Source organism: Peromyscus californicus, unplaced genomic scaffold (genome assembly GCF_007827085.1).
Source record: "Peromyscus californicus insignis strain IS unplaced genomic scaffold, ASM782708v3 Scaffold_33__1_contigs__length_539039, whole genome shotgun sequence".
Lineage (NCBI taxonomy): Eukaryota > Metazoa > Chordata > Mammalia > Rodentia > Cricetidae > Peromyscus > Peromyscus californicus.
Window position 1 is genome coordinate 247423 of NW_026294544.1, and position 72089 is coordinate 319511.

General features: G+C 37.5%; 2 protein-coding genes across 2 annotated transcripts; both read right to left on the reverse strand.

Moving 5' to 3' along the window:
* Positions 1-9886: 9886 nt before the first annotated feature.
* LOC128121185 (KRAB domain-containing protein 5-like) lies at positions 9887-12745 on the reverse strand. Its single transcript, XM_052755605.1, has 3 exons — positions 12731-12745; positions 10511-10637; positions 9887-10041 (listed from the first exon to the last, which is right to left on the reverse strand). Exons 1-3 carry the CDS (start codon positions 12743-12745, stop codon positions 9887-9889), a joined length of 297 nt encoding a protein of 98 aa, XP_052611565.1.
* A 7494-nt stretch (positions 12746-20239) lies between these two features.
* On the reverse strand, positions 20240-49541 carry LOC128121186 (uncharacterized). The gene is made up of 5 exons (XM_052755606.1): positions 49419-49541; positions 41091-44416; positions 32825-32951; positions 32259-32354; positions 20240-23625 (listed from the first exon to the last, which is right to left on the reverse strand). The coding sequence occupies exons 2-5, from the start codon at positions 43938-43940 to the stop codon at positions 21383-21385; spliced, it is 5316 nt and encodes a 1771-aa protein (XP_052611566.1). The 5' UTR covers positions 43941-44416; positions 49419-49541; the 3' UTR covers positions 20240-21382.
* Positions 49542-72089: the final 22548 nt, after the last annotated feature.

Genomic DNA, 72089 nt, shown 5'->3' on the forward strand with positions numbered 1-72089 from the left:
TGTTAAATTATTTAGTTTATTCTGAGGACCAAACATTTGTTCATAGCACTTTCTCAGACCAACATGTGAATGTGAGAGAATAGCTTGAATGTAAGTAAGTAGTCATTGTTACTTATGAATTCATGATTTCATTTGGGATTAGATTTGCATGGCTGTAATTCCAGCATTTGGAAGAGGGTAGCATGCCAATTTCTCTTAGTTTGAGGTCAGCTTGGTCTATATAGTGAGTTCCAGGACACCCAGGGATATGTAGATATAATCTAACTCCAAAAACTTCCAAAAATGAATAGAAATATCAAATTATGGAAGTTTTCCTAATATAATCTGACTGGACTTTGACTTGTTTCAACCAAAAGTTTTATTATCTTTATTCACTTTAAGGGAACTTTGTTAACAATGAAAATATGACACTATGTGGAGAGTCCTTTTACAGAAGTATAGAAAGCCATTGAATCCTTTGAAAACCATCTGGGGACTTTCATCACATTTAAATGAGAAAAGACAAAAGGAGCAATGGGGCATTTTCATCTTTGGTATTTTAATGGTGTATTTGTAAGCTGGAGAGTTTTCTCAATATTACTGTTCTTAGGTACCTCAGTTTGGTTCATAGCATCTACCTCAAATGGCTCAGAACTATCTGTATATGCAGATCAAAGAGATATGATGCATTCTTCTTGCCTCCTAGAGCACCAGATATGCAAAAAGTGAAAAGACAGATATTTTTGTGTGTCCATATTTTTAAAAATGTTTTCTTTATGTATATGTTATTTTCAAAAAGGATTACATTTAATTTAGGCATGTAAGTTTAGCCAGTGTATATATCAGTTGCATGTTAGGTATCAATAGAGGTCACAAGAGTGTCTGTTTCTCATTGCCTGTAGTTACAGACAGTTGTGAGCTGTCTCTTGGTGTATGGGAATAAAAGTCAGGTCCCTGTGGATGAGCAGTCAGTACTCATAAGTGTTGAGCAAACTATTTAGCCACATGAACATTTCATTAAAGCAGTAAACGTAAATCGATAATCCTAAATTCATTTTACCACAGCCCTGATAATCCAAAAGAGATACAAGCTGATATCATCATTAACTCATTTCGATTGCATGCTTAAATAAGTTTCCATACCTAAATATCCACAAACTAAGAGAGGAGTACAAAATGATCAGGAGTGGAATTCACAATCCAAGTCTTGAAAGTAGCTGACAGCTTGATCAAAGCCACAAGACTGAGTTTATCACCAGGGTCTTAAATGAGCAGCAATGCAAGCAGACAAGAGTATATGTCATGTGCACTCTTGCTGGAATTTATACCTCCTATATAGACAAAAAGAGCTTGCAGGTATAAAAACTGATCTGTCTGAAGGAGATCATATGCTGCTTCCCTGATTGCCAAAAAAACCCTTCAGCTAGGAAACTTTTTTTTTGTTGTGACTTCAGATGACATCCAGGTTGTCAGGAGATCCTGAGACTTAATCAGAAGTCACACTAAGAGTTGGACACTCAGACATTTACAAAGAGCTACAAAGTATGGAGGTATTGTTAAGCAGGGAATTTTGGGTGTAAAAGCCAAAATATCAAATGCTCAGAAAACAATGCTTGGTGTGTACCTGAGGACAAGCTGACTCAAACTGTGCCCTGTTTATCCAATTACCTGTGATGGGTTAGCCATATCCAGTTCTTCTACTTTTTTCCTTTTTTTTGGCAACTACCTGTACCCATCAATGACAATAACCTGCTCTCCCCACTTTGAATCTCTCCTCAGACCTTAAAGTGCTTCATTATCCTCCCTGATATCTCTGTAATCTGCCTGCATGGCAGAAATAAGCATGTTCTATAGTCATTTATATCACTTTTTTTGACTAACAACTAGTGAGACAGTGGACCCCATGAACTTTGAATTTCTTTGGGAATCCCATTGTGGGAAAAGACTGAGTCTTCAGGATGAAAATGTTTCTCGAAACATTTACTACTTATCTGACCACATGGCTAGAGAGACAGGACCTGAAGATGGGGGAAGGTTTTAGAGATGGGAAAATTCATTATATGACTTCATTAGATTACTCATCTTTTGCCGTCTAAACCTTTTAAGAACTCAAGAATGGATTGGGTACCTTATATATCTATAACCAAATTAGTATAACTGAATAAATATGTTTTCATTGTTCATTAGTAATGTGCTTTTTTTCTTCTTGATTCTTTTCTTCTTTCTTTCTCCTTTTTGTTTTAAAGTATAATATTAGTAAATATCCTTGTGTGTCTCACTGTACAGACTAAATTGTCCTAGGACACCAGAGAGATCTGCCCAACTTGCTTCCAGAGTGAATGTATTATAAGTGGGCACATCACAAGTGGATAACTTGGTTTACATCATTTTACTCAGATGAATGTCTGAGCCTGGTGTCAAGGGTAAAAGCTCTGGCCCTTACTTCAATAACAGAATATGTCTCCCATAAGATTGATCCCTCTTGCTTTCAAGTCTACTGTGTCCAACTATGACCACTATTGTCTTACTTTATCATTGATTCTCTTAAAACTCATCAAGAGAGTAGGAGTGGGTTCTGTCTATATTCTCCAGATGATGAAACCCATATTCAAAAAAATAATTGATTTTGTATATGGTTAAGTGTTTCCGCTCATCTCACGTATCCTGTTATTCTAATGCCTCATTAAATACAGTTGAAGCCTCCTGGGTCAGATATAATGGCTCAGACCAGTAATCATGGTATTTAGAATTTGAGGCAGAAATTTCAGGATTTCAAATCATCCAAGGTGAACATGGTAAATTGAGTATGGTGTGAAGCCCATGGAACCAAGGGAACTGTGACTGGTTCAAGGCTGTGTCCTTAGTCTTCTCTACAGTTCTAGAGCTATGGGACCATAGCTCCAGCAAGTGTCTGCTGAGGTATTGATAACCCAGGTTTTCTATTCTTGGTAATGTTTCCTGACTACTGCAGCCTAGATCACTTTGGAGGTAGATTCCTGATGCTCATTAAAAAGTAGAATACTCCTGTAGGTGACGGAATTAGCCTTGGGTAAGGATAAACTCCCTAAGTGCTTATCTAATGCTGTGTGTTCAGTACTGTAACCATATACACACAACGAACAGAAATGGACTCATTAGGTTTTATTCATCTATTTGTACATACTTAATTTGTGAATGCTTAACAAGGAAGAAACTAGGGAAGAATTTGAGAAAAAGAATGGAGAGAGGACAAACAAGGGAAAAGCGATACAATACATTTTAGTTAAAATGTATGAAAACAAATTTTAAATAAAAAAGCAGCAAGACAGATGGCTTAGAAATTAAGAGCACTGGGTGCTTTTACAGAGGACAGAGGTTCCATTCCCAGAAACCAACTGGTAGCTAACTAACTTTTTTATCACCAGGTTCACGGGGTCTGATGTCCTCTTTTGGCCTCTGTGGGTACTGCACACAGACATTTGCAGGCAAACAGCCATATTCATAAACTGAAAATAAAGCTTAAAAAAAAAGAATTCTGGCTGGGCATTGGTGGTGCACACCTTTAATCCCAGCACTTGGGAGGCAGAGGCAGGCGGATCTCTGTGAGTTCGAGGCCTTTGTGGGCTACAGAGTGAGTTCCAGGAAAGGCAGAAAGCTACAGAGAGAAACCCTGTCTTGAAAAAATAATTATATATATATATATATATATATATATATGTATGTATATATACATACATACATATATATATATGTATGTGTGTGTGTGTGTGTGTGTGTGTGTGTGTGTGTGTGTGTGTGTGTGTAATTCTTTACAGTGATGTCACAGCCCTGAGACAGACAGCAGGCAAGGCTATTTAAAATGAACTCCTTCCCATCTTGCATGGAAAAAACTGTGTGCTTCCTCTGAGGCAGCATGCTTAGAGCAAAGAGCAGCCTTATTCTGAGTTTTGCATAGCTCAGTAGGACAGTTCATCTAAAAACATCATCCATGGTACTGATATTTGACTTTCTTTGGTGTTTTTGTATTTGTGTTCTCTGCCTTTTGTATGTGTGAGAATTAGAGATAATGACACATCTTTTTAATGTATTGATACATATTTTAATTGTAGATTATAATTTGATCTAAAACACAGATATTTTTCTGTATATCTTCATCTGCCTAATAGCTACACTTGCCATATTTAGATTGTTCAAAGTATGGGTTGTGGTCTGGTCCTAAGAAAGATATAAGGATGATATCACATATATAATGCTCCTCTTGTAGCATTAACCAGAGATGGATGAACAATGTTACTAAACAGAGTTTTGCTGATTAACAATTCTAGTATATGGAGTGATTTGTTTCTAGGAAGACATTAATTGTAAAACAGCTGTACACCCAGTCATTAAGAAAATGATTCTGAGTCAAGCTCTCCTTATGTTAATTATGGTGACCATGATCCCAGCCAGTTGCTTCTCAGGGAAATGACCTTACTGTCCTCTTGATTAAATAAACTAAATTCTTAAAAGGCTCAACCACCAGTGAGTTTTAGAATTACCCATTTGAGTCATGTAGTCAACTGTCTATTGCAGTAACTGGTAAAAGATTTACATGTGAAGCATGGTTTCTGCCTTCAGAACAGAATAGGAAGAATAATTTATGTGTACACTGCAGGGGTAAAGAAGACAGGCAATTAACTGCTGGAGTTACCATTATAAAATAGGACCAGATTGTGGCATGGCTACTGATTTGTAATTTCTCATCATGTATTATTTCACATCATTTTAATGAAGGCAGGCCAGATTAGTGGGCATACAATTTGGAAAGGTTCTTTTGAGCCAATGAATAATGAATTTCTAACTAGTGGGCTCTCCTTGGCAGATATATTTAATCCTGTTTTTCACTGTTAAGTCAGCTCACAGAGTTGAGACACAGTTCATTAACTGTAGATGTGTGTAGCAGCTGATAAAGCTCAGCAGCTAACACAATACATAGTGCAAAGTCAAACAGTTGGTTTTAATGACAGTTCTCTACCAGGGAATGGCCTGCTCCTAATCAAAGTCAGGATTGCTATGTGTTTTTTTCAATTATATTTATATTTTTAGATGTCAATTATTAGTTTCACTATTTAAATTTGATTTTCTTTGATTGTATCACTCCTCTAATCTCTTGTTTGTTTTATTTTATGTATTTCTCAGTCATTAAGAATTTTTTTGCATTTTTCTCGATGTTGGTTAATTTTTTTTCTATTTAGAGCATGTTCTTCTGTATCTCAGACTTTTCTCACACAATGTAATGGAGAATTGCTTTGATCATTTAATCCTGACTGTGCGATTGAGGGCTGGGAAGACAGTCCTGCCACTCCTTCTATTTTGGGTCTTGGCTTGTCAGTAAGAAAGAAAAATAGATCAGTGAATGAGTATCCTCCAAACTATCTGGCATTTTTGGGAGCTTACAAGTGAAGAGAGACCTGTGCAATAATTGAGTTTACAGACCAACTTTAATCAGGATTAGACACAGTAAATAAAAAGATGAGCAAGAAAGTTGATGAAATCTTTCCTGCTCTGACAATAGATGACATTAGTAATGAAATCTGAAGTAATCAATGTTAGATGATCAATAACTGTCCTGACTACCCAAGACCAAGCAATCAAGAATCTAGCTAAAGAACATGAAATGAAATTACTGTAGTTAACTCTAGTTGAACAAAAAAAGAAGACCTGAATATAATGGTGTGATCCTGACTAACAAGACTGTTATTTTCCAGATTTAAGATGTTTAGCCTGAGAGAAAAGCTATGAGTAGTCCTTGTGCTCCAATGCAAATCTCTAGTCTCTGGAGCGCATGGCCATAAGGTCTGTTTCAATTTCTTAACATAATTTTGGGAATTATTATTTCATCATCTTCACCATTCATTCCCTGCCTCAATATTCTCAGCAAGGCAAACCTTGATTTTGGCCTCAATATCTCCTGTTCTAGCTTAACTAACTGATAGAACCATCCCAGATGGCCCGTAAATGTGAATCACAGTCTGGCTTTTTCTTAAAGTGTCCTTCACTGACTTGAATGCAGAATATGAATGGTGGGCAGAGTTAATTGCAATTTCTTTTTCCCAAAGAGTCTTAGATCTGTAATATGTTTGGATGCAAAAACACAAAATGTAAGCTGGGCAGTGGTGGCACATGCCTATAGTCCCAGCACTCAGCAAACAGAGCCTTTAATGCCAGAACTCAGTAGGCAGAGGCAGGCAAATGTCTGTGAGTTCAAGCCACCCTGGACTATAGAGAAAGTTCCAGGACAGCCAGGGCAGTTACATAGAGTAACATTGTACTCCCCCAATAAAAACTGAACAAAGTGAAAAAGGCCTAGTGAATAAAATTTATATTTTCAAAGTAGACTAAAATACAGAATTCTATTTCAAAGTAAATATCATGACTCAGAGTTTACATGTTAAATTAAAATATTCTTTTTTAAATGTAAATTTAATTTAAATATAATTATATCATTTCCTTTCAAGGTTATCCCAGCTACATTCCCTCCAACTATTCCCATATCCCCAAATCAATAATATAACCTCCATTTGATCATTGTTACTCTTACGTATTTAAGCATATAATTTTCAAATATATATTTGAAATATATATAACTTCAGAATGTTAGTGCAGCTTTATTATTAGTGATTATATCATTTCAGGTCTCACCACTTTGCACTAGACAAGCAATAATAAGTATAACACATGGCAGATGGTAACTCTCCTTGTCACAGTATTCATTAGGTATCTATAATTCTTTGATTAGAGATTTGAGATAGAGGGACACTATGAACTGGGAAACAGAAACTCTGAAGGGTTCTTCAGTTATGATGGAAGGAAAGTCAGTACAAAAGGTGATGCAGAAATGAGCAATAACCTTAGCACCACTCAATAGAATCTTGATTTAAATTTTCTGGTATAAAATAAATATTATGTATTAAGGATACTATGACTTTTTTTCTTTCCTTTCTGTATCCCCTTGAATTTCATATGATCTTAGACTGACACTTAAGACTTCAAGCAGAACATATAACAGGTATGGAGAGAGTGAGTTTCCTTTATTTTCCCAGTTATAAAACGTTTTGCATTTTCTCCATTTAGTAATTATGTTGGTAATTACTTGCAGTAAACATATTCTATTATTTGTGGATATGTTCCTCCTACTGTAGAAGTTTTATAATGAAGGGATGTTTTATTTTGATGAAAGTATTTTCTGCAGTTAATGAAGAGACCATTTGGTCGGTTTCATATAGTTTGTTCTCCTAATACATTATGTGTCTTTATTTACTTATGCTGTTTCCTATTAACATCTTTTGGATGATGTCACCTTGATCCCAGAAGATAATTCTTTTGAGGTATTCTTGAAATGGAAAGTTTCCCTTTTGTCATATAAGAGTAAATGGATTGATGTTAGTTTTTCTCTAATGTTCTGGTGGGATTCTGTCCTGAATCCATCTAGTTTTCTTTTTTTCTTTTTTTTTTTTTTTGGTTTTTCGAGACAGGGTTTCTCTGTGTAGCTTTGTGCCTTTCCTGGGACTCACTTGGTAGCCCAGGCTGGCCTCGAACTCACAGAGATCCACCTGGCTCTGCCTCCCGAGTGCTGGGATTAAAGGCTTGCACCACCACTGCCCGGCAGCATCTAGTTTTCTTAAGTTGAGTTTGTTTTTTTAATTATTCCTTCTATTCAACTTCAGAACATGTGACATGATAAATTCTTTATTCATTTGATTTATCTTTGGTAGGTTATATGCTAAGAAACTCATTTTTTATATTATACATATTGTAGGTAAATGAATAAAACTGAAAGAATTGTTATAAGTGACTTAACCCAGAAAGACAAATACTGCATATTTTCTCAAATTTGTAGATGCTAGCTTTTAAGATTTTGGTCTCTATATTTTCTGTAGAGTTTAGTTAACTAGCATGGAGCCAATGAGGATGTAGGGTTTTTTTTCCACAAAAGGGGTAATTAAAAACAGCACTATTAAAAAGAATGAGAAATTAAAACAGTATTAAGTCATGAAAGTGATGTTAGAGTACTGTAGAAGAGAAAATACAAAGAGGGATAAATAAGATTACAGTCCTTTTCTTGATAATCTTAAAAACATATTTATATATTTATTGACTATATATGTGGCATGCATATGATTAAATGGTAGTTTTCAGAAACCTCTTTCCACTGTCTGTGTCCTGGTAATAGCCCTCTGGTAATCGGATTTGCAGGTAATCATTTTTATGTCTCTGGCTCACAAAGAAATCTTTTTTTAAAGAAACATAGACAACTGTACTTCTGTGGAAGCTTGTTAAAACAAGTGAATATCAAAAAACATTTTAAATGTCTTTACTGTATGATGGTGTAGCCAATACCCAAACTTGAAATCATGTGTCAACAAATAAAGCTTCCTGTACAAGTAATGGGTTGCATTGTTTTCTGGTGTTATACCCAAACATAGCAGGTATCATTTTTGTAATAATCATCAAAAACCCAACAAAAAGGCTCACATATTTAAAAAATGGAGTGAGAAGATATCAGACATGTGTTCAACAGAACACTTCAACCCAACTCAAATATGTTCATAGTGTCATATACGCTACATGAGACGAAAAGTACACATCAGTCTTTCATCGTTATGAACCATGTGACTGCATATTCTCATTGGCATGAAAGAAATGCACAAAATTGGAACATTTGTGTTGGCAATCATTAACCAGCATTTGATTGTCTTAAATCCAACTCCATTGTTTGAACCCGTACCTGACACTATTATTGCAGACAAGAAACTGAGACCAAATTGATCATGGGCTCAAGATAAAAAATGATTATTATTCTGCTTAATGAACATGGCATTAAACTAATGCTATAATATTATACACAAATATTTGTGCATCACTCATCCTTCACTGGAGAAGCTTAATTAGGAGATTTTGGAGAACTAAGCTCTATCTGGGATTCTTTCATCTTAACCCTTACATAAAGGTTTAGGTACCTATGAATAAATATATGCTGAGAGAACATAGAGGCTAGAAATGGTAAATGAATTTAGGGAAGAAATTTACAAACATTATAGGAAAAATGGGCCAAAAATCACCAAGTCTGTGACAGCAAGGCCAAACCCCACAGAAGCCAAAGTCAGACAAAAATCTTAGCTTCTAAAGTGGAAAGTAGGACCAAAGTCACAATTTTGTGACAAGAACATATGTGCAGCCCTTAGCTTCCAGGAATAACAAAATCGGTTTTTCAATGAATAACACCAGGGTATATCAATCATATTCAAAATCTTGTGTTCAGAAACAGTTGGCCAGACCAAACATTCCTTGAATTTTTTATGTATTTTCTGTTCTTTTTTTTTAGATTTTATTTATTTATTTATTATGTATACAGTGTTCTGCCTACATGCATACTTACAGGCCAGAAGAGGGCACCAGATCTCATTATGGATGGTTGTGAGCCACCATGTGGTTGATGGGAATTGAACTCAGGACCTCTGGAAGAACAGCCAGTTTTCTTAACTGCTGAGCCATCTCTCCAGCCCTGTTCTTTCTTTGATAGAGAGAATGAGACATGGTACAGGAATCATGATATCGGGTTAGTATGATACAGGGATGGTATGCAAGGAGGAAATAGAAAGAAAACTATATTGAGCCAGATATAATATAAAAATGTTTAAAAAATTCAAAAAAAACCTTAGAATCACTGACAATCAGGACACAAATTCAGACATTTATTGGAATACAAAATAAAGCCCCACATACATTGTGAAATTCCTATTGGTATATTAAATTTCATCTAACCACTCTTCTGATGAAATGAGGGAAAATCATGTAAAATTTTCTGTGTTCTAGATCCTAGTACACAATTCCAAATGAAATTCTCAGGCATTGCTTTTAGTGAGGAGCTGAGCTAATCCCATTCCAGTTATGGTTTGTTTTTTGTTTTGTACTTTATACATAAACGATTGTTTCCTTCCACCTTACCTGGTTCTCTACCTTCTGCTTCCTCTATGTTCAGGATCCAGGGTTCTTTATTCTGTTCAAGACAGGTGACTAGCTCTGGTTTTGAAACAGAAAGGCCTGTGAATTAGAAGAGACATGGTAATTTATTTATATGATGGGAAAAAGAGTTGGGTTCTAACACAGGCTTGTACTCAGTGGATATCAAGTTACATAAGGAAAGATTCATAAGTGAAGTTTTATTAGTCAGTACTTGACAGGGGTTGTAGAGTTTAAAGAAATCCTTAATTTCAATTGCGTATATATTCAACTTTGTATACATTATGCCATTACAAAAATAAAACTGTGGGAATCTGACTGTATTCACACATTATTGCTACTGAGCGACTGCAAAAAAAATGGAATTTAAGGGAATATTTGCTAAATTAAAAGAGCATTTAGATTAACAAAATTTTCAATAAATATTACACTCAACAATATCTAGTAATAATTGGGCTCAGATTCATTGATAGAAAGCAATTCAAGCACTAATACAAGCTACTAGACATTCACAGGTCTAAGCAGCAATTAAGAAATAATTTATTCTCACCTACAGAAACCAGGTTGCTGTAGTTCTCCAACATGACCTCTCTGTATAAATCCCTCTGAGAAGTGTCCAGGCATTCCCATTCCTCCTTGGAGAAACTGATATTCACATCCTTGAATGTCAATGGACTCTGAAGTGAAAATTCAATTTTTCTTTGTTATGATGGTATGAATCCTTATTTGCCCCAGGAAAGAGCATTTAACTAAAGAATTCTCTGTGTTATTAGTAATCTGCAATTTTCAAAAGGTATATATTAAGAGAGAGGACATTGTAACATTTTCATGAAATCAAAGTACTCAACATCCAAACATTTCATGAAATATGCACCTTTTCTCAGTGATAAATAATGTCTGAAATTGTGCTCAGTAGGAATATTGTTTCAATAGTCATCTCTAATATCAGAAAATTTGTAAATATTTCAGGTCATTAATTGATGTAGTTAGGTCATACTGTAAAATAAAAGAGGCAGGAAAGAATGGAAAGCAAAATGTAGAACAGAGATGACAGTGATAATAAACAATTTAAATTAGAAATATAATAAAACACAAAATCATAGTTTTCCTCTAGTGAGGAATTATAGTGAAGGTTGAGAGCTCTGCAAATGAAGCATTTATGTGTGGAATGTCAAACCATCCTTGTGAATGAATTTACCTGAGAACATGCCATCTGTCCCTCCCCTTCTTAATGGATCCCGTCAGGAAGTTTATCTTAAAGTTTCACCTTTCTGATACTATTCTGTGTGAAAGGCTGCATCTCCTGCCTTCCACACTCAGAGATCAGAAAGCAGGTTAAAAAAATTGCAATTGGAGACTTGTGCCACAGCAGAGATGTAGAAACCATGAACTTTTACATGCAGATCGAAACTTAGCTTTGTCTTTCCTCCCTTATGAGGGTCCTTTACTTCTTCAGATCATGAAAATCTATACCACATGGGGATTTGGTGTCAGTACCCTGCTTTAAATTGAGTCTGAACACAGCTGTACAGAGTTGTACAGACCCCTTCCTCACATTCCATTTTCCTGAGATCATTAATTAAAACATAACTGCCACCTGTATTTGGTAATAGTGGATAAGTATGAGGGATAGCCTCAACTTAAAGTATTTCTCACCCTGGGAAAGTAATATACTTGCTTGCAACTAAGGAAGAGTAAGAAATTGATACCTCAACAGTGTCTTCCATGAGGCATTTCCTTTACTTTCCATGTTTCTTTCTAAAATTCCATAATTTTACAGTATTTCAGTGAGCCAAATCATTAGATTCTCTCTTAAGTTTATTATAAACAGTGGAAAAGCTTCTTTTGGATTCACTTGCAAATGTTGCATCTAAATAATGCCATCCCTGCATTCGATTTAGTACTTTTGTTTGTTAATAAAGACACTTCAACTCCAATCACCAAAATTTATCTTTTTGAAACTTTTTGATTGTTTGTGAAATCCACACGAATATAAGTACCTACAAGGTCTCCATTTGTTCATTTGTTCTAAAAAATGTACTATATAACCATGGGATGTAATGTTGCATCTACTCCCAGGGGAGTGATTATTAGCAGGTGTCATCACAACACATGGGCATTGCAAGTTCACTGTAATGTTAGTAGCTAGCAAAGAGAAATGATAGAATAGACTCTTTGAATCTAGTCACAAAACAGAAAAATAGAAAGATGGAAAATTGCCTGATACAATAATTTCATGTCACCTTATTATTGGCAAATTCTATTTGGAAATTTGTATTGCATTTAAACATTTCATCTTAGTATATAACACAGTATGTCTTTCATAGCAATACTACTTTAAACATTATACATTGAAGGAAGACATGTCATCCTTTTTCACAGTGCCTCCTTCTTGGAAATGCCTATATGAGCAAATGGATACCTGGGCAAAATGATCATGGAACATGGCTTCTTTCTCATTCCTGTGAAATGTCTCAACACCATTCTCATTAGGACATATGTATGCATGTTCTTTTTGTCTTCCAAAAGGTTATATTATGCATTAACTCAGAGAATTTACACTAAAAAAATAAAATGGTGAGAAAACAGTGGAGAGCAGCATACATGGGGCATGCATTCAAAAGATTTTAACTTGACAACCACTTCAGAAAAAGAAGAATAAAGGTATGTAGAAACTTAGAGGTAATGTAAAGGTTTGAGATCACAGCAAAAGAAGCATTTCCAGGAGAACAGTCAATATGTCTCACATCCACTCCATTCATACATTTACCTGAGAAAAAGCCATCTCTCTTTCTCCTTCTGTGTAGATCCTCTCAAGAAATTTTATCTCAAAATTTTACCTTTCTGATAATATTTTGATTTCAAAGCAGGAAAAGCCCCATATATTTTCTACCCCACTAAGACACTGGAAGGCAGGATCAAAAAGCTCCCTCTGTGTACTATAACAGAGCAGAGATGTAGAAAAACATGAGCTCCCAGAGGCAGAGAAAATGGTAGGTTCTACTTTCATGCATTAGATAGGTAGGCTGTTTAGCCAGCATGGAAGACTTTAGTGCAGACTTGGCAGCATGATTAAATTAACTTGCTATAGCTACCAGAGCCAGGTTGGTATTTCAAGTTAAGGCTAAGCACAGGAGAATCATTAAGGATCCTCACATTCTCTTCCTCTGGGGTGGTTGATTAAAGCAAAATGAGGCTTCCATGGAGGATAACACACAGTATCTGTGATGTAGTCCCACATGAAAGTAATCATTCAACTGGGTAAAAAAATCTAGTTGTTTATGTCCAAGTAGCATGAAGGCAATACATTCCCCTCTAAAGTCTTCACTGACTTTTCCCATTGGCTACCATGATACAATTTATAATATTAAGGTTCTGCAACTTTGCAGTGAAAGACATTAAAATTTTTCACAAATTTATATTCACAAGGACATTACTTCACCCAGGATCACTGTTAAGTAATTATGGGTGAAAATGAGGAGACGGGCACTGGTGGTACATGCCTTTAATCCCAGCATGCAGGAGGCAGAGCATGGTGAATCCCTGTGTGTTTGAGGCCAGCCTGCTCTACAAACTGAGTTACAGGACAGGGTCCAAAAGCAACACAAAGAAACCCTATACTGAAAAATCAAAAAAAAGAAAGGAAGGAAGGGTGGAAGGAAGGAAGAAAGGAAGGGAGGGAAGGAGGGAGGGAGGGAGGGAGGAAACAAAAGGGAAAAAAGAAAGCAAAATGAGGAGAACTGGGTGGAATTCTTTACAATATGTGAGCTCCAAAGAACACTCTAATACCTTAAGATATTAGTAAAAAACACTGAATCCAATCCTTTATCTTCATTGTTTCTGTTGACAATTTATCAGATATTGATGGTTTCAATAAGAGGAATTCATGGAGCACTCCCTGGAAGTGACATTCACCTCATAGAAATCTGCACACATACTCAATTTATCTTTGTTTTCTACATGAATTGCATTGTAATTACTCAGACTATATTAATATTTGGAATTAACTAGACAAAATTTTATTTATTTTTGTCTTTTTCTGTCACTAAGGTAAGGTATTTACTAGAATCCGGGATGTATAACATGCATGTCTTTGTGCAGAAATGAAGAATGCACAGGAACTCCATGGTGTTGCTTAAATTTCCATATTCATTTTTCACTTCCTACAGACTATGCATATTTTTTGCAATGGAATTCTAATGAACACTAATTCCTCTCATTAAAAGGAAAGTCAAATTTTCAAAAGCTCTAAATAGGGTTAAAGAGAAACTACTCCTAAACTGAAGAAGATGCAATGACCTTGTTTGGGTATAGAATTCTGAAGCATAACCACTTCCTTCACAAATGATTAAACCTCTCACCACATTCAAGATGTGTATATCAAGACTCCACACAAAGAAAACAGACAGGAACCCAGAGAAGGAGGAATGAAAAAATGGGGGTAAAATTAAATGTAATCAGTTTAGAGAAATAGAAGCATGTTTATAACAAATAATACCAGCCATGTGTTTCTCCTTACTCACAGCAACATGACAAATTACAACTATGTTAATTTGCCTGTATTTTCCAGGAAATTTATTTGGTAACTGCATACAATCTATTGGCATCCTACAAGACAAATCTGGTATCTGAATTGCATGGTTATTAGTTGACTGGTATTATCTAGTCTTTAACTCTACTCTATCAATTCCACACCTGCAGAAGGCTCATGAGACTCACTGAGATTAGGTGAGGAATCTGCCTGGGCAGTGGAAAGATACCTTCTTTATTGATGCTTCTACCACGAGGTTCTATACCATTGATTTTTTTTATTTTTTTTCAATTTAGATTTATTTATTTATTATGTATACTTTATTCTGTCTGCATGTGTCCCTGCAGTCCAGAAGAGGGCACCAGATCTCATTACAGGTGATTGTAAGCAACCATGTGGTTGCTGAGAATTGAACTCAGGAACTCTGGGCGAGCAGTCGGTGCTCTTAAACACCGAGGCATCTCTCCAGCCCCACTAATGATTTTTAATTTTAAATTAAGGAAAATTTATATCTCGCACAAATTGAATAGATGTGTTGTCCTGAAACAGACACATTTCTATTTATGGACATAAGGCAGAGAAACACTCTGAGAGCAAATGCTCCACTAGGCTTGAGTTAAATGCTGCCTCTTTTCTCCTAATAAACTGGGATCTGCACCTTTTTCAAACTGCAGTTAGTAGTCACTTGTAAGACAGGAATCATCTATTTGTCATAAATCTTTCCTCCCTTTGTTCTTTAAGTTTCTCTTTATTGTTGACTCCAATTATTACTACAACATTCAGAAAAAAAGTCATCTGAACTAGTTTGTGGCACATTGGAAATGGAAAGTACTCTGTATTTTCCTTGAAATTTCAAGAAAAAGAAACAATTTGCCTCCATGCCTACACATAAATAAGTTTGCACATGATTACAATCAGACACATGAAAAAGCACATATGCAGTGAGGAGAGTCTTACATTGTTCAAACCTTTACTTCAGCGTAGAGACCTTCCAGTTCCTTGCACCATAGTATTCAACTACTCCACTTAATTGACACAATTAAGGAAAGAACCAGTATTGTTGACATAACTTGTTCCATAATGGCACTTCTTAACATGTGACAAAATCACTTGTTAAACAAAACCAACATTTTCTAAAGTCAGAGCTAATTCTCTTCACACTGTGTCAAGGAGCTACAACACAGAAGCACACACACACACACACACACACACACACACACACACACACACACCCCACAAAAACAAGTCTACACACAACATTAATAAAACAGAAGCCCCTTACCCTATTCTATACTCTTGAATTATTGAACTTAAGGAGACCACTGCTTTCCTGCAAAGGTGTGATCTGTAGTATCTATTGTCAAGGGAAAAAATCCTCCATTTTGTCTTCTCTGTGTGATTCAGGTCTTTGAATATGACTTCCTGAATCCAGATAATACCCAATTCATAATGTGAGCATGAGAAACAGAGAGAACAGAATACGTTATGAGAAGTCAGTAGATTTTGGATGTGTTTCACACACTCTCCTGTCATGATCAGTGAAGAAGTCTACTAATTCTCACAAGATCCATACTTTCTTTTCTTTTCTTTTTTTTTTGGTTTTTTTTTCAAGACAGGGTTTCTCTGTGTAGCTTTGCACCTTTCCTGGAACTCGCTTTGGAGACCAGGCTGGGCTCGAACTCACAGAGATCCACCTGCTTCTGCCTCCCAAGTTCTGGAATTAAAGGTGTGTGTCACCACCGCCTGGCACAAGATCCATACTTATAGTACAAGTGGCATTGCATGAGAGAAACCCCAGAACACTCACTGGACACAGATAACTGCTTGATGAGGTCAAAGCTGTTTAGAGAAAAAATAAGTCTGTTCAAAAATAAGCTAATGAAAATAATAATAATCAGTCAGGATGATAATATCTTTATTAACATAGAGATAAACATGAAGGAGACAAAATAGAAAACAATAAAACAGAACAGACAGAATTGAGGGTCCCAAATAGCGAGGCAGTGGAATAACCTGAGAGACGTGGTGGTTCAGATCCCTTTTCTGCTTTTCTATAACAGTCGAAGGTGGTTGTGATTAGGAGAGGCTTAATAATGAGACCAGAAATTTAGGAGCTAGAGGCTCAATCCATGAGGATGGCATAGATTTAATGGCTTCTACATGGCACATTTGCTTTTGTCCATGTGCTCCATGATCTACCAAATTCTGTACCAAGACATAAGAATAGAAATTGAGCCAAGTATCCTTGGAATGAAATAACACAGGCAAGGGTTCAAATAAGCTGTTCTTCATTTGAGAGGATTTTCTTCAATGCTCATAATCTTTTGTGCTTTTATATGATAGTATAGGTATACACACACCTATCTATACCCAAATGAACATGCCACATGCACTTATTTTCCTGAGGTTTTCTGTTGGAATCACCTTTCTGTGTAACAGAACTCAGTATTTCTTTTACTTACTGAGTTTCTGTTAATGTTTTCATGTGTGGAAGTTTTATTTTTACTACAAGAATTCATTTATATATTGACAACAATCAAACCTTTGCTTCAAAGTAAAGGAACAAAGGTAAAGAAATGAACAAATTAGATGTACTTCTTATTTAACAAATAGAACTTTCATTACAGAATAAATGCAGCTTGAGTTATGAATATAGCTCCAACTTTTGGTGTTTGAATGGTTTGATTTCTAGTAATGAATAAAAATTTTCTTATTTTCAGAATCTCAAAGCTCCAATATGCTGTGGGATGGTCTGTATGTCAAATTACTCTGATTGGTCAATAAATAAAACACTGATTGGCCAGTGGTTAGGCAGGAAGTATAGGCAGGACTAACAGAGAGGAGAAAAGAAAGAACAGGAAGGCAGAAGGAGTCACTGCCAGCTGCCACCATGACAAGCAGCATGTGAAGATGCCGGTAAGCCACAAGCCACATGGGAAGGTATAGATTTATGGAAATGGATTAATTTAAGCTATAAGAACAGTTAGCAAGAAGCCTGCCATTGTCATAAAGTTTGTAACCAATAAAAGTCTCTGTGTTTACTTAGTCGGGTCTGAGCGGCTGTGGGACTAGCGGGTGACAAAGATTTGTCCTGACTGTGGGCAAGGCAGGAAAACTCTAGCTACAAATGGCACCCAATGTGTTGGCAAGAGTTTCCACTTAGAACCTGAGTAAAAAGATTCCAAAACAGAGCTAAAAACAGTTCCTAGTTGTGTCTTTCAAGATAGCAGCAGCCTGCATGTTTGAGCTACTATGGCGGGTTCCTGGCATGTGCAGTTGACCTGCAGTATGGTGGGAATGAGGCCTCTGTAGGTGGCACATTAAGCTGCATGGTGAGTTTAGCCTCTGCTACTACAAAACAAAAAGAGGTTTCTGGGCTACATGCTCCCTTGATAGAAGCATAGACCCAATATTTCTGAGAGTTGATGGCTCCCAGAGCTTACGGAAAACATACCACAGCCATATTTGGAAGCTGAAGTGGGTGGAGCCAGCAGCCACAGCACCAGCACCGTTTCAGTCTTAGAATGCTGCAGTTTAAAGCAATAGGCTAAAGGTAATATAAAAAATAAGCCACATAAAGATGGCTACCTCACAGAGAATCTGGATTATGTTCTCTTTGATATTTGTAACTGAAGAAAAAAAATTGATTGCAAAAGCTGTTGAGTTATGCCAAAATGTACATTTTAATACCTTGACTTCAAAATTTGGATGTAAGGATATGTTTTGGAAAGGAGGCTCTGCTTTTGTTTCAACAGAAAGCCAGAGGCTATGGATTTGTTCCAGATTAAGATACATCAGGTTTGACCAGCCAAGACTCCCTGAAAGGTCTCCGATGACACTATGGCCCAGATGATCCAGCATCCAAAGTGGTTTGAAGACAACTGACTCAGACAATACAAACTCATGGACTATTCCATAATCCTAAAATTTTCTTTGTGTCCCCATAAGATACAGCGCCCCCCTCCAGCAGGAAGTAGTAAGGGAAGCTATGCCCAAATTCCCAAATATACCAAGCAGGCTTTGGAGATGTGTAAAAGTTAAAACCTTCCTCTTTAAAAAAAAAGAAAAGAAAAGGGGAAGTACTGTGGGATGGTCTGTATGTCAAAGTACTATGATTGGTCAATAAAAAAAACACTGATTGGCCAGTGGTTGGCAGGAAGTATAGGCAGGACTAACAGAGAGGAGAAAAGAAAGAACAGGAAGGCAGAAGGAGTCACTGCCAGCTGCCACCATGACAAGCAGCATGTGAAGATGCCGGTAAGCCACAAGCCACATGGCAAGGTATAGATTAATGGAAATGGATTAATTTAAGCTATAAGAACAGTTAGCAAGAAGCCTGCCATGGTCATACAATTTGTAACCAAGAAAAGTCTCTGTGTTTACTTGGTTGGGTCTAAGTGGCTGTGGGACTGGCAGGTGACAAAGATTTGTCCTGACTGTGGGCCAGGCAGGAAAGCTCTAGCTATACCAATATGACATTGACTGATTGCTAAAAATCAGCATGGTGTATTCTACAATATGAGATATGGAGTAAGATTAAGGAAATATTCAGTGAAGTTTTATGATATTAAGGATACCATATCCTTAATATCAAGTATAAATATTCATTCAACTTATACTCAACAACATTCTTTTAAATGATTAAAGAGTGACAATAATCTTCAATAAAAATAATTGTGGGTAAGGATATATGATATATTTCAGGATTAAGTTCTGTAAGAAAAGATCCTGCATGTCATAGTTATATTGGATCATACTGGGGCATTTGTATTACTTTCTCTATGAAATGAATAACTTGTGAAAGTTTAAAGGTTTGGATGATTTTTCTGTGACATATAGATGGTTTTACTTTATATTATTAAACTCAAAACAGTTTATGAAATCAAATTCAGCTGCCGCGGGAATCCAACATTTCAATTTACTTGGATAGAACACTCATTTTAGCTCTTGCAAAGTATTTGTAGGTTACTTGAGGAGCCCTTTTGTCAATTTTGGAGATGTGTTAAAAAATACTAGGCTATCTGGGGTCTAGCTTGAAATCGCTTAACAGTATTTAAAGCATAAGTTACATCTTTCTTATTGTTGCTTATATGTATACCTCTCTACATAGTCAGTTTATAGAAACCATACAGCCAAAGTTCTCAACATGTGGATCATATTCATTTGGGGGGTCCAAAGACCCTTTGCCAAGGGTCATCACAGATCATTAGAAATATCAGATATTTACATGAAAATTCATAACAGGAACAAAATTATACTTATGAAAAAGCAACAAAAATACTTTTATACTTTAAGGTGATAAAAAATGAAGACCTGTATTAAAATGTCACAGTATTAGGAATGTTAAAAATGGCTGTGCTACACTGAGACTCATCAGTAGTCAATATACAAACAACATATGTTTGTTTTTGTCTGTGTGGTTGTATTCTTTATTCTAAAAATTTAATAATTTATTATTTTACATCCTGATCACACTTTCCCCTCCCTCCTTTCCTCCAATTACCTTCCTAGCTTCCCTCCACACTGTATTCCACTGCCTCTCTGTCTCTGGTAAGAAAGTTGCCAGCCTCCAATATACATAGGCTAAGCATGGCATATAAAGTTGCTGTAAGACTAAGAACCTCCCCTTGTAGTTAACTAAGAAAGACAATCTAGTAAGACGAATAAGCTCTAAAGAGCCCACCAAAGAATTAGGAATAGACCCTCCCCCCATTGTAAGGAGTTCCAAAAATAGACAAACTACAAATATGTTACATATATGTAGAGGGTGGAGTTTGGTTCCATGAAGGCTCCCTGCTTGCTGGTTAAGACTTGTGTGTTCCTGGAATAGAGAGGAAAAGGATTGTAGGAACCAGGGGGATCAAGCATTATCTTATCTCAATGTGAAAATAGAGACATAATTTGCTTAAAATAATCTTGTTGTCTCCTTCCTTTTGGAATTCACAATATTGCTATTTGCATATGCTTATTTCCACTGGTACAGTTTTCTATAGAACCTATTTTAATGATATGTTTTTATTAGCACTGTCATTTCTGGAACATTTAATCTTCATTATGCCATCCTCACACTAAATGAAGGTTTATCTCATCAAGGTAAATTAAAATCAACAGAAAGTATACTACATTTATTTGGGCTTGTAAAAACAGGGAATCAATATGAAGTTAAAAACAATCATTAATATACACTCTAAAAAAGCTAAAATACTGGGATTATAATAATGATATAGAATATATAGAATATAATAATCTCACACAGAAGACAATATCATCAACAAATTGCAAAAAAAATGTTATGTAGTCATTTCAACTTTCTATTGTAGTCAATAATCATCTATTAGCAAAAATTCTTGTTTCACATTGCTGTTGCTTTAGTATTTTCAAACAAATACTCCTTGAAATTAATAAGTTGATAGTTTAGTAAAACAATATCCATAGCAAATGTTTCAATAAGCATTTAGTAATTATAAGGTCTACTCCTGAATTAACACTTTCAAATTCACATCAATGGTAGAGCTTCCTAAAGTGATGTTTGTGATGTTGAATCAGGAGTGAATATTGATCAAAGATTTTGTATATTCCATACATTTTGAAGGAAATTTTATTGCATAAATATAGTGATACTGAAATACATTTAATAATTATTATAGTTTTTTTAAGATTCTTATAACTTTTCTGATGTCTTCTAAGGTGAGAGCTCATGAGAAGTATTTTTCCACATTCTTCATATTTGTAAATATTTTCTTTAGAATGAGTTCAGGGAAGATGAAGTGTTGAGGATTTGGTTAAAAAATTTTCACCATCTTTACATTTATAAGGCTTGGCTCAGATGTGAGTTCTCTGATGAACATTAATAGAAAGCAAAGGGTAAAAGACAATACATTTTTAATATTTCTATGGTTTGTCTCTAGTATGGATTCTCTGATGAACACTAAGAGAAGAGCCATGCCTAAAACATTTTGCACAGTCATAACATTTATAAGGTTTTTCTCCAGTATGGATTCTCTGATGAACATGAAGAGATGATCGATCCCTGAAGTACTTCCCACAGTCATCACATTGATAAGGTTTCTCTCCAGTATGGATTCTCCTATGATATTGAAGATGGGAGGACTTAATAAAGGACTTTCCACAGTCATCACATGTATAAGGTTTCTCTCCAGTATGGATTCTACAATGAATATGAAGAGATGCTCCATCCCTGAAGTACTTTCCACATTCATCACATTGATAAGGTTTCTCGCCAGTATGGATTCTCCTATGACATTGAAGACTGGAGTACTGGACAAAGGACTTTCCACATTCATCACATTTATAAGGTTTCTCTCCAGTATGGATTCTCCTATGACATTGAAGATGGGAGGACTTAATAAAGGACTTTCCACATTCATCACATTTATAAGGTTTTTCTCCAGTATGGATTCTCTGATGAACATGAAGAGATGATCCATCTCTAAAGTACTTTCCACAGTCAGCACATTGATAAGGTTTCTCTCCAGTATGGATTCTCCTATGATATTTAAGATTGGTGGAATTAACAAAAGACTTTCCACATTCATCACATTTATAAGGTTTCTCTCCAGTATGGGTTCTCCTATGACATTGAAGATGGGAGGACTGGACAAAGGACTTTCCACAGTCATCACATTTATAAGGTTTCTCTCCAGTATGGATTCTCCTATGACATTGAAGTTTGGAGGAATTAACAAAAGACTTTCCACATTCATCACATTTATAAGGTTTCTCTCCAGTATGAATTCTCTGATGAACATGAAGAGATAAGCACCTAGTAAAGGATTTTCCACATGTATCACATTTATAAGGTTTCTTCCCCACATGGATTCTGTGGTGAACTTTAAGGGATGAACTTTTCCTAAAGGATTTTCCACATTCTTCACATTTATAAGGGTTCTCTCTCATATGGATTCTGTGATGAATATGAAGGTATGAAAATTTGCTATAGGACTTTCCACAATCATTGCATCTGTGTGGTTTCTTTTCTGCAGTGTGACTTGAATCATTCTGAATGATATTTGAATTGAAATCAAATAATTTATCACATTCTTTAATCTGGCAAAATTTTATTCCTGTATGCTTCATATTATCCATCTCCAGATTTGAGGATTCAATTGTTACCTTCTTACATGCATCACCTCTGAGTCTCTCATAAATTTCTTGAGTACTAGTTCCATTATTCTGAATACAGTTTGAGAATTCATTAAGAATTTGGTCATGGTGTTTGCTTGTCCTGTGCTTCTCTTGGCTATGTTCATGTTTGTGCAAAGAAGTATTTGAGTACTTATGAAAAACTTTCTGATGTTCATGGATTTCAAAATGATTAACTGTTGAACAAGTATTTATGTGAGAATTACTAGGAATTACATCATTAGTAGAGTAAGTCCATGAGTTCTTTCCACTAACAGGTATTTCAAACTGACTATTCTGGTAATTATTTACCAAAGAAAACTTAGCAAGGTCATTATCAACATCCGTAAATTTATTGGAATTTTCACAACTTCTTTCCTTATGATACATATTATGCCACATTTCATTCCTAAAATATTTATGTTCATCTAAATTTTGGAGGTTGTCATATAGTGGAAGTAATTGTTCAGGAACCTCTACTGAATTTTGAGTATAGGAAATACCACACTGCTGACAATTCAAATATTTTTCTGTGCCTAAAGAACTCCTTTCTTCAGGGACTACTGGAGTATCATTTAATTGCACAACACTTGAAAAGTGTTGCAAAGACTTTGAAGTGTTACACTGTGTGTCCCCTTGTGAAGTTTTCACATATCCATGTAGAATAAAGCCAGGTGCCCATGCTTGGGGTGAATATTTTTCTATATAATCATTTGATTCTGAACTTGTAACTGACACAGAATATGATCTCTTTGGACACACCAGAGGTTCTTGATATTTTTCATAAATAATGCCTTTGGCATGTTTTTCATAAACATCACTCTCATAACAACATGACTCATATTCTCTGTTGTCACCATGATAATCCCAGAACTTCCTTGTATGTAACATGTCAAGACCAATAGTTTCAAATAAGCCTGGTTTTTCTTCCTGTAAAGAATCTTGTTTGTTCTTCTGTTGGGAGACCTCCTGGGTCTGGTAAAATGACAGAACTGAAAGAAATGAAAAGAAATACACTCTTGATTTGTAAAATAATTTGAAAACAATATGAGAGTATAATGCATAAAATGACAGCTGTCTGGGGAATATATCAAGTTTGTAATATAGGAAATTTTCAAAGTTTTGCTGTAGGAAATAAATGTGCTTATGAAAAATGAGAGAAATTCACAGAATGTTTGACCTTCATAAGGTCATGTAACAGGCAAACATAGACAACAGTTTCAGAAAAATATTGGAGCTCTCTCCCACTTGCCATGTGCATGAGGAACATGTCTATTGTATTCCTTGCTATGATTCTTTCTGCTTACACAATCATAATCCAAGAGATCATACTTTTTTGTTGACTCTACTCCTCCTTGTGAACATCCACTTCTTTCCTATTTCCTTAACAGGGCAACTTGGATTGCACCCCTACTCATTTTCTCCCACAAAGACAGCACAAACCAGAACCTGCTCAATCATGTCTGCCATCTGTTCTGTATTATTACTATGCTCCATAAAAGTGGGTAAGTAGGTTGTTGCCAGCATATCCTCTCATCTACACAAAACAATTGCATAAATAATTTATAATCACCTGACTCTGTAATTTCCTGAACACATGTTCAACATAGAAACTACAACCTGTTCTGCTAACTCTTACAAACACTATGAAGGGCTCTGACATTCTCCTATTACTAGCAAGGGAGCAAGGCACTCCCAATTCTCCTTCATGCAAATCATGAGCACTTTTGATCCCAATCTGGCACCATACATTTTATACTTGTTATCAGACCGGTGATTCCACAATATCTGCTCATCTACATTCCATCACCAATCCATTGTTCTAGCCTGTATTCTACCCTATGTGCCCATATTTAGACTGATAATCTCTGTCCAGAATACTCCTACATTCACCCTTTCAATGGGATGACCATCTTGTAATTCTGCCCATCCCCTGTGCCTACTTACACCCCACCACCCATGCTATATGTAGCCTTCACACCCAAGTTTCCCTGTATTCATTGTTGCCTGTTAAGTCTTCATTGTGCATAAAAGACACAGAAATTACAGAAGAGTTCGCAGGACCAATTTTGATCACAAGAACATGATTACTATATATGCTAGTTTGAATAACATTGTTCCCTAAAGGTCACACAATTGACAACTTTGTTTTCATGTAGCCACATTACTTGACTCAAAGTATGGTGTTAATGCATAAAATGTGTGACTGAGTTAGGACCTTTAAATGTAGGAACTGTACACTATCTTTAGTTTCCTTTCTGGTGCTTGCTTGAAATTTGAAATTTGAACATTATCTGTTCTTTCTACAATTACTGCCTCTTGACTTCACCCCATGGCATAATAGAGTCTTATTTTCATGGTATCATAAGCCCAATGAAACTCTTAGTTTTACACATTTTCCTGATAATGGTGTTTAATTAAAATAAAAGGAAATCACACATAGACTATAAAGAATAAAGCCAGCATTTTACCCCTGCCCCCAAAGTCTATCTGTCTCATAGAAGTATTCTTCAATCCATAATTGCCATGATACAGAAGATGGAAGAACTATCATGAACACTATTAAAGTAGTCAAAGTGCTTAAATAAGACAGAGACAAACAGCCCAATAAAATTAATGAAGAGAAACTAAAAAACCTGAGTGATGTAAGAGACAACAGAGACATAAATGAAGACAGTCCAATCTCAAAAAATTCAAAAAAAAGTATAAATTTATTGATGAGAATTCAGTCTAAAGTGAAGTTGTAACAGGAAACTAATTAGATAAGTCAAGATAAAGCTTTTTAAGTGAGACAGAAAAATAGCAAATATAATATCAAAACTCAATAAAAACAAGAAGAGTAATTTAACTGCATATCAGAAACACACACATATATTTGTATATTTAAATATAGCACTAAAAATATTACACAGGTAATGATCAACACCATAGTAACATGAATATATATATATATATATGTGTGTGTGTGTGTGTGTGTGTGTGTGTAAGATAAGAATCTTACCTCAATGGCATAGATAAAATCTTCCCCAAGATCATGAAAGACAAATTTGCCAAACTCAAGAAAGTCATAACATTTTAGATACTGGAGACATTCCAACACCAAATAGGCAAAAATATAAAAAGAAATACCACACAGCAAGCCCTAGTTAATATGCAAAACAAAACAAGAGCATTAAAATATGAAGAAGTGTGGGCTGGAGAGATGGCACAGTGGTTAAAAGCACTGGCTGCTTTCCCAGAGGACCCAGGTTCGATTCCTAGCATCCACATGGCAGCTCACAGCTAGCTGTCTGTAACTCCAGTTCCAGGAGATCTGATACCTTCACACCAATGCACATAAAATAAAATTAAATTATAAAAAGTAAAATAAAATATGACAAAGGGAATTAAATGTCTCATATAAAGGAAAGCCCATTAAAGTAACAGCTTATTTCAGAGGAGAAGGTACTAACCAAAAGAGCCAGGGACAGTGCAATTCTAAAGAGAATATGGGCCTATACTGACTACAGTAGTAAGCAAAACTGTCTGTTATAATTGAGGGGAAGGGATTTTTTTATGAATTAGAAGTTATGAAATGATTCATAACATGCACACCCATGGAAAACAAGAGACAGGAAACAGTATTTAAGACTGACAGGCAACTCCCGCCAGAACAACAGATATACTAACTGCAGACCTTCACCTCAACTTTTCTTTTCTTAATCCAATCCCACAGTACCATCTTCAGCTCTGATAAAATGGCCTGCTGCAGGTTCCCTGCTGCCTGTGATTTCATCTCCAATGGTTAAAACACATCTTCCAATTCCAACATGATTTTTCACAACCTTTCTTGATCTCAGCACCCAACTCTGGCAGGAATTCCCTGGAACTCCAAAGCCCCTCCTGCCAGGTAAGAAGTAAACTCCAGGACTTCACCTCTCACCATGGCTCTTTAAGTCCAATGTAATCAATTCATCCCAAGATCTGTAGCAGAACTGCAGCAGCCTCATCCTTCCCTATGTCAGAGTATCCCACAACCCACCACTGAACCTTCCTTCTATTCCTGATTGCATTGTCCACACTCCAAATCCAGCAGAAACAAAGACCCAGGAACCCAACTGGGAAGGGATGCAGGGAGGCAAATTGCTGATTTTCACCTTTTTCTCTGCTCTTCTAAATCTATCCCCCAAGACTCATCCCCAGATCTGGAAGAAAACACAACAACATCTGAAGACATTTCTTCCCTCCTGCACTAATGTAAAAGGATCACACAGATTTCCCCATCCAAATTGTCATCTCATAACTCATTGATTTGTTCCTACTTGAAACTCCAGCAGTAATTCTCTTCTAACAGAGGCCATCCTTACCAGGGAATCAAAGACACTAGTTGCACATTATCAATTCTGCATCCATGCCCCCATGTCCTATCTCCCAATCTCATCCTCAGACCTTTATCAGACATTCTGCTATTGACTCTACTCACTCATGGTCCACTTATTAGTGGATAAGAGCCATGAAGACAATGATAACAAAGCTACAATCTGTAGAAGCACAAGGGGAATGAAACAGATATATCTTCTTTAGGAAGGGAAATAGAATAAACAAGTATGAATAGATAGTGTAGGGTGAATAGAGATGGGGTTCTAGGCAGGAGTACAGGTTGAGACTGATAAAAGTAATGGGCATTTGAGGTGTAGCATTGAAACCAAATTCAGTAGGAACTTCCAGAATTATACATGAAAGATATCAAAAAAATATTGCTAAATAATAGGGGAATCAGAGTCCAAAATCACTCTCTTTTATGATCTAAAACAGATTTCAGTATAAAAATTGTGTTCCAAACAATTGAATGTTAGCAAATTAGACCAAAGTATATACCCAAACATGCCTGGCATTTGCCAGTTCTACCCCTTCCTCTCTGAACTGAAAATAAAGTTTAATTACTGAAGACAATAATGATAAAAATCATTGAAAATTGAGACATAGGCCTAGTGCCTACAGAGAGCACTAAACCCCTATTTTCTTTGATAGAAGAACAACTTCTGCATTTTAAACAGAAACATAAGCCAACCCAGCCCAAACAGCTATTTTCTTCAATGGTATTCTGCCATTGAATACCATTTTGTTGCCACAAAACAAAGATTGATGGAGCAAGTAACCAATAATTGATTTGAATTAAGGCCATTTCTCTAGATGGATACCATACCTGACATTTATTAGATGACCATAAACTTGATACTAGAAAGCCCATGGGATTAGGATAAAACAACATACTACTTATCTAAAGGAAGAAAAATGTAGCAATAAAATGACTCCTCATGACATTCTTCAATACTCATAGGTCAGTGTGTTATTTACATGTTATCAGGGAAGGTTTCTCCTAAAGAACATATAAAAATATATAGACATACTGCCAGAAATTCTACATGGAGTCAGAGACCTTGAACACTCAACTCTAAATGAGATCTTTCTATCGAATACCTCCCCTCCATTGCTCAGGCAACCCTCGAGAAGAGGAGGTGGAGATAGTGTAAGAGACACAGGGATGGAAAATATCAAGGAAACAAGGCCCTCTAAATTAACATGGGGGAATTTCATATGAACTCAGAGAGAATGAAGCAACAAACACAGGGACTTCACAGGTTCGTTCAAATTTTGTGTGTAAAAATTATGGCTTCTGCTTTAATGGTTTTATGGGATTATTGAGCATGACAATGAGTTGATCTTTGATTATTATGTCTGTTCTTTGACTTTTTTGTTCTGTTGTTTTTTTTCTTGTAAAAATCCAATATGATAGATTTAATCTTATAAGAATTAATTTTGTTATATTTAAAAATAATCAAAGATTGAATTAAACCAAACCACTATTTTACATGTGAACAAGTGAACTGACACTTAATATACTGAGACACAACATAACTTTTCTCCAATAGAGTGACACTCAGTCTATCTATAGGTCTTTCAATTTTTCAGTTGCCTAAGAATATCTTAATTTGATAAAAAGACTTGCCTTTCATCTCAGCATTTGAAAGGCAGAGGCAGGTGATTCTCTATGGTTATGAGGCCATCCTGAGCTACATATTCAGTTCCTGGCTGACCAGGGCTACATGGTTACAGACCCTGTCTCAAAAAAGAGGAAACATGAGAAAAGCAAATTATATGTCCAGGCAATAAAAAAATATGCCAAGTTGCCCATTGCAACATTAAGATGGATGGGTTTCTCTTCTGTAAAACTAGTTGTCAGCAAAGCAGACCTTGATCTTGGCCTCACTATGTCCTGTCCTAGTGTAACTAACTGATAGAAACATCCCAGATGGCCCTTCGATGTGAATCACAGTCTGACTTTTTCTTGAAGTTCTCTTCAATGACTTGAATGCAGACTATGAATGGTGGCATTCTGTATTTTGCAAAAAGTCTTAGATCTCTAATAAGTTTCTATTCAAAAACACAAAAAAGCAAGCTGGACAGTGGTGGCACATGCCTTTAGTCCCAGCACTCAGGACACAGAGGTTTTAATCTCAGAACTCTGGGGGCAGAGGCAGGCAAATCTCTGTGAGTTCCTGGCCAGCCTAGACTACAGAGCAAGTTACTGGACAGCCAGGGCAGTTACACAGAGAAACTCTGTCCCCCCAAAAGCACCACATTGATTAAAGGCCTACTGAATAAAATTTATATTTTCAAGTAGACTGGAAGGTAGAATCTATTTCAAAATAAAATATCATAACTCAGGGTTTACATGTGAAATTCAAAAAAAATTTTAAGTGTAAATTATTTTAAATATAATTATAATTTCATTTTAACATTATCCCTGCCACTTTCCCTCCAACTCCTCCCATATCGTCAAATCAATAATATAACCTCCAGTTGATAATTGTTACAGTTACATATTTATGTAAATATTTTTTCAAGTATACATACAAAATATGTAACTTCAGAATGTTAGTCCAGCTTTATTGTTAATGATTATACCATTTCAAGTCTCACCAGTTTGCATTAGACAAGCACTAACAGGGATAACCCATGGCAAATGGCAATTCTCCTTTTCACAGCATTCAATAGGTGTCTATCATTCTTTGATTAGAGATTTGAGATAGAGGGACACTATGAGTTGGGAAACAAAAATTTGGGAAAATTTTTCAGTTATGATGGAAGGAAAGCCAGTACAACAGGTGAAAGAGAGACTAGCAATAACCTTAGCACCAAGCATAAGAATTTTGATTTAAATTTTCTGGTATAAAATACATATTGTGTGTAATATAGATACTATGACATATCTGTTCCTACCTGTATCCCCTTGAATGTCATATCATCTTAGACTGACACTTAAGTCTTCAAGCATAACATATAATAGATATGGAGAGAGTGAGTATCCTTTATTTTCCCATTTATAGAAGAACTGCTTTGAGCTTTCTCCATTTAAAATGTTTATGTTGGTAATTACTTGCAACAAACATATTCTATTATATGTAGATGTGTTCCTCCTACAGTTAAATTTTATAATGAAGTGGTGTGTTTGTCAAAAGCCTTTTCTGAATTTAATGAAGAGATCATTTGGGCTCTCATAGACTGTTCTTCTTATGTATTACATGTATTGATTTACTTACATTGATTCTCATTAGCATCTCTTTGGTGAAGCCACCTTGATCCTAGTAGACAATTATTTTCATGTGTTCTTGAAATGGAAATTTTCCATTTTGTCTTATAATTGCAAATGTATTGGTGTTAGTTTTTCTCTAATTATCTGGAGGGATTCTTTCCTGAATTCATCTGGCTTTCTTAAGTTGAGCTTTTTTTTTGTTGTTGTTCCTTCTGTTCAACTTATGAACATGTGACATGATAAATTATTTATGTCATTTGATTTATCTTTGTTAGGTTCTATGCTAAGAAATTCACTCATTTGTTTTTGATATTATACATATTGTAGGTAAATGGATAAAACTGAGAAGAATTATACTAAGTAACATAACCCAGAAAGACAAATGCTGCATATTTTCTCAAATTTATGGATGCTAGCTTTTAAGATTTTAGTCTCTATGTTTTCTAGAGGTTTTAGTTAGCTAGTATGGGACCAAATGGGATATTGGGATTTTCAACAGAAGGGATAATTAAAAATATCACTGTTAAAAAAAGGAGAAATTAAATGAGTATTAGGTCATGAAAGTGATGATAGAGTAGTGTAGAAGAGCAAATACAAAGAGGAGTTACTATGATTATAGGCCTGTTGTTGATAATCTTAAACATTTATTTATATATTTATTGACTCTACATATATGGGCATACATATGATTGGATGGTAGTTTTCAGAAACCTCGTTCTACTGTCTTTGTCCTGGCGATTGAACTCTGCAATTCAGATTTGCAGGAAAGTATTTTTATCTCTCTGGACCACTGGAGAAATCTTTTGAAGAAACATAGACAACTGTACTTCTATAGAATCTTGTTAAAACATGTGCATATCTAAAAACAATTTAAATGTCTTTACTACTTGATGGTGTATCCAATACCCAAACTTGAAGTCATGTGCCAACAAATAATGCTCTATTGTTTACCATTAGATTTGTGCATCACTCATCCTTCACTAAAGAAGCTTAATGTGGCCGGGTGGTGGTGGTGCACACCTTTAATCCCAGAACTCATGAGGCAGAGCCAGGTGGCTCTCTGTGAGTTCAAAGCCAATGTGGGCTACCAAGTGAATTCCAGGAAAGGCACAAAGCTACACAGACAAACCCTGTCTCCAAAAAACAAAACAAAACAAAAAACAACAACAAAAAACAACAACAAAAGAAGCTTAATGTGAAGATTTTGGAGAACCAATCCCTACCTGGGATTCCTTTATCTTAATCCTTGCATCAGGGTTCAGGCACATATGAATAAATGGATGCAGAGAGAACATAAAGACAAAAAATGGTAAATGACTCTAGGGAAGAAGTTTATAAATAGTATAAGAGTAATGGCCATATAATCACCAAGTCTGTGACAGCAAGGCCAAAACCCACAGAAACTCAACACAGACAAAATCTCAGCTTGTAAAGTCGAAAGTAGAACAATAGTCATAACTTTTTGACAAGAACATGTGCACTCCTTAGCTTTCATGAGTCAGAAAATCAGTTTTTCAATTGAGTAACACCAGGGTATATCAATCATATTCAGAGTCATGTGTTCAGAAATAGTTGGCCAGCAGAAATCTTCCTCAATATTTTAATGTATTTTCTGTTTGTTATTTCTTTGATAGAGAGAATGAGATGGGATATGGGAATCAGGACATTAGGTTAGTGTGGTAAAGGGATGGTATGCAAGAGGTAAAAGAAATAACAATAAATTGATCCAGAAATATTGTAAAAATTTTCAAAAAATACAGAAAAACACTAGAATCACTGTCATATAGGAAAAAATCTGGGCATTTATTGGAAAACAAAGCACCACAAACATTGTCAAATTACTATTGGCATTCTAAATTTCACCTACTCACTATTCTGAATAAATGAGGGAAAATCATGTAAAATTCTCTGTGTGCTTGATCCTAGTACACAATTCTAAATGAAATTCTCAGGCATCACTTCTCGTGAGGATCTAGGCTAATCCAAATGAAGTCATTATTTGTTTCTTTCTTTGTACTTGACAAATGAACCAGTTCCCTTCCAACTCACCTGAGTCTCTACCTTCTACTTCCCCTATGTTCATGATCCAGGGTTCTTTGTTCTGTTCAAGACAGGTAACTAGCTCTGGTTTTGATACAGAAAGGCCTGTGAATTAGAGGAGAGATATGAAAATTACTTAACATGATGTGGAAAAGGGTTGGGATCTAACACAGGCTTATACTCAGTGGATATGAAGTTACATAAAGAAAGACTCATAAGTAGAGTCTTTTTACTATATACTTGACAGGTGCTGTAGACTTTTAAGAAAACTTAATGTTCATTTTGTATACATTCACCTTTCCTTTAATTACCCCATTACAAAAACAAAACTGTTGGAATCAAACTGTGTTCACAAATTATTGTGACTGACTGACTGCAAATACTTGGATTTAAGGAACTATTAGGCTAAATTAAAAGGCCATTTAAAATTTAAATTAGAAAAATTTCAGTCACTATTACACTCACCAAAATGTAGAAATAATTGGAATTCATTGAGAGAAAACATTTCAAATACTAATACAAGTTGCTAGACATTCCTAGTGCTAAGCAGCAATCATGAAAGAATTTATTCTCACCTACAGAAACCAGGTTGCTGTAGTTCTCCAACATGACCTCTCTGTATAAATCCCTCTGAGATGTGTCCAGGCATTCCCATTCCTCCTTGGAGAAACTGATGGCCACGTCTTTGAAAGTCAATGGACTCTGAAGTGAAAATTCAAATTTTCTTTGTTATGTTGGTTTGAGTCCTTATTTGCCCCACAAAAGAGTATTTAACTAAATAAATCCCTATATTATCAGTAATCAATCTTCAATTTTCAAATGTTATACATTAAGAGGGATGATGTTGTGACACTTTCATGAGATCAAAGTGCCCAACATCTAAACATTTCATGAAATATGTGCTTTTTCTCAGTGATAACATGTGAAGTTGTCCTCAGTATGAATTGAGTTACAGTGTTCATCTCTAATATGAGAAAATTTATAAACACTTCAGATCATGAAGTCATATAGAAAAGTCGTATTGGGAAATAAAAGAGTCAGGAAAGAATTAAAATCAGGATTTAGAACAGAAATGACGGTGATAATAAAGAATTTATTTCAAAAATATAAGAAAATATAAAAATATAGTTTTGTAAGAGTTTTTGAGAGCTCTGCAAATGAAGCACTTATGTGTGCAATGTCAATCTGTTCCATCCTTGTGCAAGCATTTACCTGAGAACATGCCATCTGTTCTTCCCCTTTCCTATGGATCCTGTCAGGAAGTTTATCTTTTTATTTTTTTATTTTATTTTATTTTTTTTGGTTTATTGAGACAGGGTTTCTCTGTGTGGTTTTGGAGCCATTCCTGGAACTCACTCTGTAGCCCAGAATGGCCTGGAATTCACAGAGATTCACCTGCCTCTGCCTCTAGAGTGCTGGGATTAAAGGTATGTGCCATGACCGCTTGGTCAGGAAGTTCATCTTAAAGTTTCATTTTTCTGATACTATTCTGTATGCAAAGGTAGCAGCAGCTGTACTCCCTGCTACCACACTCAGAGACCAGAAAGCAGGTAAAAAAATGTCCTCAATCAGTGATTTGGGACATAGCAGAGATGCAGAGATCATGAATTTTTACAGAGAGATCAAAACTTATTTTCTCCTTTTCTGCATTGAGAGGGTCTGTTATTCCAGCAGATCATGGTAATTTCTACAACCTGGGTATGTGGCCTCACTACCCTGCTTTTTACTGTGCACAGACATTTTAAATTGAGTCTGAATGCAATTGTAAGAAATTGTAGTGATCTTTTCCTCACATTCCATTTCCCTGACATTATTTATTAAAACATAACAGACACCTGTATTTGAAATAGTGCATGGAATCTGAGCTGTAGCCTCAAATGAATGTATTTCTCACCCTGGCTTAAGTAATACACTTGCCTACAACCAAGGCACAGTAGAAATTTGATACCTCAACAGTGTCTCCAATGAGGCATTCCCTTTAGTTTTCATGTTTCATTCTACAATTCCACTATTTTTCAGTTTTGCAGAAAAACAATGATTAGATTCTCTTTTAAGTTTATTTTAAATAGTGAAAATCTTTCTTTTGGATTCACTTGCAAACACTGTATCTAAATAATGGCATCCTTGCACCCAGGTTAATATTGTTGGTCGTTAATGAAGACACTTCAACTCCTACCACCTAAAATTTCCTTGTTGAGACTTATTGTTTGTGAAATCAATATGAATATAAATACACTATGCCTACAAATTTTCCATTAGTTCATTTGTTCAAAAATGTACTCTATAACCATAGGATGTAATATTGCCTCAGCTCTCAGGTGAGTGATTGTTAGCATGTGTCAGCGCAACAGAAGGGCATTGCAAGTTCACTGTAGGGTTAATAGATAGCAAAGAGAAACAATAGAATAGACTCTCTGAATCCAGCCACAAAACAGGACAATAAGCAGAAGAAAACTTGCCTGATAAGATAATTTCATATCACGTTATGACTGGCAAATTCCATTTGGAAGTTTATATTACATTTAAATACCTCAACCTTGTATATAACACAGTATGTCTTTCATAGAAATAATAATTTAAACCTTATCCATTGACAGGAAGACATTCCATCCTTTTTCATAGTGCCTCTTTCTTCAACAGTCTGTACTGAGCAAATAGATACCTGAGTAAAAGGATCAAGGAACATAGTTTTTTTTTTTTCTCATTCATATGATATGACTCAATTCCATTTTCTTAAGACATGGGTATGCATGTATTTTTGTATATCAAATTTTTATACTATGCATTAGTGCAGAGGATTTTTTTGAAAAATAAAGTGAGAGAACAGTGGAAAGCGGCACACACTCATGTGACATGCATTCAAAAAAACTTTACCTTGACAACCACATCATAAATAGAAAAAAAGAGCCTTGTAAAAACTTTGAGATAATGTAAATGTTTGGGATCACCACAAAAGAAGCATTTGTAGGAGAACAGGCAACAAATCTCACCTCCATACACACATTTACCTGAGAAAAATTGATCTCTTTTTTCCCTTCCATCTGAATCCTCTCAGGAAACTTTATCTCAAAATTTCACCTTTCTGATAATATTTGGGGTTTCAAAGCAAGAAAACCCTTGTATACTTTCTACCACACTAAGAGACAGGAAGGAGGATCAAAAACCTCACTCTCTGTACTTTATTGGAGCAGTGATGTAGAAAAACATGAGCTCCCAGAAACAGACAAAACTCAACGTTCTACTTTCCTGCATTCATGTAGGTGACTGTTTGGCCAGCATGAATGACTTTAGCACAGACCTGGCAACATGGTTAAATTGACTTGCTAGAGCTAGCAGAGTCAGGTGGGCATTTCAAATTGATGCTGAGCACAGCTGACATTGAGAAGCATTAAGAACCCTCACATTCTCTTACTGTGAGGTAGTTGATTAAAGCAAACAGTAGCTGTGGGGTAGTTGCAGGTGAAAGTAATTCAAGCTGGGCGGTGGTGGTGCACGCCTTTAATCCCAGCACTCAGGAGGCAGAGGCAGGTGGATCTCTGTGAGTTCAAGGCCAGCCTGGTCTACCACGTGAGTTCTAGGAAAGGCGTAAAGCTACACAGAGAAACCCTTTCTCGAATAACAAAACAAAACAAAACAAACAAAGAAACAAAAAAAGATGTATACCCAGAGAGAAATAATGTTAGTACTTGGTGTGCTCTAATACAAATCCCTTGTCTCTGTAGCACATGGCCATAAAGCCTGTTTCAACTTTTTAACAGAATTTTTTGGTTTTATAATTACATCATTTCCACTGTATTATTTCCTACCTCCAATCCCTCCCATAGACCACTGTGTTTTAATTCATGGTCTCTTTTTGTTTAATAACAGATATGGTTTGAATGAGACTTGTGTTTGGTTGCAGCTATGAAATACAGGGCTGTCTACTCTGAACATTTACTGTTAAAGGAATGTGTACAAATAGGACCTTTAGAAGAGGAACAGGAAGTGCTCTGGGAGAATGGAGGATTTTACTGAACTACGAAATTCCTGGAATAGGATCCTGTCTGACCACAGTGTGGAAGGATCAACCTGGGAAGGTTTTTTGCTCTCTGAGTAATTTCATCTGTGCTCACCCAGTAGGGGAGCTGTTAATATTGTGAGGCCCAGCATGGTAGGCCTAGCTGTGGCCCTAGCCAATGAGGAACTCTGGGAAGGCTTAGCAATTAGGAGAACTAGTGGAAGGTGGCTTGCAGGTTCTTTCCAGGATTCTCCTCTGCTTCTGCTGTAGTGTGTTGTAAAGATGACCACAAGATATACCATGGTGAGTGTAGAGTGTTCATAGCAGGTCTGCTGAGCTGTCATTTCTGTTGGGATTTGGATCAACCATGTGTCAGACTGTGGTTCTGTTGGTTCATGTGGCACCTGGGCAGTGGCCCTTGTTCTCTGAGCCTCACTGTGTGTGGATTTCTTGGGTAGGGAAAGACTCTGCAGTCCTGGCATGGGAGGATATGATGCTTGTAGTGTCACTGCCCAGTGTGCACAAATGGGCATGCTTTTGGTGTGCAGTTGGAAGACAGTTTGGAAAATTGAAGGTCTAATTTCTGTAAGTTTGAATATTGCATTCCACTTTTAGGTTGTCTCCAGATGTTTCAATAGTTTAGAAATTGGTAGAAAGATGCTGATGGGGATTGTTTTTCAGCAATATATGGTTAGAAAGCTCTAGGTTTCTGCTACTACCAGCCACAGTAGTGTGTTTCTATAAAGTTTAGTTCCAGGGGACAAAAGGAGTTTCTTATCTTCTGAGTTTTCTTGTGTGTGCATGATGTTGGATGGGCAGAAAGGGCAGACTCCACCTTTTGTGCCATAATCCATGTTTCAGGAAGCATTCATAACTAAAAAGAAGTCTCTGTGTCATGATTTTGGAGCTGGATCCTGGCACAAAAGAAAATCTGCTACATGCCTCCACTTACTATATTTCAAATTAGTTGTTTCTCTTTTGTTATTTGCATATCTATGCTCATAAATAAATATGAACTACTGGGTCGATTTGATATTTCTACATTTATATGATTTCAGAGCAGAACACTTTGTTTAGGATAACTAACTAGGATGCTGACATCTGGGAAAAACAATTCTCCCTCTCAATAGTCATTAGTTTCCACCAGTACTTTTTCTAGAAAGAGGATCTCATTAGATCTCCCTAGACCTTCTATGTTAGTATGTGTACTGGCCATGTTTGCTTCTCTACCTGAGATCTTCTTGTAGATCTTAGGGTCTGTCTTCCATGCTAGCTGTGGCTTTGACTTCCCAGCTTCCTGCTCTAGAGGTCCAGGTCTCCTCCTCCAGGGCCCTGTGGTTTGCAGTGGATGGGCTGCCTTGCTGTATCCACTGTCCTTGACCTTAGAGCAGCTCTTCATTTTAGCTGCCAATCACTCCCCATTCTGACTCTTTCTCCCAAATTGATGTCACCACAGGAGACCCAAGTCCTCTGAGTAAGGCTAAGAATAATGTCTGGAAGGGCATTTCCAGGGAGGGAAAATGTCTGTGAGCATGTTGTGTTTGGGTGTGTCTGTGAGGGACTTGCCTGGGGGTGCATCTGGAGATTGCTGTGCTTGTAAGGAAAGAAGTCAGGAATTTCTGTTGAGTTTGCCTCAGGGAGAAGGTGTGTTTAGGAGGTGATTTGTGGACTTGGCCCTGGGAGGCAGGAAGGTGGGGCTACAAAAGCTCACAGACCCTGTGCACCAACCCAGCTCTATTCTTGCCTCTCTCAGTTATCTATGGAGCTGAAGGACGTGTTTATGGAGTGTCATCTGGCCTGATTATTTGCAGCCCTGGAACTAGTCCCTGGAAACCCCCAGGCCCTAGACAAGGAGTCAAACAAGGCTGATGATGAAATTCAGAGATGTGGAGGTCACAGTACTGCTGTTGATATTGTTAGAAGTAGCAGGATAATGGAATATGATCATAGAGGTGAGAACCTGATGCAGGAAACGTGAGCCAGGAATCCACCTACCCTTTCTAACGATCTTCCTGCCACCAGGTTGTCTTCTGATTTCTTAGTCTCTCAGCCACTCTCTAGACCCTTCTTTGAGTGCAAATTCTTTACAAATATTTCCTGGTGCCCAGCTTCTTCCCAGAGCTTTTCAGGGGGCCACCATTGCCTTCTGAGACTTCAGATACTGCTAGTCTTGGAAGTTCCTGAGACAGCATAGTGATCCTCATAGGTGAGCTAGTTGGTAAAACTGGAAATGTCATAAGGCAAAGAAACTTATAACTGTTGCTTTGTGGCATTTTCTATTTTCTATTTAAAAATTTAGTTATATAGGTTATTATCAGAATTACAGAGCTTGTTGAAATTATAAGTTGCGGCCATTCCTATAGATTTTGGTTAGATGAGTCAGGGTTAGACAATTGTTTGGAAGCTCTCTCTTGTACAGAAATCTGTCATGTTTTGAATAATGAGCCCATGGTATAGAATGAAATATTTACTGGAATTTTTTTGTCTATGTAGCGAGCACATACCCCAGTTACGGGGGAGGAATAATCACTCTTGATTCAGACTTGGTATAACACTCATTTATTCACACAGTAAGATTACAAGCAATATTCATCCTGTCTTCCAAATGGAAGCAGGAGTACCTCTCCGGGTATACAGGTCCGGACTCGCCACGTCTGTTCCTCTGGATCTTGGGTCAGCCTTCCTCAGGTCAGCCACGTCTGCACTGGGGACAGGATCTCACGTCTCTGGCAGAGGAGAGTCGTCTCGCGTGAGGGCCTGACGAGCTCTGTTGGTCAGGTCTGAGGCTTCATCTTTTATATTCTTTCCTGGCTAGGTTTCTAGTCTTATCCCTACTTCCACACATAGCTTATAGCTTATCACTACTCCATTTGTGGTTTACTTACATCATTCTATTGCTTATCATTCCTGACCAGGGTTGTTCACCCTAGGCCTTACATGTGTTCCTTACATTCCATCCCCTGATGCCTGAAATGTCTTCAACATAAAAGGCATCACATGAGGTCGCAGCCTGGAGATTTACAATATGTTATCCTAATTTGTTAATCCTAGCATTCTTATCCTTCTCATTCTGGGTGGTTTATTTTTATGTTTTTTCTCTATATATGCATTATATAACTTCAACCAAGTGCTATAAGCTGCAAATTCTTTTAACACATCTATAACAAAATCTCTACACAATATTCTAGTACATATGCTTTGTAAATACATTGGTTCTCCTGTTTCCCACTGTGGGTCATTCAGGAAATCTTTATCAATGCTTATTATTGCTTCATCAGGATTATGTTTTAGCCATGTTCTATATGTTTCATATATTCTGTGATTACCGCGGCCCACATATGCTGCAGCTAAAGCTGCGCTTATATGTAGGGCTGCATCCATGTTATTTCTGTGTATTTTGTACATTCCATTCACTTTATATACACTAGATTGTATGGTTCCATAATATCTCATGTATCCATCTCCAATTAATCTCATATCATGTATACCTCCTTCTATTGTCAAGTGGAACGTTAAGTGCATCAAGAGCATTGGGAGGTTGTCTACCTCACCTGGTTCTGATAGGTAGAACATTGCATATTTATGGGTGCAGTATTTGCATCCCTGTATCGTTCCTGCCATAGATAATATACCTATTCTATAGAAAATATCAGACAATGGTTCCATATATTTTTGGTATGTGGTATATAGTAAATTACTCATTCCATTTTTACTAAGTAAATCGAAGCGTCTGCCTGACGGATTCCAAAGTGGGTTTCCTGTTACTTGATTCCTGTAAGACATCTTAAGCATGGAGTTATTATCAAGCATTTGATTTTTTTAGACAAACATAAAGCAATACTTATCCCTAAAATTACTAAAAACCAAAAGGTTGCTAACTTTATCCAGTGCCACCATGTGTAAATTGGTGTACATATTAGATCTAATCTGACTAGTCTGCCTAAATAATCCCAAAAGCTGCATTTCTGCATCTGTTTTGCCCAGTCTTTATGTATGTATGTATTTGTTCTTAACAGATTCACTAGATTGTGCGTTTGTGCTTGTGATGTATGTATGGCTGCATCTTGTTCTTTAATTTTGTTATGTATGGATTCCAGTTGTTTCTGATTGAAATCTGCAATGTGCTGTAACTCCATTGCTTGTTTTACAAATGTTTGGTGATGTTCTAATTCTGTTGGGTCATTAAATAAGTGTGAGCCATCAAAATAATGTTTTTCTTCTAGTGTTAATGTGGTCACTCTTTGTTTGGTTATGTTTTTACCATCATAATTAGTGAAATTCATTTGTAGGATGCTACAGTTGTGTACCATATAGCATCCTGATTCTGTAATATTGAATGTTGTGATATCATCATTCATTGTGGTTTCATTAAGATTTATGCAGCTAACTAAAGTAGGTAAATATTTAGCACATATCAAGAAAGTGTAATCTCCCGTATCTTCTAGTGACTGTGTGATAGTAGTTACTGCCAATTGACTAGTTTCAAGTGTGCTTTCTGGTAAATGTGGATAAACGTATGTATTTGCTCCTAATGATATGGAGTCTTCTAATGGTATGTACACTGGTGTGTCATTCATATTGGTCCATAAGTAATGGTCTATGGGTACTAAGTATTGGTGGTTCCATTCTGATACTCCTGTTCTTTCAGTATATAGCTGTGGTATCGCCTTAGAATGATATGCTGAAAATGAATTTTGTAAGAAGATCTGTACTAAATGTATATTGCATAATCCATCTGTGCATGAGCTTTCATATTCAGGGTTTAGTATACTTTGATATTCTCTTGTTCTTCTCCCTAACCCTGTGCTAAATAAACTATTTAATTCATTATTCATATTACTGACTTGAGTTCGATACATTTGACACATCATCATGTTATGGTTAGTATTAATAAGTTTTGCTTGATAGGAGAATTGTTCCTTATAAAGGTCTTGTGACATTTTTATCTCGCCTTGCATAGTTTGTATTAGTGTATGCATGCCATCTATAGAATTTGATATAGCTGCTAAAGCTTCTGCTGTTTTCTTATTTACTTCTTGTATGTGGTATATTTCTGCCTTTATTGGTTCTATCATTGCTGCTGATACTCCTCCACCCATTATTCCACCTAAAATTGCTCCTGCCATAAAGGCTGCTACTGCCATTGCTTGTAGTGGTTTTCTTCCTACTCTTGTTGGTGATGAGTAGTCTAAATCAAATCTAAAATTCACATCACTACAATATTCTATAGGTGGTTTCAGTGCTGTCAAATCTATTGTAATTTCAATTTTTCTAATCCTAGGGTATAAAACTAATTTAGCTGGACTTTTTAGGTCTGGTATAATAGCTGGTGCCTTGACTACTGTTGGGGTTCCTTCTGGTGGTATTAGGTATCCTTTTGGAAAATGAGCTGTATATAATCCAATATTTTCTTTATTTGGTCTGGTCATATTTCCTCTAAATATAATTAATGGTGTGTTGAAATGTTCGCTGAGAAAATCCTTATTTCTTGATATCGGGAGATAATATATTTTATCCCAATATTGTGTATGTGATTTCATTGATCCTCTAGGTTTGTGTGCTACCCATTCAGCCTTATTCCATTCTTTATATTGTGGATTTGGCATTAACATGTAGAAATAATATGGGAGATTATGGTGCTGTAATTCAATTACTCTATCCATTTCATAATCCAAAGTTTGCCAAAAACTCCCTGATCTAGTTATCCCATTTTTATAATGTACCATTAGATCATCTGGATCCATAACCTTATTGATTCTCATAGCCTTTGTCATTTGTACATATGGTGGGATATATTCTACCTCCCTTATACCTGTGAAATTGTATGCCTTTTGTTCAATTGCCCTATTAAATATTAAAATATTTTTTGCTGCTACTTCATCTGTAGTAACATTGGCACTGACTTCCCAGGGTATGGGCATGTCCAGTAAGTCTTTAGATTCGTGAAACCAGCAAATTGATATCTTACTGCCACCTAGCATGTTATGTATTTTATGTTTTGGTTCATGTATCATGCCTATGGTTAATATTGGTGTGCTGTCAAATTTTACTAGTGACATATGTTTGTTTATTATGGTAATTTTACCATATATATTCAAATTTATTATTGTGGTTGCTTTATTTGTGGTACAGTTAGTCCGTACCGCTGTATTATTTGTTTCGGTAAAGCATGATAATTTGTTTCTCAAGCTTGTGGTACCTTGTGTTAGTGATTTTGCTAAGGTTAGGTTAAAAAATCCCAAATTACTTGCTTGCGTAAAATATGTTGGATATGACTGTTGGTCGTCATTAAATCTCATTATTGCCTGGACCTGTTTAGTAGCTGTTATATTTGCAGTACTGTCCACAAAAATTCCTAGCCATGGTATTTTCTGGCCTATTATATCTGTGATTGCTATTAAATCTTGTACTGACCTTGATGTTCTTCCAGTAAATAAAGGTCCTACATGTAGGTCCACTATAGTCTTTGTATTGTTGTTTTGTCTAATGTTTGTATTTGCTTCGGACATATTTATACATGCATATGCAAAAGAGTGTTTTTCCCTGTGTAATGTGGAATTTACTGTAAGTATGCAAATGTGTGTTATGGTGTCTGTGTTGCAATCATATTTAGGTTTCATTGTGTGTCTCATTGAAGCCCAAGGTTGTTGTATAATATCTGTAAGTATGATTGGGAATCTCCAATGTTCTACTCCTAATTGCAATATTTTTGTCCAGTCATCCCATTTCCATTCCTTTCCTTTTACTGATGGGTTATCTGTGCTATATAATACAGAGAAGTTACCATAGAATGGTAAATTGGGATAGTCTGCTACGCATAACCAGTTAGTATTATTTTGTCCTGGTACATCTAGCTTATGTTTTTGAATGTATCTCCATAAGTTATTGGGACATCTATTTCCCCAGGGTTTGGGTAATGGTATTATTCCAGATACTACTGGCCATGGTTTTACCATTTCACCATCATTGCATACTGTCCAATTCATAGGGTTGCATGGGTTTATAGGTGTTGTAGTTACTTTAGGTGTTGTACTAGCAGGGTAATCACCATCATAATAGTCATCATTGTAATTATACACTTGTTCTTCCCACCTTTCTGATGTCTTATTATACAGCATACCTATCTCCTCCATTTGTTGTGCTATTACTGGTGCGAAATATTGTCTCACAAAGGAGCTATTCATGCCTAGTTCGCAGTCAAATTCTGGTTCTGTCTCTATTCCCATTGTATTGGTCCTATAGTGTGAGTTTACCCTTAATGTGTTTGTTCTGATATGTGAATTCTTTGTCCAATACATGTTGTATATGGCTGCGTGATTGGTAATGTTGGTCCATAATTCATTGTAATGGCATTTTAATGGGTTCTGCTCATGTATGTTGGTGTTAACATCATCCCCTGATTCTAACATATATTCTTTGTTTGGATGGTATATGCTAAGTGCCATTCTATATTGATCGCAACCCTTATACCAGGCATATGTTAAACATGCTGCATATTTTTGCCAAAAACTGTGTGTTTTTCCTATGTAATGTGTAAATCTTCTCTCTGCTGACCAATATAGCGGTAATTTGCCTTCTAGATCATAAATTGTTGGTGTAGCAACGGTATTCTGTTTCCTAGTGCCCACTTGTATAACATGTGGTGTGGTGGTGGGTCTGTTTGTTGTGGGTGTACTGTCCAATAGGGCTGGCATTGGTATGCTGTTATTGCCATCACATCTGCTAACCTGAGACAGAAAAATGAGCACACAAAGGCTCCAATAGCATATAGCTTGCTTGCCTTCAATGTGCACATCACCTTTGCTATTCTTATTGCCTCCTGTGCAGATAGTGTATCCAGCATACCGTGAAGTTGGCTGTTCTGGATGCTGCAGAAGCGTATCCAGGATTGGTATTGTTGACTATGTTGTATGAGTAGCTTCTTTGGTAAATGATGTTACAGAAGGGAAAAACAAATTCTAAGATTGGCAGTACTATGTATACTGCAATAGCTATTAGCCAAATCGTCAGGAGGGTTGCCCTTATGAATATCACCTCCCTGACACACATTTATGCTATATCCTCCAGCCTGACTAATTTCAAGTCCTTTTTACCTTGAGTTATCCACACGTTGTTTCCTGTTCCTGGTGCTATTATTTCTGCTGGGGATAATTTGTTATTCTTCCGGTTCCTGTAAAGGCAATTAGGATTCCTTATTACTTCTCTATCTATAACTGTAGGATAATCTATTGTGTGTTGTTTTTGTATAGCTTCTTCTATTGGTGACTTCCTATTTATTCTGGGTCTGGTATTCAATTCATAAGTTGCTATTTTTATTGCTAATGACAGTGGTATTCCCTTATGCATCTCTAGCTGTTTTTTAATCATTCCGTTCCATCTTTCTATTGCTCCAGCTGCTGTCGGTGTATAGGCTCTATGGAAGTCCCATTGAATGTTTAAGTTTCTAGCCATTCTTTGTGTTTTGGCTCCTGTGAAATGAGTTCCTTGGTCTGATTGTATTATATCAGGTATTCCATATGCTGCACACCATCCCCAGACTGTAAGTATTGTTGTGTTTTGGTCTGGGTGTGTGCTTTCTCGGGCCATCCCGAGACCTGTTGTTATGTCTACTAGGGTGCAGCAATATTTTCCCTTGAAGCTGTTTAACGGTCCTATGAAGTCTATTTGTAGGATTCTATTAAAATCCATTCGGTGTCCTATTATCCCTTGGTAATTGTGTGTTAATCTTGTAATAGCCTTTGGGCAATTGTTGCAACTATTGATTGCTTTCCTTATTGTCTGCCATGTTATCTTAAGATTTCTTTTATCGAACCAACTTTTTAGTGCATGTGTACCTATATGTCCTAACTGCTCATGGATTTTCAGTATCTCCTCTGTACTTATAGGTATGTCCTTAGTTGATGGTCTTACCTGTATCCATTCTCTCTGTATTTTACCTTTTCCTGTTTCTGGATTAATGTTTGCCTTCCATGTACCTTTTAACTTTATACTTAACACTGAAGCTAGTTTGTCTACTACTTCATTGTTTTTACTTGTCTCATCCTGTTTCTTGGTATGTGCATCTACATGGTATACTATGATTTTGATTAGTCTGCTTGCTGCATCCAATTCCTGCCATGCTGCCTTTGACCATATGTCTTTACCATTAATTTTCCATCCATTATTTCTCCATTTACCTGACCATACTGCTATGCCATTTGCCACACACCATGAATCGGTGTATAAATAAATTTGTTTATAATTGTCCTTTATAGTTTGTCTTATCGCCAATAGTGCGGCTATAACTTCTGCATGTTGGGCTGATTTATCAGTGCCCTGGTCTGTAATGACCATTCCATCCCCAGGTCTATAAGCGGCTGCTCTCCATCTCACTTTGTTGTTCACCGTGGTTGCTGATCCATCGGTGAACCAGGCATTAACCAGAGAGGGATCGTACTCTCTAGTCCCCCAATGGCCCATTGGTACCTGTTTCTGGGGAGGGGTTGAGGTTGGGAAAATGTATCCCTCTGGAGTCATGGGCCTGTCGGACTGAAGTATCGACTCCGATACCGCTGGTACCGACCCCTTTGCTGACAGAGGTGTTGATCGAAGGAACTCCTGAAGGTACCATTTCCATTGAAGTACCTTTCCTTCCATGGGTAGTCCAGCCCATGCCTCTCCTGGTGCCTTTACCCAGTCCAAAATGGGTATATGTGATCGGAGAGTCACATGGTTCTCTTTGAGCAGTGAGTGGATTGTCCTGAATGCCTCGTAGGCTGTCCATATGGTTCTTTCGAACAGCGAATATTTGTTCTCTGACCATGGGAATTTCTTGCAGTAGAAGCCTATTGGCGTTTCCCTGTCTTTATTTTTTGAAAATATATTCCAATTACCATAACCCTGCATATACAAGATGTCCACAAATATGTGGTCACCGGGCTGTATATAATATAGGTGGCTATACTGGTTTATATATTCCAGTACCAATTTAACGGCATTTTCGCAGTTTTGGTCCCATTCAAAATCCTGTGCTTTCTTTGTTATTTTATATAAAGGCTGTAATATGATCTGTAAGTATGGAATATGTTGCCTCCAATATGCAAATAGGCCAATTAGATGTTGTACCTCAGTTTTATTCTGGGGTCGCTTAATTTGTTTTAATTTATCTATTATTGTTTCGGGTATTGTTGGTCCTTCTGTAGTCCAATGTACCCCTAAGAATTTTACTTCTGTTCCTGCTTTATTTACTTTTTCTAGGTTTATAGTCCATCCTTCATTTCTTAAATGTTGAATTAGTTTCTCTAATGTACTTTGTACTTTTTCAATGGCTTCTCCTACTATCATTATATCATCTACATAGGTATATATGTTACAGTCTGATTCTGGCTCGAAGCTCTTTAATGTAGTTGTTAAGGTGTTGTGTGCAATAATAGGACTGTTCAAATACCCTTGAGGGAGTCTCAAGAATTGATATTGCTGTCCTTGCCATGTAAATGTAGTAAGTTCCCTAGATGTTGGGTGTAATGGGATTCCAAAGAACATATCACTTAAGTCTATAGTTGCCATTGCCTTTGGAGCTGAATTTTTAATTCTAAGAAAGATGTCTTCCACATCAGGAAGTTGTCCTGGAAGTTTAGGTGTTTTTTCATTTATTCTCCTGAAGTCAACTGTAAATCTCCATTTGCCATTAGGTTTCAGCACCGGCCATACTGGGCTGTTATAATTGAATGATTGAGATTTCTCTATAATGCCTTCTTTTAGCAAAGTTTGTATAGTCTCTGTTATTTCCTTAATACCTCCTTTGATAGGGTATTGTGCCGTGAAGGTCGGGGGTGTGTGTGGTAATTTAATAGGTTGTATTTTTACTTCTGCTAGATTACATCTGACCTTAGCTATTCTCTTATTATTTAGAAAGTCTGGGAATAATTTTCTTATTTCTTTAATGCCTAGGATATTACAGGGTGCATTGAAGCTAGCTGCTTCAATCTCATATTCCTTATTATATAATTTGAGTCTTAATTTTATTACTGGTACTTCTGTTTCTGCTGCTACTCCCTGTATTATAATCCTTTTATCAGTTTTAAAATGTTCTGTAAATTCCGTTATTATACTAATTTCAGAACCTGTATCTATTAGCCATTTTACTATTCTCGGCCCTTTGTTAGTTATTATAGGTATAGCTACGAATGGTCTACCAGCCGGGTTGATCAAGTCCGTCTTGGTATGTAGCGTCTGGGGGGTCCTGCTCTTGGGGGCCTGTGATTGTTCTGATTGAAAAATTTTGGTCTGAAATTTGGTTTGAAATTTCGATTGCCTAAAAAAGGTTTTGGTTGGCATGTCTGTCTCCATGGGTTGCTCTGTGTCTCTCTCCATGGGATATTTTTCCTTCCTGTCAACCTTCTAATTGGGTTCCATGGTTTATTTGCATTCTGTCTTATGGGCATTTGATTAGCTTTCCCAAATGGTCTTATGTTCGAAAACCGCGGTGTAAATTTCTTCTTGTCCTGTTTCTTATTAACATTGAATGATACTACCTTGTCTATGTCCATTTCCCTGTAAGATTTAGAGAATTCCATGGCATCTGAGATGGTTTGACATGCCTGCAGGGGTCCAGCTAGGCTCATTTTAAGGTGTGCTGGAGCTCCTTTAATAATGATCTTTTTAAATTGTGGTGTAAAAGGTGCGGCTTGAGGTGTGGGTACCTGGTTGTATATGAAATACAATATGCCTAATTTTCTACATTGTTTTATGGCTTGTGCATATGTTGTCCACTGTGCTGCTGATTCAAATTGAGTGAGGTCTAATGTTGGAAATGCAAATCTCCAAGCTGCAGTAATCCAATCTAATAGTGGATGTGTATCGCCTTTTGATGTCTCAATTACATGCTCTAGAGCTTCTGATACTGAGGGGTTCTCTACTATGTTTCTGATCTTTCTCATTTCTAGATCAGTTAACATGACTGTGTCAGCTCCCTTTTCCCACAGTCGGCACATATATTCTGCGTCTTTCTGTCCATTTTGGGCATAATCTTTCCGTAATTCTGAGATCTCCTGAGGAGTATATGGCCTGATTTCCTCAAACTTCGTTCCCATTTCAAATTTGGGACGATTACTACCTCCTCCAGTGCTGAAGGGGTTCAGAGCTGATATAGTACTTCTAATAGGAGTTCTCTTACTTTGGGTAGAGACAGGAAATGATGGTACGGTGTTACATCCATTCCATCCAGGAGTAGCGCTACGCTCCTGTTCCTTCCTCACTATGTTTAAGGCTAGCCTTTTGCCCATTAATCTGTCCTTATCAATATCCTGCACCGTTTTCATAAGCAGTGCGGTAGTTTGTGCCTTGCTACATCCCTCTAATTCTTGTTCTACCACATCCGGATTTGTTAATGTGTTAGTTACATTTACTGATTTCATGCCGGCCTTATTTTTAACCTTGGAGGCTACTTTTCCCCACTGTTCTTCAACCTCATCTTGGTATTCTCTACCTGTCACTGGGGAGATGTTAGTCTTCTTAAATTTCTTAATTAATCTATTCATTGTAAGTGGTATACCAAGCCGTACAAAAATTTAATTAATTTTTTCCTACGGTACCACTCCCAGTCACTAATTCGTTTAGACTGATTCAAAGAATCAGTTATCAATTTTTCAAATTTCAAATCCGCAATCCTTTCTATCCTTTTGGCCAGCCAGCGCCTCATTTAGCTCTTTCCCAGCACCTTCCGCTCTTCCCCAGGGGTCTGGGTTGGCATCAAGGTGTCCGGTATTCTTTCGGTACTCCGCACCCTTAGGGAGGGTGGTGTTTCCCGTCTGCTTCTGATACTCTCTCTCCTACCAGTTCTTCCTCCTTGGACCTTCAGATTTTCTTTAGGTCCTCAGAGTTGACTTCGAGGAGTTGATTTCTCAGAGCGGCTTTGAGGTCACTTGCTAGTTTATTTGGTTTCCTGTAATTTGTTACTCCACCAGAGTAATAGCCAATTCTTTTGTATTACTTATTTTACATTCCCCAGTGCTCAGTGGTCAAGGAGGCTTTAAGCCCAAAATCCTGCCGACTACGCCAACTGTAGCGAGCACATACCCCAGTTACGGGGGAGGAATAATCACTCTTGATTCAGACTTGGTATAACACTCATTTATTCACACAGTAAGATTACAAGCAATATTCATCCTGTCTTCCAATGGAAGCAGGAGTACCTCTCCGGGTATACAGGTCCGGACTCGCCACGTCTGTTCCTCTGGATCTTGGGTCAGCCTTCCTCAGGTCAGCCACGTCTGCACTGGGGACAGGATCTCACGTCTCTGGCAGAGGAGAGTCGTCTCGCGTGAGGGCCTGACGAGCTCTGTTGGTCAGGTCTGAGGCTTCATCTTTTATATTCTTTCCTGGCTAGGTTTCTAGTCTTATCCCTACTTCCACACATAGCTTATAGCTTATCACTACTCCATTTGTGGTTTACTTACATCATTCTATTGCTTATCATTCCTGACCAGGGTTGTTCACCCTAGGCCTTACATGTGTTCCTTACAGTCTATTTGTTTTGTTTTGTTTTGGGAGAGGGTTTTTCATTGAAACAGTCCTAGCTATCCTGGAATTCACTCTCTACACCAGGCTGTCCTCGAACTCACAGAGATCTGCTGGCCTCTGTCTTCTGAGTTCTGGGATTAAAGGTATGCACCATCACGTCCTGGCAATTTTATCTTATATATTCAATGTATATTATTTTTTGTTTGTTTTGTATATTCCATATTTTCAATATATATTATTCATTAAACTGTACAGGGTGATTTTTAGGCTAGCTGGAACTTTCTAATGAGATCTTGTCTCAAACAACAAAGCAAAATTATATTCAACTATTTGTTTGTGTGTGTGTGTGTGTGTGTGTGTGTGTGTGTGTGTGTGTGTGTGTGTGTATGCACCATATAGGCCAAATTCAAAGAGATCTATCTACCTGGCTCTGCTACCATACTCAGCTCTATTCATTCCTGAAAATGATTTATCAGAGACTAGTGGCGGACACCTAAAATGACTTTAAGAGTTATTGTCCTGAACCATGAGACCACTGCAGCAGTTAAGCTGGGACACTTCAGTGCATTTTGTAAAACATTTCCAGGATGAGTCAATACAAATCAGAGTTGGAATTTTATTTTAAGACAGGTTTTTTCTATATATCTCTAGTTGTCCCTGAACTCAGAATGTAGGCAACATTGGTCCCAAACTCCCCGAACTTTGCCTGTCTTTACCATCCAAGTATTGGAATAAAATATGTGTGCCCCATCCTATGATTATAATATTATTATGCATATACTTATGATTATTTGAATGTATGTGCTCATTTATGTGTGGACAGGTGTGCATATATGTCATGGTTTGGGTGTAAGAGTCAGAGGACAATTTTGGATGGTGGTCCTTTCCCTTTAGCATGTTTGAGACAGGGTCAGTAATTTGCTATCACATGTCAATAGGCTTGCAGGATTTCTCCTGTCTGCCTTTTCTCTTGCCTTAAAAACACTGGATTACTGGCATGCACTCTTGAAACTGTCTTTAATGCAGAAGTAAAGTGATAGTTGCAAGGTGAGCACTTTATGTGTTCAACCATTTTCACAGCCCTCAAGTTTATGAAGCAGAGAATTTTGTGACTTTTGAGACTCACATTTTAACCTTGTCTGGCCTGGAACTCTCTATGTAGTAGATATGCTAGGCCTGGAACTTGAAGATGTCCACCAGCCTCTATCACACATGATGATACCTGGGTAAAAAGAAATTTTTATTATGGAATTTTGCAGATATTAGTAGAAAGAAGTTTGGGAAAGTGTAGTCTTATGAGGGAGAGCCCCACTTAATTGATAGGAAGCCATCTTACAGGTTTGGTGATTTTGTAAGATCCATTTCAATGGGTTCTTAGGGAGTCTCTGTGTCTCTCTCTTCTCAGTGTCTTTCTGTGTGTCTGTCTGTCTCTCTCTCCTTTTCTTTGGAAACATGATCATAGGTCAGTTACTGAGGATGCTTGGATGGGACTCTGTGTTAATGAGGTAAAAGTGTGGATCAGAAGAGTTCTACACTGTGCCTTACTCTACATGAGGTTCATAATTTGGTCCTGCAATCTTCAGAAAATTGCTGCTTATATCTGGGAAAGGAGTAAGTCCAGGCTCAAAAGTTTTTACATGCTTTGGCCTCAAACATGGCTCATTCATATTTGAGATATCACTAAAAAAAAAGAAAAGTTTTCTGTCTATGCAGTAAATTTTATTAATTTTGTGTGATGGTTAATATTGAGTTTCAACTTGATAAGATTTAGAATCAGCTAAGGGACACTCCTCCAGGCACACCTGGGAAGGATTATCTAGATCATGTTATTCTCTGGGGTGTGCTTTTGAGAGATTGTCTTGTATATGAAGTTCATTGATAGGAGAGGCCTTTTCTCTCTTCCAGAAGTGATAGCTTCATTCCATTCCATGGTCTTGGTACTGGATTATGTAATAAGAACCAACTTTTATCATTCTCTGACTCCAGACTATGGATAGAATGTGATCAGGTTAATAGTAGAATCAACATACAGTAGATTGAAGGAATAGAGACTACCCTTGTTTGCAATCTGCGTAGAGCCCAGATGTTTGGGCGTTTGTGAGATTCTTCTTCCTTGGTGTCTTGACTGCCAATCTGAGATTGAAGGGCTCATGGAGAGATGATGACTATGTCACAGATTTGAAATACCTGCATAGAGGGCTTGGGAAAACACTGCTTACAGCAGGAACCTGAAGCTATGTTCGATTCTAGAACCATAGGATAACCAAGGAGAGGTGCAACTGTGCAATCGTATTGGCACTGTAGGAAAGCTGTGTGTGTTAAGGATGGCAAAGCCTGAAACATGGAGCTTGTCTAGTCCATGAGATCCCAGAATGCCATTAAGAGTCTCAGAATTTGCACAATGAGATGCAGGATGCTGTTCTTCCCTTTGTGAAAACAGTGGACTAGGCTGTTACTCATTTTTTTGTTCAGAATATAACTTTAGGAAACTGTAGACTCTTTAAATGTTGGAATTTTTAAAGACTATGGGAAATGTCTAATGTTATGATTAACATGAGACTTTGGGGACCATAAAAAATGACATTTTCTTTGGTAGGGATGTACAATAAAATTTTGAGTCAAGTGAATATTTTCCACCAAAGTTATTTTGGGTCTGGTTATTTTATCCACTTAATAAAAATGAGACTGCTCCACCACCCAGTTTGATGCACAAGATGAACAGAACCCAGACTATGAATTCATGGACATGTACCAGGCCTCCTACTTGAAACACGTTTAATAGTGATCTTTGACATACAAGCTTGAGTATTTTTCTGTGTCACTAATGTATAATTCCTCAAGGCTCTCATCCCCGCAACCATGTACATAAAATCTCCAAAAAACAGACTTAGTAGACTGTCTTCATGTATATCATTATACTTATTCATACATAGGTTTCAAGGAAGAAGTTGGAATGGAAATATATGAGAAGGGATGGAGTGAAGAGAAAAAAAGAGAAAGTGATGTAATATCTTTTAAGTAAAATTATAACAATACATTTTAATTAAAAAGAAGGGCTCAAGACATGGCTCAGCAATTGGTAGCATTGGGGGTTGTTACAGAATACCTAAGTTCTATTCCTAGAACCCACATGGTGGCTAAACATTTGCTCTAGCTCCAGTCCTGGTCATCTCCTGCCTTCTTCTGGACGCTTTAGATACTGTGCAGAGAGACATGTAGGCAAATCTCCCACCTAAGTAAAGTTAAAACAGTAAAAATTAAAGAATGGATTTCTCTTCAGTGGTGTCACAGGCCTGAGACAGACAGCAGCCAGAGATGGTGAAAATGAACTCCTTTGTGTCCATCATGGAAAGATCTGTGGCCTTCTTCAGAGCCAGCCTCCAGAGGCAAAAGCAGCCTTGTTCTGAGCTGAAAATAGCTCAGTAGAGTCATCCAATTAAGAGCAGTGACCACAATGCTGATAGATGACATTTTCTTGAAGTTTTGTGTGTTTGTGTTCCCTATCGTTTGAACTTGTGTGAACTGTCACATTGGTACAGCTATCTTTTAGATCAAAGGTCAAGACTGACAGGGAGTGAAGTCTCCAAAGCAATCTACTTTCATGGTGCCATTTCCTTGACTTTCAGGTAAGACCTTGTACTGCAATATGAACATGCCAGAGGCATGTCTTTCCATCATTTTTATAATTTATATTTGTTCCTGCATGACTTTGAGGTAAAAATATCCCTTGACTAGTACTGCTGTGCTTTGATGTTTTTCACCTGTCTGCTGTGGAAATTGTTCTAGTTAAAAATACTGTTCATAGCTGCGTTCATCCTTGCTCCATTTCTCTAAGTATTCAACTTATTGTGAAGACTTCACTTCTTACTATTAAATTGTCAAGAGATTGAATTTCGTAAGGAAATTCCTAAAACAATGGAGCCATCATCCAGCCTTGTGGTGGGAGAAGGAATGATCATCTTGTTTATGATCTGGTTTCTGCTTTTCTCTCCTGGTTGTCTGAAGTCCCTGTGTCAACATTAAAAGTACCTTCAGTTCACCTCTCCTCAGTGTGAAACCACAGAACAAACACCATCTGTTGTGTCCTAAAATCTATTTAATTGTTAATATTCTGGACACTCCTCCTCCTGGGGAAGAGGGGAATCACTCCACTCCACATTGTGCAATGGACTGTACAAGCTATCCACTTTGTCTCCATGAGGAAGAAGGGAAAGCACCTATGGAGTGCAGGAAGATAAAGTATCTGTTATTGAAATCAGGGGCAAGTTCTACTGAAATGTAAAACTCTGTAGTCCTGGAAAAGGCCTGGGTCAGGGGTAGAACAATGGGCCAGGAAGCACTCTGCTGTGTTCTGTAAGCACATTGTAACTCTAGGGACATGCTCATCCAGCTTTCTGATGGGAGAAAGACCTATTATCATGTTTGTGGTCTAGTTCCTAATCTGTTTGTGAACTAGTTCTTCTAGTTCACCTCAATGTGAAGTCACAGAATACACATCTGTGTGATATTTTATTCGTGCTCCAAGAAAAAAAACACATCTGGCTATCAGAGGACAGAAACATCATCTATTTAGACATAGAGATCAGACTGTGGTGGCACACATGCCTTTAATCCTATCACTTGGAAAGCAGAGATCCATTTGGATCTCTGTGAGTTCAAAGCCACACTGGGAAGAGAGTCAGGTGTGCAGGCACACAGCTTTAATCCCAGCACTTGAGATCTCATGTCTTTGCTTAGGAAGGACACACACCTTTAATCCCAGGAATTGATGGTGGGATACAGAAAGGTATATAAGGCATGAGGATCAGGAAATGGAGGCTTTTTAATCCCTTCACTTGAGACCTTCAGAAGTGAGGCCTCAAAGGCTTTCAGTCTGAGGAAACAGGATCAGCTGAAGAGTTTATGAGGTGAGGTTGGCTGTGGCTTGTTCCGCTTCTCTGATCTTTCAGTTTTCACCCCAATATCTGGCTCCAGGTTTTTATTAATAAGACCACGTAACAATTCATGTTACAAACATCTTTTGTCTTTAAATCTGTTTTCAGTTGTTAATATTCTGGAAACCCTTCCACCTGTGTGACAGGGAATCATCCCACACCACACAGTACAGTGGGCTGTGCACACTAGCTAGTGACATTGTATCCAGGGGAAGAAGGGAAAGTGTCTATGGAGTGCAATAAGATAGCAGGGTTTGTACTGGAGCCCGGGACAAGTGCTATTGAAATGCATATATCTGCTGATTTAGAAAATGCCTTCTGTGGAAGCCAGGCTTAAGAACCACTGTGCTGTGTTTTTTAAGCATAGTGTAACCCTATCAGTGGTGCTCTTGTCACTCAGGCCTCACTAGACAATCAGGCCCTCCAGGTGACCTGTCAGTAAGAAATGGTGCAGAGTTCTTCCAGCAGCCGGCTTCAGGCTTGAATTTGAAGAGGAGAAGGTGCCAGTGGTTTCATGTCATCTGCTGTGAGTGCTGCTGCAGGGAGCTGAGCAGAAAGCATGGACCAGCTGGAAACCACAACATTGTGAGTGAGGTGTTGCTGTCCCCAGATGGGGTGGGGCAGATGATGAGGTGCAGAAGACAGTGTGGTGGGGCCTCACCAGATATGGGTGGGAACCTGCAGCCAGAATCCCTGTCCTGTGAGGTCCCATGTGGTCCTTGAAACTTCCTGTCCCAGGGTAGGCCTCTCAATAACTTTGCTCTGTGGGCTGAATCTACACACAGAATGGGGAGCTGGGAGATGTTTGTAGAAACATCTTTGTAGTCAACTTCATCATGCTTTTGGTGCTCCCATTAAAAGTGTTATGCTTAGTTCACAGGAATCCCCTAAAGACCAACATGGAGACTGAATCCAGTATGCAAAAGCAAAGAGCCTTTATTTTCAAGCTCAGAGGCTTGATGTTTTAGTCCCACACAGCAGTGAGGGCAGAGAGCCCTGAGCTGAGATGGAGTGCGGTTTTCATAATAGCAGTGTTTGGGGTGAGGGGATTTTCAGGGTTCAGGACCCTGATTGGCTGACAATTGTCTAGGGGTATCTATAAAACAAAAATAGGTGTGTGCTAGACTCAGGGACATCTAGCCACCTTATCTAATTTTCAGAGTGTTTGGCATATTAGGTGCTTCCCCATCTATGGGTGGATCCCTGGGTGGTATAATCTTATGGATTTTTCTGTATCTGGCTGTTGCCTGCTAGTAAGCCAGTCACAGAAGCTGTGTCTGGGCCATTAGACCTGCCATGGCATTATGCAGTCAAGCTGTTTTCGCGCCCTTCCAAAAAGTAGTTTTTCAAATTGAAGAGGCCTAGTTTCTCCAGTACCTTGTAAAGGTTTAGCACTTTGCATTTACTTTTCACATTTAAGATCCATTTACACTTACTTTTGTGGAGGTTGTAAAAGGCATCTTATGTGTTGGGTATCACTCCACTACTAAGGTGTGATGTAGAAGGGTAGAATTGGTGATATAACAGATTTACTAATTCTTAGGAGATAGTAAGTCTCACAAAATAGAATTTAGTTAAGGGAGGACTGCCTCAAAAAATCCCCCCAAAGATAAGTGTACTGTAGCCAGGCCTGTTAGAGATTAGGACAGTAGAATACACATTTGTTCACTTGATTATCCAGATGTTTGGCTCCAAACCATTACAAAGGAGCCACCCCTGGTTTATAACCAGCCACTAGGCCTAACCTTGTATCAAAAAATATCTAACAAGCTGCTCATTGAGGCATTACAGGGCACAACCAACCTTAAGTCCTGCCATGCCTTAAAGTTCCAGTGTTCTTCTTGAGCAAAGCAGAGTTCTGCCAGATGGGCAATATGACACCAGGTGACAACTATTGGAAAAGTGAAACACTAGCGGGGTGGTGGTGGTGCACACCTTTGATCCCATCACTCACTTGGGAGGCAGAGGCAGGGTGATCTCTGTGAGTTTGAGGTCAGTCTGGTCTACAGAGTGAGTTCCAGGACAAGCTCCAAAGCTACACAGTGAAAAACTCTCTAAAATAAAAAAGAAGGAAGAAAAGTAAAACACTATTGTGTTACAGAGTTGTCTGATCAAGCAAGGATCTCATTTACACCCTCAGGAATGGAGGAGGAAAATTCTTGGGAAGGCAGTTAAAGCATGGGACCTAAGCCTTGGGAGCTTTACCTTAGGGCCTGATGTATTGAAATCAAAACAGAGCTCCTTCCCTAAAACCAGGAATATGCTTTGGAGAGCTGGTAATGGCCTGGGACTAGGGCTTTTGTGGTGGAACTGCTTCAGAACCTGAATCTGTCCCATTGTATGATAGTTTGAGCTGACTTCATAGAAGTCATCCATTTCCTTCCCTTTCCCCCCTGGACGTAGTTTAAATGTTGCTATTCTTCTTAAGAAGCTTAGTTGACATGGCACATAGATAGTGCAAGACCTCCCCACCCCAGCTTTTATCTTTTCTACCTTATACTTCTCCTCTCTTTCTCATTCCTTGTGACCTTCTCCTCCAAACCCTGTCACTGAAGAAACTCCTGCTGTTTCACTGGGCTATTTAAGAAATAATTTGGGAAACATCCTTGCTGTGTAAGTCTCCCATATATCTAAGTGGGTAGACTTGCAATCTTCTGTCCCTCTTTATATTGCTCAAAGTGTAATCTGGATGCTGAATCTAAAAGTCACAAGGATGATAACATATTTTGAATGCAAAAATCTTTTCTAGGCTGGAACCTCTGTGTGCCTTAGGTGGAGATGGATGCATGCTATCATTAAAGATATTTTTTTCCTTATTAACCTCTTAAGTGTGTGTAGTGATTTCCCCCTGGGAAGGCATATTAATTCTAAGGCACCTGCATTTTGATCCTGATAGAAAAATGTTTCTGACACAAACTCTCTTATATTGACACAAGTGGCCTTGGTCCCAGTCTGTTGCTCTCCAGGGCAGTGACATTGCTGTCTTCTTTATCACACCTGCAAAATCTTACATTGAATGATTGTACTATCTCAGAGTTTCAAACTATCTATCTGAGTCATGCAATTGAATATCTATTGCAGTAAAAGGAAAAGGATTTGCATGTGAAGAATATTTTCTGTCTTTAGACCAGAATAGAGGTAATAGTTTATTGTGTACACTGCTGGGCGAAACAGGGTAGGCAAAGAGCTGTTGGATGCACCATTATGAAAAAGGACCTGATTGCTGCAGGAGGAGTGATTTTGTAATTCCCAAGAATATACTAGTTGATGTGTTGTTCATGAAGAAAGACAAGACTGACTGGGGATGTAAGGAGTGTGGAAATTTTATGTGCTGATGGCCAGCCAGCCTTGACTCAGCATACCTTGTAGGCAGGGCAAGTGTCAATTGAATATTTAGTGGCTGGCTTGGTGTCCCAGTTCCATCACTGGAAGCCTTATATCGTTATAGAAGATGCCTGATTCAGCTTCCATATTCTTAATTATTTGCAGTCCTCACTAGGGTCACCCCTATAGGTTCCAGGATATTTGCAATGCATTGTTTTCATGCCCCCTTCTAAAAGCTCCTGTATTCCAGGTATCTCTCCCTACCTTCTTCTTCCCCTCTGTCCCTTCCTTACTCACCTGATTTTGACTGTTCCCATCTCTACCAGCCTCCAGTGCAACTCAAAATATGCATTCTACTTTCTCCTCCAAGGGATAGCCGCACATCCTGCCTAGGGTCATTGTTGTTATTTAGCCTCTCTGCATCTATTGATTGTACTGTCATTAACTGTGATTACTGTGGTTATATCTTACTTAACTGCTAATATCCACTTATAAGTGAGTATACCATGTTTGTGTATGTGATTCTAGCTTGCCTGACTGTGGATAGTAAAGAAAGCAAGAAACTATACAACAAACCAAATAATCCAAGTATAAATGGGATACACCTCCAAAAAGTATTCTCAGTAGTGAATCTAAAGTGGCTGAGAAACACTTGAAGAAATGTGCAACATTCTTAGCCATCAGGGAAATACATATCAAAACTACTTTGAGATTTCATCTTACACCTTTCAGAATGGTTAAGAACAATAACACAAGTGACAGATAATGCTAGCAAGGACAAGGGGCAAGGGGATTCATTGCTGTTGCAAGTGCAAATTTGTATAACTACTGTGGAAATCAATATGCAATCCTCAGAATACTGAGAGTCATTTTGTACTAGATTCAGCTATACTACTATTGGGCATTTACCTGAATGATGCCCCTCCATATAACCACAAAGATACTTGCTCAAATATGTTCATAGTTGCTTTATTCATAATAGCCAGAAACTGCTTTGTCTGTGATAGATTGTGTTGATTGATGATTGATGCAGGAAGGCTCCTCAATTGAGGGTGGCAATATCCTAAAGAAAGTAGGCCTGGGCTGGAAAAGGAAGCTGTCTGAGTATGAGAGAATGACTAGGCAAGAGAGAAGCCCAGGAACAATCTTGGCCCATTGGTTTTGCCTTCAATTGTTAGCATGAGTTTCCATCCTAATCTCACAAGTCGATGGAGTGTAATCTGACACAATCAGCCAAATAAACCCATTCATTGCCTGAGATATTTCTTGTCAGAAAATTTAATCACAGCAGGATAAAAGCAACTTATAACAAAAACTGGAACAACAAAAGTGGTGTTGTTCCTAAATAGAACTTTGGATATTGTCTTTTGGAAGAATGTGGATGATATGAAGAATTTAGGTGGCAAAAACCATAGAAAGCTGTTCATAGAACTTATTTGGCTGTTCTTTTAAGACCAGGAAGATAGGAATGTTAAGAGTAATGACAGTAATGACGGAAACAGATGCAGTCCAAAGAAAGTAAGTTAGAGGTTATTTGGGTGATATTTTTGCTCCATAATTTTTCTTATTCTGCCTATGCCCTGGAACTTTAGCCAGTCAGAATTTAAAAAAAGGGCTAATTCTTTAAAGGGAATATTGAATTTTTTAGATGGTTATTACTGAAGACTCATTCAGGTCTAGAGTGAAAAGATAACAAATGGGGCAGAAATAAATGAAAATGTAAAGGTCGATTCAGATGGCATTTAACTGGGAAATGTTATGCCCAGATTGTGACCCCCAGAGAGACCACCAAGGACGAGCATACCAGAATGCAAAAGCAGGGTTTATTTCTGTTACAAGTCATGACAGGGAACTCATCTCAAGCATTCACTGGCTGCAGCGCAGTGAGGCAGGGAGGAGTTACTCTTTCTTGGGTAAGTTAGTTTTTATAGGCAAAACCCACAAAATTTCTTAGAGGGAAGGGGATTAGCATGGGTCCATCCTTGATTGGTCTAGTTTTTCGCAGGCTTTGAGTTTGACCTATTTCAGCATATCTGTTTGCCCTGTCAGTAGTTTTACAACCCATCTCCAGGGTCTGGTCATGTTATCTCTGGAGAGGGGCATCTCATGTTAATCGGTCACCACCAGACATCCTGATTTTGTTCTTTTAAAAACACCTGACTTCACCCTCTCCAGGAAGGGGGAACTGACTCAGTTCTGTTTATTTTAAGATATCTCTTCCCTCAGCTCTTCTGGGTTTTGGGGGAACTGTGTCTGGGCCTTTAGTGGGAGTCTTTCAGAAACAGGCAGGAAATTTCAAAGAGTTTATCACAATTATAAAGAAGGTGCTTGCTATGGAATGGAAGCCTAGCAAAGTGCCCTAAGGGTAAGACTACATTCTGCTAAATGTACAATTTGTGGAAGCAGTAAGTCAAGTGATTCCTACTCTCAGGAAGCAACTTAATACAAAATTGGCTTTATCTGTGGTTCAATCATGTTAGTGTCCACCCCAATTAATAAATCAAACTTTTCAGGATCCCCCTTCATGTGCTGTCCTGGAAAAAAGAATGAATAAAAATTTAGGGTCATGAATTCTTAGTCTGTGGTTACAGTTCAGCATTTGTTGCAGGCATCTATGTTGACAGAGGCAGAAATCCAGTGAGGGCACTGTGGGTACTCACTGCATGAAACTATGAGGATGAAGCCTGGTATTGTTGATAGTTTTTTCCCTCTTTACTCTTTAAGGGGCCTGCCACCCAGCACTCAAATAAATAACACACATGGAGGCTTATTTTTTCTTATAAATGTCTGGCCTTTGCTTGTTTCTAATTAGCTTTTCTTTTTTTTTTTCTTTTCTATTTCTTATTTTTGGTTTTTCAAGATGGGGTTTCTCTGTGTAGCTTTGTGCCTTTTCTGCATCTTGCTCTGTAGACAAGACTGGCCTCAAACTCACAAAGATCTGCATGCCTCTGCCTCCTGAGTGCTGGGATTAAAGGTGGGCTCCACCACAGCCCAGCTTAAGCAGCCTTTCTTAACTTAAATTGCCCCATCTACCTGTTGCCTCTGGGCTCTTATCTTCCTCTATTCTGTATACCTTTCATTACCTCTTATTTGTTGGCTTTCTGTGCAGCTGTATGGCTGGCCTCTGGTGTCCTCTTCTCTTGTTGAATCTCTTTCCTTTTTTCCTCCTAGATTTCTCCTTCCATTTATTCCTTCTGCCTATCCCCTCTTGGCAAGCTATTGGACATTCAGGTCTTTGTTAGCTCAATCAAGTATTTTAGATAGCCTATGAAAGTATCACTGTTTCACAGAGTTAAATAAATGCATCTGAAAAGAATGCAACAAATATTTGAATCATTAAAGCAAAAGTTCCACAGCATAAACAAATATAACACATCTTAAAATTATATGGTACAACAGCCTGAGTTGCCTTTAAAAACCACAAGGTGTTGAGACACCTAAGCTATGAGACAGCTTCCATGGAGCATTTTCAGAATATAGGAATTTGAAATAACCAAGGAGAGGGATGTATGAGAAGTTGCAGGGATATGGCCAACTAAACCCTTTGAAACTGAAGCCACATGCATCTGAGACAGAGATAAAGGGATTTGATATTTGTCCTGCTGTGCTTCAGTCTTGCCTTGTTCCAATAATTCCTCACTGTGTTGTGTCTCCATTTTTCTCTTTTAGAATGTGAATGGTGTACTGTGACATTGTATGTTAGGCAGATTTAAGTTTGGTTTTTTTCTGATTTTACCAGATGTAATTTGAAGAAATTCACTTGAGTGTAAAAAGAGTCTTTGAACATTTTGACAGTATAAGGGCTGTTGCATACAATGAAGACCACTGAGGTGACTAAATGCATTTCCTTCATGGATGAACATGAGCCTATAGTGACCAGGGTCAGAGTATAATTGATTGAATAAAAAATATCCTTTAAAGGATGATGTATTTGAAGATGTGTCTCTCCTTGGTTACTTTCTTCTGGTTGTTTGTAAAACATTTAGTAGCAGGAGAGATTCTGGCTGAAATTCCTCATTGTGATTGTGATATGAGTCTCTATAGCCTCAATCTATTCTTGCTTTTTGAGTCTACAGTCTTTTGGTTGAAACTAATTTGCCAGCTTCCTACTTTTTCTGTCATGATTTCACCAGCATTGTAGACTCTATCTCTAATTCACTTAGATACAGTAGAAGCAAATGCTATTTATTGCTAAGGCAGTGTGGTAGCCTGCTGTTTTAATTATTTTCTTTGTTTGTTTCTTTTATGAAAAGGTTTGTCTGTATAGCCCTGGCTGTTCTGAAAGTACACCTCTTTACATCAGGCTGGCCTTGGACTCAGAGATCCCATTGACTCTGGATCCCAAGTCCTGGGATTAATAGTGGACCAACATCTGTGGATTTTTTTTATATTAATAAGCATTGGGAGTGGAATGTAGGTTTTCATACATATCAAGCATATGCTGTTGTACTGAGCTTCACCCATAATTTGAAATTTAAACTTTTGGCTGAGAGTATCATTGGTTTTCTCAGGATAGCATGTACTCATGTCACTAATAATGCCTGAGCCTTCTCAGTCAATAGATTGCAGATACATGACCTTTTTGCTGCATGGTGTGTGTTTTAAATTTACATGAATATGAATTTTTCCCTGTATGCATGGATATGAATCATGTGGGTCCCTGTTTCTCACAGTGAAAAATGATGCTCTTAGAAACCCTGATCTTCCAACACTCGGGAGGCAGGGGCAGGCAAATCTCTGTGAGTTCAAGGCCAGCCTGGGCTACCAAGTAAGTTCCAGGAAAGGCGCAAAGCTGCACAGAGAAACCCTGTCTCAAAAAACCAAAAAATAAAAAATAAAAAAAACCAAGAAACCCTGATCTTAGAATAATGGATATCTGTGTTCCCCTACTTAGGTACTTGCAATTGAGTCCACTTATATGCATGACCAGCAAGAGCCTTTTGCTACCGAGTCATCTTTCCTGCCCTGTATTTATTATTTATAATCAATATTTACATTTGTAATATTTTCATCTTTCCATTTGTAGTTGTTTAAAAACACAGTGCCTTTAATAAAATCATATTGATGTTACAGTTTGAATATAGAACTGGAGTGAATGCATAACTCTCTGTAGGGACTTCAGTAAAAACCTCTGAGTTCTTTCTATCTTTATTGTTTGTTTGTTTGTTTGTATGGGATACAGGATCTTACTATGTACTTCTGGCTTTCCTGGACCTGATTTAATAGACTTGGCTGGCATTTATGTCAGAGGCAGATATACCTGCCTCAGTCTTTTGAGTTCTGAGGTTAAAGGCCTGAGACAATATACCCAATTTGTCCATTTTCTTTTTCTTTTTGTAGTTAGTGATTGTACATTCAATTCTCTCATGTGTACTCTGTACTGTTGATCTGTTTACTTGTCTCTCTCTGTTTGTTAATAGGCATGTTTCTGGCAAATTGATACGTTATTCAAAGAGTATAGAAATGACAAAGGTGAAATCTCTACTTCATTTTCATTCTAAAATGAATTGATGATTACATTATAATGTCTGTGCCATAAAATAAGTATAGGGAGCACCAAGATTACATGACTACAGTGTCAAAGAAGTATACATTTACAATGTTGTCAATATCATGCTTTCTGTTGCACCCATGTATCGGATACTTTAGAATGCAGTTTCCTATGATGTTGTCCATGTCAACTTCACTTGGGAAGAGTGTACTTTTTTGAATCCTTCCCAGAAGAATCTCTACAAAGATGTAATGCTGGAGACCTACAGGAACTTCACTACTATAGGTAAGACTAAATTTTCCTTCAAGCTTTAAAATAAGGACACAACCGATCCTTGGTAATTGATGCTCTTCCATAATTTGATTGAGAAAGAAGACTGAGGTGAATAAATCAGACATGTTTCTAAATTACACTGCAGATAGTAATTAAAATTTTACACAATTTTCAATAATATAACATATATTTTCTTGTACTATATTTTAGGATACAATTGGGAAGACCATAGTATTGAAGAACATTGTCAAAGTTCTAGAAGACATGAAAGGTAATTATCACATGAAAGAGGATACAAATATACTTGTGAAAACATTGTAATGCGTTCTGGAAGTTTTAAGCAAAATTAAAAGTGTAAATAAGGACAGTTTATACTGCCTTGATAATTATTAAATTCTCACAAAAAACACTTATTTCAACTTCATAATTATATTTGCATATCATTCTTTTGAGAAAAAAATCACGGGAATAATGCCTTTTGAGATATCACCACTTGAAACATAGCCCAAAAAACTATGCTGTAGTACTGTCAATCCATTTGTTTCATAACATTCATACTACAAAATGTATACATATTGAAGAGGAGGTAAGTGTATCTCCAAAATGTCCTAATCAAAAATAGCCCATAGCAATGCTAGCATTACTCATATACTTGTTGTGACTGTACTGTTTAGTGAGAGGAGCAGTTAGAATCAAGAGTCAATGGGCATTGTTGTGGCAAAATCTTAATCCTTATACTACAAGTCTATGGTTTCAGGAAGTCATACTGAATTCAGTGTGGAAAACTTTGAGTTTTTATTCTTACTTTACAGGGTATAACATGTGTCACTCTGGATAAAAGACATATCAGCATAGGGATATGGACATATATCACATACCCCTGTCTCAGAAGAATTAGAAGATATGTAGCAGTCCCCATGTTGAGGATATGTGTTAAATTTGCTTCAAGTAAACAAGTAATTATCATTCTAGTTTCATTATTAATACATCAGTAAACTTACACAGATATGAAGATTTAACAGTGTATTGAATGGGTAATTGAATGGGTAATCTTTTAACATGGGCAATTATTCTTGCAGGCATGGAATAAGTCAGACTGGAGAAAAATCTTCTGTAAATACTCAATGTGTTAAAGCCTTTGAATATCCCAGTACTCTTCAAAAGCATAAAAGAGAATTTATTTCAGAGAAACCCTATGAATGTAAGCAATGTGGTAAAGCCTTTATATGTCACAATGATCTTCAAAGGCATAAAAGAACACATACTGCAAAGAAAACCTATGAATGTAATCAGTGTGGTAAAGTCTTTACATGCCCCAGTACTCTTCAAATGCATAAAAAAACACATACCTGAGAGAAACCCTACGAATGTATTCAGTGTGGTAAAGCATTTACACAGCCCAGTACTCTTCAAATGAATAAAAGAACACATACCTGAGAGAAACCCTATGAATGTAATCAGTGTGGTAAAGCCTTTACATATTGCAATACTCTTCAAATACATAAAAGAACACATAATCGAGAGAAATCCTATGAATGTAATCAGTGTGGTAAAGCCTTTGCATATCACACAATTCTTCAAGTGCATAAAAGAACACATACTGGAGAGAACACCTATGAATGTAATCAGTGTGGTAAAGCCTTTGCACAGCATAGTCATCTTCAAATGCCTAAAAGAACACATACTGGAGGCAAACCCTATGAATATAATCAGTGTGGTAAAGCCTTTACATGCCTCAGTACTTTTCACTTGCATAAAAGAATACATACTGGAGAGACACCCTATGAATGTAATCAGTGTGGGAAAGCCTTTGCACATCACAATGTTCTTCAAATTCATAAAAGAACACATACTGGAGAGAAAACCTATGAATGTTATCAGTGTAGTAAAGCCTTTGTACATCACAATGATTTTCAAATGCCTAAAAGAGCACATATTGGAGAGAAACCCTATGAATGTACTCAGTGTGGTAAAGTCTCTGGATGTCACACAAGTCTTCAACATCATAAAAGAACATATACTGGAGAGAAAAACCAATGAATATAATCAGTTTCGTAAAGCCTTTACATGTATCAGTAATCTTCAAAATCATGAGAAAAAATGATACTGTAGAGAAACTCCATAAATATAGTCAGTGTCATAAGTTTTGCACATTTTTCAAGAGTAAAACTTTTTTGTGCAGTCAAGCTTTTAAACCCTTTCCATGTTTTAATAAGCTTTGACTCTGAGAAAGATACTGAGGGTGTCTTATTATAAAGTACTTCATAAGATCTTTAGCCAACACTCAATCAGTTACAAAAGAATGTGTATCCTGTAAAAAAATATGAACAGTGTCAACACACTGTTCAAGCATTATGATGTCTGTTTCTATACTGTTTGTATGAGCAAACTCGTGTAAAAAAATAATTTTTTGATTTCATGAAGGCTTATGTATAGGGTAAAAGGGCCAGCCACCAAAAGACACTCTGATCCTGAAGCCAGACTCTAAATATTTAAAGGGGCAAGTGTACACAACACATTTTGGAACTGAAATCAGAGCCAAAGAAACACATTCTACCATTGACCAACTAAAGACAAAACTAACCAATTCCTGAGATTGAAACCAACCAATTCCATAGCATGAAATCTAGCCCATTATTGAGTTATTTCAAGCCTGATGCCTGTTCAGTTGGCAGTTGCCTTTTTCCACCCTGGAAGTGCCAGCCTCTCTCTTGGATTCCTTGCTCTCAAATAAATCTCTTGAATGTGTTTGGGTGGAAAACTTTCAAGGAAGAAGGTCAGAAACTAACTATTGGATTTGACCAGAGAAATGGCACATTTCTGCAGGAATTTCTCCCTTACTTGAGTGAAACATAAAAGTAAAAATTTGGGCTGGATCTGAGAAGAAAAGGACATCTCTGCTGGAAACTCCCTAGTAGAGCAGAACAGAGCAGAGAAGCATTTGAAAGCTCCGATGAGAAACTCCCTCGGATGGTGGAGCAGAGCAGCAATGGACATATCTGCTTGGAAGTTCTCTTTGAACAGTGGCTCAGAGCCCAGCTGTAAGGGTTCCATTTTGGAGAAGAGCAGGACTACAATTTTCTGTGGGGAGACAATTCACCACTGAAACACAGCATCTGTTATAGCCTGACTTCCTAATAGTCAGGAAACATTTCTCTTCAGAGCCGTAGGTATCTAGGATACCTTACTTTCACAGCTGTAGGTGTAGCCTAACTTCTGACAGTCAGGTTACCTTTTTCTCTAGAGCTATAAAACTTGCACTATAAATTTAAATAATAATGAAACCCTTTTAGATTTTGTACTTCTCTTAAATTGCATGAAATAACTATTTCAGGTGTAAACTTTATGGATTTGTATGAGTTCCTTTTCTGTTGTTGTGATACAAAGTGTAAGTCAACTAATAATGGAGCTTAATTTGGACTTTGGTTCTAGAAGAATACAGTATCAACATTAAAGTGGCTTTGCAACAAGTGTTCAGACATGGTAGCTAAAGCATAAAGCTAAAAATTCACATCTTTAACTTGCAGCATGTAGCATAGGGTAGGAACTGGAAATGGTGTGTGGATGTAATTTCTCAAATCCTAACCCAGTGGCATCTTTCCTCCAGCTGGGCAGCATTTCCTAAATGTTCCCAAATGATTCCAACAACTTAGAAGGACTGATGTTTCTGACTTCATGGTTATGTGCTTTTTTCTGTTACATAAACCAATTCATGAAGAAGAAGAAGAAGCCTGCAAGCCTTTAGATGTCTCAATGCCTGTTTCAGGATTTAAAATGAAACCTTCATGAAAAATTGTTTGGTTAAAGAATTGTTTTACTTGTAATTATGTGATGTCACTGTGTGATTGTGTTGGTGTGTGATTATGCATTCTGGTTCCTGAGAATGTTAGACTCTTTTATCTTGTAGCAGGAATTACAGGAAGTTTTAAAATTCAGACCTTGGTTCTGGGAATGAACATTTCTTAACTGCCCAGGCATGACTCTTGTGCTGTAAGTATTTTAAAGTCTGTGTAATTTTGAAGGCAGGAAGTGGGGATAAACTAATATAAGAGACAAACCATATTCAGGTAAATAATTTGGTAAATACTTTAGACATCAGAGTTGTCTGAAAATTCAAGGAAAAAATAAGTTTCATTTTTTTTCATCATAGTCTTGAAGGAAGTAAATTACTTAACATGTTCTGTCAGGAGTGATGGTCAAGATCACTGCATTGTGATTTCTATGTTGAAACTTTTGGCGTATGCTGTGGGATGTTCTGTATGGCAAATATTTTGCTCTGATTGGTTAGTAAATAAAACACTGATTGGCCAGTAGTCAGGCAGGAGGAAGTATAGGCAGGACAAGGAGGAGAAGAATTCTGGGAAGTGGAAGGCTGAGTCAGAGACACTTCCAGCCACTGCCATGACAAACAACATGTGAAGATGCCGGTAAGCCACAAGCCATGTGGCAAGGTATAGATTTGTAGAAATGGATTAATTTAAGATATAAGAACAGTTAGCAAGAAGCCTGGTACGGCCATACAGTTTGTAAGCAATATAAGTCTCTGTGTTTACTTGGTTGGGTCTGAATGGCTGTGGGACTGGTGGGTGAGAGAGATTTGTCCTGACTGTGGGCCAGGCAGGAAAATTCTAGCTACAAATGGCGCCCAACAAGTTGGCAAGTGTTTCCACCTAAAACCTGAGAAAGGGTTCTAAAACGGAGCTAAAAACACCTTCCTAATTGTCTCTCTGAAATGAGCGGCAGCCTGCCGGTTTGAGCTACTGGTAGGTTCCTAGAATGCATGCATGACCTGCAGTATGGCAGGAATGAGGCCTCTGCAAGTGGCACATTAAGCTGCATGGTGGATTTAGCCTTTGCTAGCACAAAACAAAAAAAAAGAGGTTTCTGGGCTACACGCTGCTTGGATAAAAGCATAGCCCCATGATAGCTCCCAGGGCTGCCGGTGAACATACCACCGCCATGTTGAGAAGCTGAGGTGGGCAGAGCCAGCAGCCATAGTGCCATTTCAGTCTTACAAATGCTACAGTTTAAAGCAATAGGTTCACAATAAAACAGATTCAGATATAATAGTTTACAATGTGTGTAAAATATACGTAGGCTTGAAAGAGACAAAAAAGGTGATATATACAGTTATATAAACAAGTACATAGTTTTAAAAAATAAAGTCCTTAAAGAGACAATAAAATTAGTATAAAAAATAAGCCACATAAAGATGAATATTACACAGAGAATCTGGATTGTGTTGTCTTTGGGATTTTTAACTGCAGAAAAACATTTGATCGTAAAAGATGTTGTGTTAAACCAATATATATATTTTAAAGATACCTTGACTTCAAAATTTAGATGTAAGGATGTGTTGCTTTGGAAGGGAGGCTCTGCTTTTGTTTCCATAGAAAGCAAGAGGCTATGGATTTGTTCCAGATTAAGATACATCAGGTTTGACCAGTCAAGACCCCCTGAAAGGTCTCTGATGACACCATGGCCCAGATGATCCAACATCCAGAATGGTTTGAAGGCAACTGGCTCAGACAATACAGCCTCATAGACTATTCCATAATCCTAATTCTTTGTGTCTCCATAAGATACAGTGTCCCCCCTCCAGCTCGAAGTAGTAAGAGAAGCTACGCCCAAATTCCAAAATTATATGTAATTTTACTTTGTTAAGGTTAAAACCTTGCTTTTTGAAAAAAAAAAAGAAAAGGGGAAGTGCTGTGGCATGTTCTGTATGTCAAATATTTTGCTCTGATTGGTTAGTAAATAAAACACTGATTTGCCAGTAGTCAGGCAGGAGGAAGTATAGGCGGGACAAGGAGGAGAAGAATTCTGGGAAGTGGAAGGCTGAGTCAGAGACACTGCCAGCTCCCGCCATGACAAACAGCATGTGAAGATGCCACTAAGCCACAAGCCACGTGGCAAGATATAGATTTATAGAAGTTGATTAAATTAAGATATAAGAACAGTTAGCAAGAAGCCTGGTACGGCCATACAGTTTGTAAGCAATATAAGTCTCTGTGTTTACTTGGTTGGGTCTGAGCGGCTATGGAAGTGGCAGGTGAGAGAGATTTGTCCTGACTGTGGGCCAGGCAGGAAAACTCTAGCTACAGGCATAGACACAAAATGTGCTCTATATGTTGCAAATCCATTTAGTGAATTTTACTTTGTCTTCTTCTGTGGCTTTTGTTCATCCACTATTATGTTTTACTTAGTGATAGGTATTTTTTCTCCTGTAATGTTTATATTGAGATGCAAATTATCTAAGTCATCCATTGTTTATTTAAATATCAGACAGTGTGTGATCATGCTTTTCAAGTATGGGTGTCTGTGAAAGGGGGTTTGGTGTTAATGGTTTTGTTTTTCATATTTTCACTTATACCCTTGAGGTTTTTGTTGTTTGTTATTAATCCTGGCTTGAATATCAGTAATCATTCAGGGATACATTTGTATTCATGATTCTCACGTGTATGCGTCCTGAATACAAGCCCAATGGTAAATGATGTACTACCAATGTATGCTGTTTTTTCAACACAATTTAACAATGTTAATGTCAAAATACTTGATAGAAGAGAATATCATAAACATTAAATATCTCATTAATGGAAACTATTAGGGTCCAGTTTCCAATAGTTTCCTTCCCATGGTCTCCAGGAAATATGTTACCAACTGTGAAAATTATCCAAGGGTAAATAATTTTAATACACTGAGCTCTCTTGTCTTTCCAATTTATTCCTCTGTGACAAAATTTTACCAGTCCTCTTGTGAAACCAGTCTACAACCTCACCAGCAATACCTGTTTTATAATGCAATGCAAAAGCTTTCAAGGTCCACACAAGACCAGTTATAGTTATCGTCATTTGCAAACCAAAAGGGGAGTGAATAAAGGAGGTGGGAACAAATAAGTCTTGGAATAAGTCACAAAGTGAATTTATGTGCTAAAAATATATCTTTACTAGTGGTTAGGTAAAACCTTATGAGTTTCTCATAAATGAGCTCAAACTATAATCTTACCAGTGGTTATGCAAGAGAGTCTATGAGTCATCAAAATAAATCTGTGATGGCGAATGTCTTTCTGTATGCTGTGAATATGTGTTGCTCTGGTTGGTTGATAAATAAAGCTCTTTGGCCTATGGCAAGGCAGCTTAGAGGCAGTAAGAAAATCCAAACAGATAGACCGAAGAGAAATGAGAAGCAAGGCAGGTGCTGCCACCTGCTGCCAGGAGAAACAAGATGTAAAGATCTGGTAGGACACAAGCCTCATGGCAATTTATAGGGTAATTTAAGATGTAAGAACTAGCTAGCAAGAAGCCTGCCATGGCCATAGTTTAAAAGTAATATAAGCATGTTTATGTTTACTTGCATCTGGGCAGCTGTGGGATCAAAGGGTGAGAGAAATTTGTCCTTACTGTGGGGCTGCTGGAGCCAGTCAGGACAAAAGAAACCCTCAGCTACAAAACTGCCTTTATTTTTCTATGTCTGCATTTTCTGGCGGGGTCAGGGGAAAGTAATCGTTAGCTGTGTAACTTGCATCACAGCTTGAAGCGCCTGGCATGAAGAAAATCCATTTGTTGTAAGTAAGTTGCCCTAGGGTGCCCCTAGGGCTGTGAGAAAAAGGGAGGTCAGAGCTTAATTTGCACAATATGTGTAATGAAGGAAAGGTAGAAGAGTGAGAAGACACCTGCTCCCATGCATCATCACACAGATGCTTACATTAATTCCAAACAGCAGTACATATCAGCATCAATGAGCTAATGCCATTTATTAAAACTAGTGTGGTGATTTTGTTTGATTTTTAGTAGATTCACAGCATGAATAACATTGTTTCTCATCTTTAAGACACTCATGCCCAAACAGTGACTTTTCCTTTTTCTTTTTAAAAATGTTTAATGATTTACTTCTTTTGATTTTCATTTTTTATGTATTTTACACATGGAAAACAGTTACTTATCCCTCCTCTTCTCATACTTCTTCTTTGTAGCTTAAGTTTTCCTGCCTGGCCCACAGTCAGGATAAATCTCTCTCACCTGCCAGTCCCACAGCCGTCAGACCCAACCAAGTAAACACAGAGACTTATATTGGTTACAAACTGTATGGCCATGGCAGGCTTCTTGCTAACTGTTCTTACAGCTTAAATTAATGCATTTCTATAAATTTATACCTTGCCATGTGGCTCGTGGCTTACCGGCATCTTTACATGCTGTTTGTCATCGTGGCAGCTGGCAGCGTCTCTCTGACTCAGCCTTCCACTTCCCAGCTTTATTCTCCTCCTTGTCCTGCCTACACTTCCTGCCTAGCCAATGGCCAATCAGTGTTTTATTTATTGACTA

Excerpts from the sequence above, each read along its gene's own strand:
- LOC128121185 (XM_052755605.1), bottom strand. Across the intron at positions 10,042-10,510 it reads CAGCAACCTGGTTTCTGTAG|GCCTTTCTGTTTCAAAACCA; the intron begins GTGAGAATAAAT and ends TCTAATTCACAG.
- LOC128121186 (XM_052755606.1), bottom strand. The coding sequence starts at position 43,940 with ATGCCAGCCCTATTGGACAGTACACCCACAACAAACAGACCCACCACC. Across the intron at positions 32,355-32,824 it reads CAGCAACCTGGTTTCTGTAG|GCCTTTCTGTATCAAAACCA; the intron begins GTGAGAATAAAT and ends TCTAATTCACAG. Across the intron at positions 23,626-32,258 it reads AGTAGAAGGTAGAGACTCAG|TTCTGTCATTTTACCAGACC; the intron begins GTGAGTTGGAAG and ends CATTTCTTTCAG.